General features: G+C 35.9%; 1 protein-coding gene across 1 annotated transcript; it reads right to left on the bottom strand.

The window, feature by feature from the left end:
• Positions 1-20,474: 20,474 nt before the first annotated feature.
• Positions 20,475-63,850, bottom strand: LOC131436765 (retinal homeobox protein Rax). The gene is made up of 5 exons (XM_058605669.1): positions 63,436-63,850; positions 46,259-46,412; positions 46,049-46,178; positions 21,787-21,874; positions 20,475-21,588 (listed from the first exon to the last, which is right to left on the bottom strand). The coding sequence occupies exons 1-5, from the start codon at positions 63,596-63,598 to the stop codon at positions 21,161-21,163; spliced, it is 963 nt and encodes a 320-aa protein (XP_058461652.1). The 5' UTR covers positions 63,599-63,850; the 3' UTR covers positions 20,475-21,160.
• Between the last annotated feature and the right edge of the window lie 8,239 nt (positions 63,851-72,089).

Here is a 72,089-nt window from a genome sequence, read left to right as displayed (position 1 = left end):
TATCTAAATTTTGCTCGTCACCTCCTTGTACGATACGTAGTAGAATTTCACATTTAGAAAATATTACGCTTTTGCTTAAAACCAGTTTTGACGCCCTTGCGCGCAGAGGGCGCTTCTTAGCTTGTACACCTTTTGTACAGTCTGTACTCATAAGTTCTCGGGGTTAAGTTTGTCACTGGTCCCATCCCAAGTAACAATCGAAACTTGTTTAAACTGGCACACAGAAAATTATTATGAATTTTACAGGTGATATAATTCTACAAACGATACGATTCACAACTACTTAATTTTTCAAATAACGCAATATTCCACTTGCACAGACTTTAACAGACTCCGAGTGTAATTTACACTCGGCTACCAGCTGCCGCTGTATGGTTTTTTATGTATCAATTATTCAACAAGCAGATATGTGCTTCTGTAGTACAGTCGATTAACCGATGTGCTTTGTGATCGAATGTTTCTCGGTTCAAGTCGCACTGATGCTATTGAACTGAATGAATGCTATTTTCATTCGAGTTCAAGCCGTGTAATTTTCAATTTACACAATTTAACAGGTTCTTGAATATGAATTTGTGTGAAATACGATGCTCCATTCGTGAAACCTACTTCAAATGCTAGTGCAAGGAACATGTCGCGAAGATTTATTGCTTTTGTACTTGCCTTCTACTCATTTGAAAGGTCCATTCACCCAAGATTACTTGACCAAAGGTTGAATGTCATATCATCGAAAGAGATATTCCTAATATTCAGAAGATTTTTCAGTGTCTTCCATCAAAATTCTTTTTGTTAGTGTGCATTTCACTGAATTTGTTCAGGCCTATATACAATGTATCTAATTTAAACGGTTCGCCGGTACCAAATGTAGTCTACTTTCACGCTACATGCGTTCACTGAACTGCGAAGGTGCCCAAACTCATTAACCACCCACAAAACATACACAATCCGCCCATTACCGGCTAATTATGTTCAGAAAAGCGGTAAAAAAATCCTTTTGATCTGAACGACATCTATATGCGTGGTAGAAAGCCTCTTACGGCATTATTTTGAAAGCTACAATAATAGAATTACCTATTCGGGTAAGGCTCGAAGGAAAGTGTGACAAAAAAGTTTACGAAATCCCTCAACAATGCAAATTTAAAAAGAAACAAAGGACAACGGCCGTGTCGCTTTACTTTCAAGTGTCCACAATCACACCTTTTTTAATGGTTTGAGAGGCAGGCTGCTTGGCTCCGGGTCTAACAGAAAGGGCAAGTGCACGTACTCCCACTTGAGTGGAATTTGAAGCTGCTGTAGAGATGATCATAATGGTGCTCATACTGTTGCCTGCACAAGATGCGTAGATGAGATCTCTTACGCCATAACCCCGACCAGAATGACATGATTTTCAGAGCCTTAGACAACGATTTTCGGTTCTGTTTCTATCCACTGAAAATCGGAATAGAATAACATAGAGTTAGACAAGTAATCGTATGATTTTTAGTAGAATATTCGACTCAGTACTAGTAACAATCGCTCGAACAAGAATTTATTCTCGCCCTTTCAGTTCAGGTGAAAAAAAACCTACACTAGCTAGAAAGCCTTAGCACCCCTACAATCGATATACAATCCAAACAAAACCTCAACCAACACCCTCTCCAAAGTAGAAAAGCGAAAAAAATGGATATTTTTATGCGAGAGATACGTCTCCTTGAGAATTTAAGCTGTGTATAGAAATCAGGAATTAGGTAAAAACAACAAAACAACAAACTGCTTAACAGTTCTGCCGATGATGGTGGCAACCGGTACCAAAAGGTGTCTCCCACCTATCGGAGATATCCTATGTCCCTTCTGGCGGTGTGACAGATTCGATATTCCACAGCCGGGATAACCGTGTGCGGTGCCGACACACTGCACTCTTTGAAATTAAGCTCGAGGATTAGGACGACCGCTGCTCAAACCTGTGCAGTTTCAATTTTCATGGGAAATGCGAAATTTTCGAATCCAAATCAAGTGAAAAATGATCATGTTCGTTGAAGCGAATCATCGATGGCGAGCGATGCGCTGGTTCCGGGAATGTGTCAGCATTGTATGCGTTACTGTCGGGAACATTTCCAATCGTAACATGTTTTTTTCAATTCCGGTAATTGGAAACAATTCTACTAAATACGAATTCGTACTATCGTGAGTCTGGTTAATTGTAAAAATTATTTTTTTATGACATTTAAAAATGGCAAACAACACACACAGTTTCTTAATATAAACCTATAATGAGGATAATGAAATCATTTCGTTGAACAAATATGCCTTTTGTCAAACCAGAATGTTTGGTTTATAGTTTTCAATATAATTCAGTTGAGTGTTTTACCAGTATAGATTTATTATATTCTAATTTTTTGATAATCATTCAAAAAACATTTCCTTTATTAGAGTAATTTTAGAAATTTCCAGATTTATGCAGAAATTCTCAAAACGCTTACGTCATTTATTCGGTAACATTTCCGGAACTGTAACTTTCAAACGAGTCCAAGTATGTAGAAATTAGCATATTGTGGCTTCCAAACGTGCTTGAGACTGTCTAAATCAATTGAGACATCTTTGAGTCATGCGTTTTTAAGGTTACATCAGTTGTACCGGAACGAATTGTTTGATCCTAATCGGTGACCATATCATAGCTTTCAAACGAACAAAGGTTTTTCGTAATCGGTTGAGATATCTCTGAAAATGTAGTGCGGTTTTTCGGTTACATCGTTTATACGATTACTACATAGAATAAAACGTCCCTACCCCGGAAAATACGTGAATAGTTTCGAACCGTGTATATTTTTGATGAAAACAAGCCTCTAGATGGCCCCATACCAAATTTCATGACAATCTATCCACTAGTGTTTGAATGACAACTGATCGTGTCAGACGAGCTCTAGTTTTCATCAAGCTGTGGAAAAAGACACGTCAGCGCATCCATGCAAAAATCCAGCGGTAGAATTGAATGTTTTGCGGTACGGATTGGTCCACCATCCCCAATACTCTCCAGATCTGCCCCCCAGCGACTATTATCTATTTCAAAATCTGAGAAGGTTTCTCCCGCGAAAAAATTTTTCGTCGAATGGTAAAGTCTGTTATGAAGCCCTTGGTAAATCTTTTTCCGTTGTTAGGTCCAGGACTAACATTTAACTTGTCAAATATCCCAATAGTAGTTTACAAACGAGTCTAAGATTTCGTACTCAGAAAAAATTGAGCGGATAAATACATCTAGACAAAGCTTAAATAAATGAAAATTGAATGATTCTGAAAAACGAACAAGATTTTTTTATGGTATAAAATGCCATTTATGGATAATTCACTCAGAATACAATATCGATCAAAAGACCGCTTCCATAAGACACAATAAAGTGGCCCTTTTTTAGCATATTACATTGTATTTGACAACGGTGTAATTTTCGTTCGGATATGACTTTTGTGTTTACTAAAAGTCTTCGGTTTTCTGGCATCCACCTTTTTCTTCAAATAGCCTAGGAGAAAGTTTTCAAACGTACATCGCTACAATTGGAGTCCACTTTTTCAGTGTAAGTCGATGCATGACTATACTGACAAAGACTGACGTTTCAGAATCTGGCTGATTTGTCAAAATCGGTTGAAAAAGTGCGCACCCCGTAAGATTTGCTGGTTTGTCGGATACGTCACTTATAAGATTGTATGTCAAGAGCCGGATTTGATAGCCCTGACCATTCATAACTTGATGAATGGCCTCACAGTAGTTTCCAAACTAGCCAAACCTTGTTGAAGTCTTTTGAACAAAGAGAATTTAGAGAAGTGACGTTTGTGGTTTGTCGGTTACGTCACTTGAGTGATCATATCTCCACAAAAAAAAAAAAACTATTCGTCATTTGCGTCTTAAGCATAATCAAAATGATTTTCAAATGAGGCTAAGATATTTGGGTAATTTGAGAGGGTAGAATGAAAGTGCGATTTTTTGGTTACGACACTTATGCCATTTTATCTTCAGAACCGATAGTAGATTTAAATCGAGTATTGTTCGAATCGGTTTTGATATTCCCAAGAAAATTGAGAGGGTTAAAACAGGCATATGTTTGTGCCATGTACTTGCAAATATTTTCCGAACTTTGTATTGGAATTGATGGCGTACAACTCACTTCTTCCTTTTCTCAGGCCTTTTTTTCGCAAGAACTTTCATGACACTGAAAGTCCATCATGACAAATACTACTATAATATTTTTGAAGCTATGGATTATACATATCTGGAAAATGAGCTATAAACAATAACATTGAGATATGAGGACAATTTTTATTAGGTAAATTTTGTTGTAAATCCTTCGTTTTTCAATTGAATTCTAATATTGATGATGTATTTGCAATTAAACATAACAATCTTTAAATTGACAACCCCAAGCTTATGGAGGCACCTAAATGGAGTGTTTTCATCAAATTGATTGAAATATTACAGAAAGACTTTCGATCATGTGCCACTGGCAAGCAATCGACACTTATTTTGTTTATGTTCTACAGTTTTGTAAGAATAATTATTTTTTTTAATTTTACCAATACTCGAGCTTGCATTCAATGTTTTATTTCCTATCTTTTCGGAACCTTCAGTCTTATGAACCAATCAATTACACCCTTGAAAAATAATATAATATTGCACCCTTCTAAATATTTTTTCTGTAGACGCTTTTGCATAATAATAAGAATAGAACTATTATTTATACACAAAAAATTATTCAAACTTATAAGACGTACTTTGCTTTATGCGTCAAATTATATAAGGATTATATGCAAAATGCTAATTTGTGAATTGCAGGGAATTCTGTAGACAGTTTTCATGAAAACAAATTGACAATTTAAAGTCACATTAAAGGTTTAAATACAGCTCGGCAATAGGACGCCAAGACTTGACCTATTTGAAGGATTTCCAATCATTTTTGCGACTCAAACGATTTATTACATACGAACCAAATCGTACTCTTTCATTTTGCTACTAACGCAGAAGGCGATAGCACCCAATCGACGCCGTTCTGTTGACCAAATGTCATCATTGATATACGGGGAGGCATGAGATAGGAACTTGTGAACAATTAGTTATATCACCTTTTGATGTTCGGCAAAATGTCTAGGAATTCATATACCAAAACTATGCATTGAAGTGAACAATCTTTTATCTGGAAAGTATTCTATTTTAACGAAAAAAGTATTTTTTTTTAAATCAAAGAAAACTCTGTTCAGAAGAGCCCCGTTGTGGTCGAGCGTTTCGTGAATTTCGACCCGCTATTGAAGTGGATCCTGCCTCCGTCTTCAGAAACCATTTGACTAACTTAAAATGTGATTTTTGCGTGCATTTACCAGAACAGACGATATTTAAGTAGATAATGTTGAAGCGTTTTGGAAAATGGAATAATTTATGAGCATTTGTTGCACATATTATAGCACGGTGGATTCTTTTTCTCTAGCAAGCATGAATATTTTAGAACTTAATCGCGTTGTATTTAACGCAGCAACATATTTTTTTCTCCATATCATCGGAAATAGGCTCAGCAATTTATGATAAAACATTCAGTACTATAAGATAACTACAAATAACTCAAAATTTTTTAAAATATTTGGTATGAACGAGAATTAAGGTGAAATTCAGTATCAAAATAAAGCCCGTGGAATTTCAACCGCATGTATTGAACGAATCATCGCACAAAGCGTATCATGCAAAACGACACATAGAAATACGGAATATTTTAAGTGATTGAGTGCACTAGGCTTACATCCTTCGCTAATGAAAAAGACACCAACTATACATGCCTATAAACCATGAGTATTTTCAATTAACTAACATGGGAGAGACGCATTTGTGCATGTTGTTTAAGGCGGCAATTTTAGCCATTAAATTTATATCTAAAATGCTCCTAGAATTGATTTTCTCGTCTATTATGAAATTATTTATTTTTTGTTACGATATGACGTGATTTGGCAGACGACAATATTTTTCCTAACTGATTCCAATCATGTATTATTTAAAAAAAGATTTTATGAATACTCAGTTTCTTTTTTTATGTCTTTTTTTATTTGGAATTACAACTGGCTTGTGAGATGTCCACTAAAAATATCTACTTTGTGAAGTGCATTTCATATCAGTAGGGTAAGGGCTCCCTATTTCATCTCATTTGTAAGGACGTTACCTTAAAAACCTAATTTAGCCACTAAAATCACTATGATATGGAAATTAAAATAATGTTAAAAAATCAACTAAAAACACTTCCGATATGATCACTACTGTGCTTCTAATTTCATCTCGAAGGTTTTATATTCATCCTATCGTTGGTCCTTTATTCATTCTATTAATTATTAATGGCGACAGAAATCAAAACAAAACATTGCACTATTACTCAGGCTCAAAATTGTCTGAATTTTTTTTAGAAATGGCATAATGCCAACTATGAGACAACGCACGATATTTTTAGAACCAGTTTTGAATCATTTCGTCGTTTAAAAATGTTGGAATTGTTTTTATTTAGGCATTAGCCCTTCTAAAAACAAAATGCAGAGCCAGGGATGCCATTTATACAGATTTATCTGTATTTGCGTTTGCTTTCGCATACTGATTTAAATCAGAGTACAGATTTTATACAGATTTCCTAAATGTGATACAGATTTGTACAGGTTCATGAAAAGTGAGAAGTAAAAAATTAGACTTTTCTCTGTTAGTAACTATTACTATTTGATTGCACACTTAATTGCTTATTCGAAGTTTGATAAAATTTAGTGCTGGTCCATCCATCAAAACTAGTATTTTGCGGAACAGTATGCTTTTTGGAATATTTAAACTGTATTCAGCTAATAGAGAAACAAGAATTCATCACTTGTTCGAAAGATTACTGTACAATGTCATTTTTGTACTGATTTGATCAGCTAACTAGATTGTATTTGCTGCTGTCAAATTGTTCGGTAAAATAAATGCTAAGCCCACAGCTAGTATTTTTATTTTGCGGAATGTTCGTTCTTATTTTGCCGAATTGTTGTAAACTTGTATAAATATGTATCAAATGTGAAGTTAAGTGCTTGTGATGAACCCGCCATTTTGCAAGTTGGATTTCAAAATTTTCTAAATGGATAAAATCTTAAACACCATTGGTGATTTGATGAAGAAGCAATGCAAATGCTTGGTAAGCATGCTAGCTGTTTAAAACTACTTTTTGTACCTGATAATTTTTTATAGACGACACCATATCTTGTATTTTCTGTTATCGCCTTTTCCGGGATATGTCGAAGGCTTGGGTCAGCACATTAAAGATGGTAAGTATATATAATATATTTAAATATTGTCGATCGCCACACACGTATTAATATTTCTTTAATAGATTTTCTGCGAACGCTTTTCATCATTCGTCAGAAGAGCCCAAGTCGAGGAGCTAGGAGAGCTCGTGATGAGAATCATGCGAAAGAAAATTTGTTAAAAGCATTCATAAAATGGATAAAGGTAATCATATTTTTTTTGTTTCAATGAGTATTTTGTAACGTTAATTGATCTTTACAGTCGGAAGATGCATACCTCACCAAAAGTAATGTTCCTATGGTCTATGTGATGGGTTTTTTTTTTCAGACATAGGCTCTAGTGCTGCAATATCATGGAAGCAGCATTCAATTATGTTGGAGCCAGATTTAAGGAAATGTTTTCAAGTGTTAATTGAATTTTTTTTCGTATTAAATGCCGATATACAGCCGACAGACAAGCAGTTTTATGTTTTTGTATCATACAACTTGCTTGGACTCGGACATCTAACAACGACTGGCGAGCGATTAATGCAAACTATTCAGTGATTGATTTTTCTTTTGTAAATTACATTGATTCAAACGTTAAAGAAAAAATAAAGTGCTTGGGTTAAACATGAATAACATCGCCATTTTATTATTTGTAAAAATAAACATGGATTCTGCTATTGACCGAATTTACCGAAAAATATTGCTAAAAATTACCGATCAGTCGCCATCGAAACAAATTAGTCTGTAAAATTTGACAGGTGGGAAAAAACCGAACATTCGTCATCTATTTTAATTGCGGAACTGATAACCGAACAATGAGCTGTTCTAATTTCGTCAAAAATATTACTGAGTTCGTTAAACCAATTTAAGTGTGTGCATTAATCAACGGACAAATCGCATGGTTAAATGGAAATCTTCACAGATATGAAGAGTTATCTTTTAACATTATTTTATTAGTGAAAACAGATGGAGACGATATAGTCTTTTTATACAAAGTAATACATATTTTCTATGAAAATATCTGGCATCTCTGTGCACAGCTAATGAAACACACACCAGAGCTAATAAAAGTCATTTTCATTGACTGAAAAATAGACGAAAATGACAAGAAATTACTGTCACTCTCAGCTTCGCTTGCAAACTATGAGAACGAAATCCATGTCTAGTCAATGACATAAGCGGGACAGTAGTTTCAAAATTGTGTTTTTTCTTTCATTTACCCTTTCAGTCAATTGCAGTTTTCAGTGAAAATCCCATAGTATGCAGTGTCGATATTCAACCAAAGCTGTGAGAATTGAAAACGACAGAAAAAGGTTTCACAATAAGTTTTAACTGTTGGTGCTTGAATTTGTAGTAGTTTTGGTTTCGGAAGAGGTTCTGGGATGTAATTATTTCGATTTGCCATATTTTAGTCACTTTTTATAGCCAAGCGTCACATATTTTCAATACATCGATGAAAGAATGAGAATTGAAATTCTGCTGTTGCTACCTGAAGACGTTAGTTTGGTTTTGTCTTGTCACAGAGGAAAGAGTGACGTTGGCAATTACGCTCTCTCATTTTTTCGATGAGTAACAAATAATGTTTCGTCTCTCTTCGTTTGTTCTGGTGTCGGTCATTTACGAATGAGACAGTAAAACATTGAAAATGAGACTGCTGGAATGGTTTCTTTCATTGAGAATGCGTGACAATTTTAAGCTCTGACACACACACACACTTAACAGCGACATGATATATAGCGGAAAGAAACCAGTGCTACTAGAATTGCCACAATGGCTTAGTATTTAATACGCTCTTTCTGGTAATATTCGAAGCCGAAATAGTTTTTTTGAAATATAAATATCAATAATACAATTAAACTAATGTCACGGATACCAAAAAAAACTTGTTGATGATCATTTGAAGAAGAAAAACAATTTTTGTTTTGTTACATTATGAGATAACTTGGCAACTTTGCGAAACCAAATGAGATGAAAACAAAGCGCAATTAAGTGAACTAAGTGAAAAACTTTCATCTCATATTTTTGAAGACTTTTATTGCTTGTCTGGTAGTTTTTGAAGTTTTTAATCGTTAATTAAACAAGTGGCAAGTGAACATTACTAATTATGAAGTCATCCAGCATTCAATGGTAGTGTAATTGTGCGAAACAGTGATCATGTTTTTAGACGAATAGTCTAGTAGATATTCAGAAACATGACGAACTGTAAATCTTAAGACGAAAATGTGTCCTAAATCGAAAAGTTAATTTACTTTTAAATGAAAAAAACGATAACCGAAGAATTTAAAACCATTTCTTCCAATGGATAAGTATGACAATAGCTTGAATATTCATTTTTAAACATTTCACAGTTTGGTTCAGGTACGTTATTAGATATTATTCATGTTCAAAGTAATGCGGCGAAGGGATGAGATGGAAATAGGAGCTCAGATGAAACAGGGAGCCCTTACCCTATATAAATGAAAAAAATGTGCCATTTTTCATGAATTTTTGAAGGATTTATAGATACTTTTTGTCTACGCTTGGGGACTTTCAAATCGAAATACCATTTGTATTTTCGAGACGGGTTTGAAATTAATGTCATATTAATTCCCAACACAAATTTAGTATGGTTAAAAACGATTTGTTGTAGTTTTTTTTTTCAATTTATGAATTAATATGAACATAGAAGTACTGTACTGTTACAATTAGGCAAGTAACGCATTGAAAGTTCGCAAAATTCACACTATCAATTAACTGATACGGAAAAACCATCAGTTTTATTCGTACCCACGTCATCCAGTTATGTCTCTGACATTACCCTCCCACCTTTTTCTTGTGAAGAGCATCATTCTGCCTAAATTTTTCTCAAGAGAAGCCTTTTCGGCACATATAGTTTCGATTAAGATAGCTATTTGTGACTTGTTAGACTGCATAAGTTGTACAATTGTTCTAGTAATTTCCTTTCAATCTTTTGATATTAATATATATTTTTTAATTGGACCTCGTGGTTGATGTTTTAAAAATGCTTATTCACATGAACTTTACTTAATCTAACACTCCTCGAGGCCACACGGTCATTGTAAAACTGATACTGAACACCTGTTCCTGGGTACAAGGTGGCTTTGACGGAATTTTATGCTGACACAGCTATAATATTCCGGTAAGGATTGTATCGAAAATAAGCTATCCACAAATTTTTCTTTCAAATTATGATAAAAAACGATTTTTTATTCTAACTAAAAATTGATCCACTATTGTACGAGGTTAAACTTGAGCATAATGAAAACCGGATGAAGCTTAAGTTATTCCTTCACGAATTTTCGAACTTTTGATCGAACGCTATTCATCATGTTCCGGACAAGTGTTGCATCGCATTTTTTGGACGCTTGCGCCAAAATTTTTTCGAACACCTGCATGTTCCCAGCTTACCAGTCTTTTTGAAGACCCTCTTCACGATTGCCCAGTAACGTTTGATCGGTCGAAGCTGAGGGCAATTTGGTGGATTGATATTTTTCTCAACGAAATTTATACCCTTTCCCGCAAGCCAATTGAGAGTGGTTTTAGCATAGTGAGCCGACGCTAAATCCGGCCAAAACAGTGGAGGTGTACTATGCTTCTTACATAAAGGCAGAAATCTCTTCTGGCGACACTCAGATCGATAGATTTCTGCATTTATAGTTCCAGTAGTGTAAAAAATGGTTGACTTCAAACCACAGGAACATATTGCTTGCCATTACAGTACCTTTCGATCGAATTTCTCCACTTGAATCGACCTGTCCGCATCGCTCACATCCTTCCTAACAACGACAGTTAAGAATTTTTGAGTTCTCCTTTACATAAGTCCCATCGTCCATCAAAACGCATGCATCCGGACACTGCAAAAGACGCGAATACAATTTCCGGGCCCTTGTTGCTACTCGCTCCTTCTGTTCTACACTTTGTTTCGAGATTTTCTGCTTCTTGTAGGTCTTCAGGTGATTTCGCCTCTTGATACGCTGGATCATTCCCACACTCGTTCCTGCTTTTTTAGCCAAATCACGTATTGACATTGATTTGTTCTTCATGATTAGAGATACCACTTTCTGGTACAGTTTCGGGTTGGAAGAACCGGGTTTTCTGCCTCTTCCTGGTAGCTCCTCCAAAGAATAGTGTTCCCAAACTTATTAATAATAGTTTTAACACTGGCATGATGAATTCCAAACCGCTTCGCCAATTTTCCCATAGTAATACCCTTCTCACTTACGCATGTGTCCAGAACCTTAATTTTCACTTCCTTTTCAATATGCGACATTTTGAAAACGCAGAATTTCAACCGCACAGACAAGTAAACAAACGAAAGCTGACAGCCAAACACACAGCATGCTGTGATCTTTTATGCCAGCGATTCTATGTTTATTTCTGTACAGAGAAGCTACAACCACTCAAGTTTCCTTGTTAGCAAAGGCGAATTTCCGAACGTTTAGTTTGACTTCCTGCATCACAGCTGCGGCATACCACTCGATGACTTTTTTCTGTAATGGTAAGATGCCAAATCCCATAAATACACAACAGATACCGATCGTGAGGCGGCTAGGATCTATACCATGTTCGATGTACGCTTATTAAACCCAGTCTTATGGTAGAGTCGTCTCTACCAAAGCTCAGGGTAGCGGAAATGGTAACGAGTATGTACGGATTGCATAAGAACGCTGGTTCGAATCCTGTCTCTGAGCGTATCTTTTTCCAAAAAATCGTCTTTTCTGTGAGTTTCTCATTCATTTGGCTTCTCCCATATATGTTTCAACTCAGTCATTGCAAAAACAGAACAATTGCTTTGTTAAAAAAAATAACTTGCTGTTTTCGAGGTTTTGACGAACATAAATTTTCTAGTCCAGTCCCGGTCGCGACAATAATGTCGCTCATCGAGCCACAAGAACAGATGGCTTGCCACACGAGGTATTCCTTTGCAAATTTAGACAGGTAAAAGTTTTGACATTTTTCCTTCCAGTTACAGTGTAACATCTATGTCATGATGCACACAGAAAAAAATTATGAATTTTACAAGTGGCATAAACCATTAAACGATATAATTCATAACACCTTGATTCCACTACTATGATCTCAGGTACAACGATGACAAAATGGATGAAGATGCGATATGCGAACCAACTTCAACCCAACCCTCACTGGATGATAATGTGAATATCACTCACCCAAAAAAAAAAAAGATCCAGTAAAAGCAATTTCTTTTGTTGATTACTGATAAAAATGTGAACTAAGTTGAAGACGACTAACGTGTTAACAAGTAAAATAAATCGTTAAGAAACAATGAGAGTTTGATTGATCCTCCAAAATTGTGTCGTCACTGCCACTATCAAACAGTGGCCGTTTGATTAAGTAAATGATGACGATAAAATAAAACAAATGAAAATCTAAATTCAGTGTCCTGCGGAAGCAGAGGAAGAACTAGACTGGTGATTGTGTTGCGTGGAGTGTTCTCTTATGGGAGGGATGGACAGAGGCATGACTGATAATTGAACTGCGCACAGATAAATAAATGCAAGAGAGAGATTTGTTAAGAAAGGCAGATTTCAGGAAACAAAGTAGTGTTTAATAAACAAAACGATTAACACGGATAGGAAAAGTTCTATGGGCTCAAATTCCGTCTCAGAGGTAGTTTTTTTTCGCAAATTTCAATATCTGCTAACCTTTTCGGTGGTCTGACAAGAAGTTAAATAAAACGTCTATTTGATAAAAAGTTTAATGAAAGAAACGCAGAAAATACACAAAAAAACTATTGTTCATCAGTCTATCGTTTGATTTTTATACATTCGTATAATTTTCGTTATACAAAGGCATTTATTTTTTGAATAAATAGACTGGATATCTTTTTATTGTATAACTTAGACGTTGGTGATTTGCTGTCTACAAATTATCTTAACCTGTTCTGCTTCATCCTCTAATGCAAACATTAAAATTTCATATCGAACGTCTCATTTTGACTAGAAAGCAATGCACTTTTCTTTTTCAAATAACTGCTGACGTAGTAGATGAAAGCGAGAGTCAGTGAACAATCGTCAAAAAATTCGATTTACCATGTGTTACAGCTCACATTCCAAGTCTCCAGGTTTCGCCATAGTTTCAATAGCCAGTGGCAGCAGCTACACCGGAGCCGAAAAATGAGCAAAATTAATTGACATAGTTTACAAAGTTAACTAACAGAATTCCAGACATCAAGCACCGATTGCAAGTTATTATTCTACCACTCAGGCATCTGGTCAACACTTTGCTGAAAATTGAAAAAGCAAAACGTAAATGGGAAATTAATTTGCTACCCCTGCATGCCTCCGCGTCGGGAGCGACGAATTATGTGACCCTTTTTTCCATTCAAATGCTGCTACACGTTTGGAACGGGTTTCCATTCAAATTGGCGGGGTTAGTCGATGTTGTATTGTGAAACCGGGCCGCCCGACTACAAGTAGTAGGTGCCGAAGCGTTCTCAAGACCTTTTAGCAATTTAATAAAATTCATTCACCCGACAAACAATGGCCTCGTCAAGATTTGTTAATTGAGTCGATATGATCGGACGCAATGTACTTTATTTTTTTTTCTGTATTGTGTACGTTCGATTGTTGAAAAATTTACAACAAATTTTCTGCACCCAGATTGAATAATCCACCAGTGCTCACAACCAACCCTCGCCTTGCCGACACGAAAAAACTCATTTCTATCATCGGGCGAACAACGACGCGTAATCGGTCTGAAGAGGGTAAAGGATTAATTTTTCGAGAGATCCTTGAGAAAGCAGTTTTATCAGCAGATTTAAAATGGCATGAATACAGGAAAAGGGTCCGCTCTGCCAAGGTTCAATCGGAGAACATTTGGACCAATCAGTCACAGCGCAGTCAGGTTCCGGTACTTAAAAGTAGCGATCGGAAGTCGGAAAAAGTTTGACTGAACGATTGGTGGCAGTGGGCAGCGATGCCAGTTCTCAGGGAATCTCTGTGAATCTATGGGTTTCGTAAAATTCTTTGGATCTTGCAACCGATTTAGGATAAGGTTTTTAAAGATTATAACTACGAGCGTATAAATGAAGCTTGCGACTAAACTTCATTTGAACCATTTTTTTATTGGCAGTGGTGCCATAGCTCATTAGGAAAAAGACCTTTAAATGTACACAAAACGGACTCATTGTCAATCAATCACGCTTCACTTTATTGAATTTGTACAACACCATTTTAAACTATTATTATTTGAAAATAATGAATTCAATTTCATAATGGAATCTGCCACACCGAGCTATCCGCAACTCTATTCGCACATCTATCGTTGTCAAGGAATGCAAAAAATAAACAAATAGGAAGTGATAAGCATCGAAATAAAAAAAGAAGAAAATATTAGTGCGTTTCGGCTAGTGAGTACTCGCGACACTAATCAGTACATGAAGTTAGCAAACTGTTGGGAGTGCTGGTTGTTGGTTTGTATTTCTTAAATGATGCATAAAATTATAATGATCGCACATCTGGAGCTCCACAGAGTGCAAGAAGATAAGTTACCTCCGTTGTGATAAGTGATTTGGAATAATTTTAATATTTTCATTTTGAACTTCTTGTAACTATATTTCTCTCTACTTACACATACCATTACTGTATCGAAAAGTATGGTTTCAACCATTATTTTTTCAGACCTCTATCCATCTATCCACCTCAACGATTAGGTTTCTTAACGAGAAAAGCAGATTGGAAAAGAGACGAATACAGCTATGAAATGAAAAAAATATCGCAGCGACGGGACTCGAAAAAGTAGCTCATTTGCTCATTTTGCTAACGCTTAACGGTTATGTCTGAGAGGGGGTGGTGGTAATCGGAAACAGAAACGAAAAAAAAATTCTGAAATATTATGGGGCTGTCTATCTGGTAGAGACCGTGAGATGAAGGTTTTTTAAAGTTACGTGATGGTCAAAACTCCACTGCCGATACAGCACGCACTGGCAGTCCAAACAACAGAAGCAGAACAGAGTCAAAACCACATAAAATGGAGGATGAAACCGAGGTAAAATAAATGACAATAATAATAATATATAAAATACATAAAATAGTAGTTTAGTTTTTGAAGCCATATACGTTACTAAGATTTTTGAGGCCTATCTGAGTCAACACCTGAGTAAAGGTACTATGGAAATTATTTTTTGTTCCGATTATAGAGGTTTTAGCCTCAAGGTCATTCATTTCTTTGGGCTAGAAAAATTGAGTTGTGGATCGAGTTCGAAGATCATATGGCTGACGCTTCAAGTTTCGGATATACAATCGTACAAGTAACATAATCGACAAATTATTTTCTTCCTATTCGAGAGTGACCTATGAACACATTCGAATTGAGTATTATTGCTGATACACTTGGTTTGATAAATGTTGCCGAATATGTGACGTAAGCGCTAAAGCATGATTTTGCGAACTACCTGAATTAATCTGATTGAATTGGTATCAAAAATAAGCCCAAATTAGTGTCAGAAGTTATGAAGAAGGCAAAAAATGTTTTAATGACACTGTGTCGATGACAAGAGAAAGATGGATTAAGAATTTTTTTTTCTCCCGGATTTCGAAAAACTAATACCTGACCATCTCAACTGTCTTCAAGCAAACTATACAATTTTGAAATGTACACAGCACAACAATATGTATTTTATACGTGAACTAAACTCAAACATGACTCAATGTATAAAATCTGTTTTAATCCACCTAGTGGTGTAATGATGCCTTTCTCATATCAATCATACTATCATATATAATACTTTGGTATTCTTCAAAATAATTTTCTTCGATTCTTAAAAGAATAACTGAAATCGGTTTGTTTGACCGCCTACTGATAAAAACTATCAATTGGAAAAGATTTGAGGTTTGTTTAAGGTTTTTCCCCATTTTAAGTGATGGTATACAATTTTTAACACACTTTACCCTATATTTCCGGATCCGGAAGTCGGATCCGCATGAAATTCAGGAATTACGCATGGGACACGATATTTTCTTTTTTTTTTGCACATTTTACCCCATAACTCTCTAACCGGAAGCCGGATCTAAATAATATTCAGGAATTTTTTATGGGACCTCAAGACATTTCATTTGAATCTAAGTTTGTGAAAACCGGTTCAGCCATCTCCGAGAAAAGTTAGTGCAAAAAAACGTTACATACACACATACGCACATACACACACAGACATTTGGCGTACTCGACGAACTGAGTCGAATGGTATATGACACTCGGCCCTCCGGGCCTCGGTTCAATACACCATCGAGTAAGTTTCATTCAACATCGGCCTCTAAACGACCATCGCTCAAAAAGGTAACCGCAGTTCTTCTTAGTGTCGAAACTGGTGCGAGTGAAACACATTCTCTTCGCATGAATCGCTTTCTCGCGCTCTCGCCTAAATACACCCAAGTAAGTGCGTGCTAGTGAGCCAACATTTCTGTGATTTAGTTTTTAAATTTATAGAATTTATAGCGCTGGCCTTGTTATGACAATCTTTTTCGCAGCAAGGAAAAACTAAATATTAATGATAAATTGCGCTTTTGCTGAATATGCCTATTCTCTAGCAATATTGTGTGATCCAGTACTTGAACTGAAAGAAAATAAACACGCACTTTCATGATGCGTGCACACTTTATATAACAGTGGTGTATTTGTGTGAAAGGGAAGAGCTCTCGTTGATGTTTTCAGTGCGAGGGGAGCAATTATACTTGCTTATACACAGAGGAGATGGACATCTCTGTCAGAGTGCATCAAAAATGTTTTATATCAACTGTAACAATGAGATATTGCTGATTCACAAATATGTCGAACACATAAAACGTATTTTTCCATAATTTTTGACCTGAATACGTCTTACTTTACTATGAAGCCTCTTTCCAAAATTCGCCCTGTGGAAGAACGGGTAGAACTTTATCGTGAATATGTCAAGTTGTACTCAACGCTAGGTCATAATTCCCCATGCCACCAGAAATATGATCAACCATTTTTTATTTAATTTGCACCAGTGTGAGATAACCATGAATAAATCAAAAATTAAGTTTTCTTAAATTTTTGGAAACAATCAATAACACTTATCACACTTGCTTATCTTTTGCGCACTCGAACGACGGGTATTTTAAAACGACAGCAGCAAAAACAGACCTTATTCGTGGCCCTACCCTGACTCAAACCTCAAATGCTCAGATTGTGCTCTAATTGATTCATTCAGCCTCATTTTAATTGGGACTAAATTATAAACTGAATTGAATTCATTACCTGGATTCTGGTCCACCTGAATTGTGGACTTAATTTAATTTCAGAATTCAGATTAAGAATTCCATAATACAGGTTTAAAAGTTAAAACTAAGACTGTGGAGCTAAATCCTAATTCTGAAATTTTCGGAACTGATTTTTTGGATAGATTTTGGAACTAAATTTAGTACCTTAGTCTTAGTTCGGAACTGGTATCCAGAATTCTCATTCTGGAACAAAATTCAGAACTCAGAAACAAAATTTACGATATGAATTCTAAATCTCTGGAACAATATCTGGAATTTGGAACAAAATTTTAAAATGTCAAACAAACAATCATTGTAAAGCAACAATTATTGATTATTGATATTCGGAAGTGTGAAAAAAGCCTATCAGTTTTGTTCGTATTCACTCCAGTTATGACTGCGGCATTACCCACCCGTCTTTTTCTATGTGTGTACGTACCATGCGATCTTCTAGAGTTCTTACAGTTGTTGCCATATTATTCACCTACCTGTTTTGATGTGGAACACATCTTTATTTGGTATATAAGGAGGGAAAATCAGAAACTCAAGGAAAAATATCTGTAGAAATGTGGTCAGGCTTTAAACACTTACAGTTCAGTGTATTTTGTATCAATTATTATTATTATTTCATTATTTGATTTGAAATATTTCTAAGATTCGTTTTAAATGTATCAAGCACCATATTTTCAATTATAAATGATTGAAATTTTGATTAGTAACGAGCAGTGTTCTATTTTGTCTGCTAAAAATCTCCGGCATATCGGATTTCCCTGCCATAGACGATGGTTTTGAAGGAGTGAGCGATATATCAAAGGGAAAGCATCGCTCTGATAGGTCAATCGATGCAAAAGCGAAGCACGCGAATCTATAAATAGAAGTGAAATTATAGCTAACATTTCAGTCCTACGCGTGGCATGCTAGAGGTAAGTTGTTGCTAGACAGCACAGCACAGACAGCAAAAAAAATGTGCCATAAAACGATTTGAAGCTTTAATTGGTATGATCTGATCTTGTGTCATGCAAGCTCGGATGCGATTCCATGTTATGTCGTTTCGCCTGAGAAATTGACAACTTCCCAGGGTAAATGAGTGCTTAGGATTTGTATTTTATATAAGATGAACTCGATGAGATGAACTCGAATGAGAAAAAGTTTATCGCTTCAACCGAAGTCGCAGAATGGTAGAGAAATTTAACACTATAAAAATAACTGCTTGCATACAAAACTTGAACACAAGCTTGGTTAAGGAAGCTTAAATATCCAAAATCGTATCGCAAGTATATACAAAGATATAATTGTATACATTTGGGATATTGGTGTAAAATTCATCGGTTATAAAACGAACAATGTTCGGTGTTGGTTCCGAATCAAGATCAATCTAATGTCGTTTTCGTATTTAAACTGCACTACACCGGTGCAGTGCAACACCATGGCATGAATAAGCGAACAAAAATGATGAAAACATAAACAGTAACCCTTGACTACAATAAACGATTAACCGGGGATGAATAAACGATATAATAATAATAATAAACGATTCTATTGCACAGAGCTACACCGAACTTTTGATGAGTGCTACACCGTGCTGTAGCGGTGCAGAAAAAGTGTAGCACTGGTGTAGTGCAATCAGAGCTGCAAATTGTCAGTCATGTCAAATGACCTTGACAGACTGACTAAAATCATCGTCAACTGTAATCGGTACGGTCAAAGTGTCTGTCAAATGAGATACTCGATAGTTCAATGACCAAGTAGGAGTATACTCAGTCAAAGACAGGTGACGCATTTTGTTCTCTCTCTCTCTCTCTCTCTCTCTCTCTCATTCTCCAATGAAGTAGAAAAAATCCATGAGAGTATTAACATAAACATAATCTGATAAAGTTCATTGTTCTTTGTAAAAAGTCATCTGACTTCGGAGTTTATTGGTGTACATGAATTTAATTCAATGTTTATGCTGCTTCATTAATATTTAGTCACATCGTAATCAAGCAGTGACAGGATAAATGAAGATAATATCAATCGTATCGGCAATCAATGAGCGTCCTGGTGAGTAGGGTAACAGAGTTATTTTGGCCACTTCATATATTTTGGCCAAACTAACAAACTTTATCCATTTCATCGGATTTTATCGATGTTAAGTAACCCATGTTGCATCAATTTGAAGCTAATCACATTAAATTACCTATTGCGGAAGGGGTTTTCAAAGATATTATAACATTTGGGGGATATTTTAACAAAGTGGGCCAAAATAAAATCAATCTTAAAGTGGGCCAAAATACCTCTGTTGCCCTATAATATCAAGAGAATTTAAGTTATGACAGATCGGCTCTCAGACGCTCAATATATGATGCTTAGTAGAGCTTGGTTGGCAGCAAGCCAGTAACATAAACTTTCCAATCTTCGTCGTGCAAAGTTGCTCGTTGATAGTGACATTTAGTAGCTCTGAGTGCAATTGATAAAAACGAACGGTTTCAGTGCAGCTTTCGCTACGCCGGTGTAGTGCAATTTAAAAACGAAAACGACATAAGCAGACTCTCGTGCAATTGCGGGTTCAAAAGTGTGACGATTGATTGAACTGTTTGATTGTAGATCATTAGAAATTTTGGTTGGCTTGTTCCACATCAATGGCTCGAAAAACCCCATGGGGCTAATCCTTGTAGTTTTTCTTAGATGCGATACTTACTGAATTATTTTAAACTCCAGAGAAGAACATTTCTTTGCTTAGGTGAGCGAATTTGTTAATTCACCTGGATCGTATAGCTGCGAGGAACCTGAAAAGTTGACTCGAGCCGCAGTAATCAACGACTACTCAAAGCGAACAAAATCAAAGAAAATTATACAGTATATATAAACCATGCTCTGAAAAAGTAATTATATTTCAACGTCGAGTTGTTAAAACATTGCAACAGTTGATGGAAACAAGAGTTAGGGTAGAGGACTAAAAATTGAAACACATAGTTTTTCGTTAAATTGCTTTTATTTTCTCTAAAAGCACAATTTGAGTTAAATTATTCGCTATTTACAATTTCATTCCAGCTTAGAACAATATACAAATAAAAGCATGACTATGATAATATTCTTTGTTCTACGGTTCGAATCAAGAGCTCAAGGCTTGTTTGTGTTGAGCTGCTCTCCGAGGGCCGATTCCGGTCGACCTTGACGATTTGATTACGTACACCAATGGTAATTTGGTTAACTGTTTTTTTTTCATTCTGACGTTTCGTGAATGTTCTCTTACACTTCAAACAACACCGCGCGGAAACCAATGAGCTTTCCGAATAGCAGCCACCTTTCTCACCCGATGGACAAATCGAATAAGAGGAAAGAATTTAATGCAATTCAACGTACTTTTGTTTGCTGAACTGGGAGAAAAAACCTTACAGCACTGACTCATATCTACTAACGCCGACTAGAATAGTCCGGTGTTTCGAAGCTTACTTATGTCAAACGATTTTCCATTCGAATCGCAATCAAAACAAACTGGAGACACTGGTTTTTCAACGCGCTGCACATCGTTTTTTTCCTCCCAAACCCTCAAACTTCGATCGTAACCCGCGAGAGAAGACTACTGAAAGGTAAGTACCTACAAACATTCAAAATTCACACGCTTCTGCCTCAACTCAATAAATTAACAATAAATATTGCATCTCGACATCCTCACTCGCCAATCCAACCGAAGCGGCTTACTTCTCCGCCAGGCTTTCCTTGCTCGTGTTGATGCTGTTGCTGCCAACACTGACATTGCTGCTAGTACTGCTGGAGCTGCTACTGCTGTTGCTACTGCTGCTGGTGTTACTGATTCCAACGGGTCCACCACCGTTCGGGCTCTCCTTCGGACTGTTGGGTGGACTCAGTCGGGTGTTTATGCTTAGGTTCTGGGGATATGCAGCCGCCCCGAACAACGTGTTGAGTCCCATGTACTGCGACAGCAGCGAGTGGAAGTGCGGGATTTTGTAGTTCGGCATCATGTTCGGGTGAATCAACGGATGACCGGAGCCCGGAAGCAGCGTTGGATGCAGACCAAAGTTAGCCGACCAGAACTCGGTCGGCGGTAGACTCGGGTGGGTCAATTGGTGCGGCAGCGGGAGTCCCAGCGGAAATTCAGGCATTCCTGTGTGCGTAGATAGAGAAGATAAGACAGAAGTTGATTAGTGGTTGGCAATAGGCTGATACCAATCTTTCGGTAGGTACGGGCGAGTACTGCTTCTTTCCCTGATCGGATTTTAATTATGGGTTCCGCGCTTACGGGACCGAAAGCAGACTCTTTTCGACACCTTTTGGACAGTTGGTCAAACAATGCGATAATTACCTTGGTCGTGGTGTAGAAAAGCAGATGTGTCTCTACCCATGGCTTTTTCTCGTTTGCGCCACTTTGCACGACGGTTTTGGAACCATACCTGTAATTTAAAACAAAAAAAAAGAGAAATAAAACATTAGACTTCATTCGAGGCAGGATTGTTTTGATTGTTGTCAAAATGTCGCGTTCCGTTTCGTAGCAAAATCCCTTTGAAACGTAATCGCCCTCAACATAATAGTATTACTTCATTGCTAGTAAGTGTCTATAATTTGATCCAATTTTCCCATCCATTCAAAGCTACTGAAGTGAAACGAACGGAAAAACGTCTTCCAGTGCCGTCGACGACGATGACGACGACGACCGACCGACCGACCGACGCTCTCGTCGCAATCTCTTAACGTCCATCCGGCGAAGGATTCCGGTCGGCTAATTGACAGAGTATAACCAATTATTTGCGCCAATTATGGCTCATGCCGTTGTTACCGCCGGCACTCGCTTGTCAGCAGATCCCGGCAGAGCCGTATTTCGCTTTATTTCTGCTTCAGAAAGGATGAACTTTCCACCGATGGATCGAGACGAGTCCCTAAACAGAATAGGGAAGGGCTTCGATTCGGTATGGGATAGGGCGGGAAATTGATCGCAAGTGATGACTGAAACATTGTAAATAGGTAAGTCGGAATGCATTTTGCGCCGTACCTTGGATAATATTTTGGGAAAGCTAAATGAGCTAAATTTTGTTATTAAACCCATATGACATTAATTACATGCATTCATTATTAGGTCATAATCATATCTTCGCATGTACTTAATATTAATTCATTAGAATTTGAACTAGTAAAATATTTTATTATTTTGGTTTTGATCTAACCACGAACCGTTTAACGGGAAGAAACTCGAAGGTATACGAAAAAATCTGTTTTCAGTAGTTTTTTGAAACGATCGCATCGTAGTGACATATTCTCTGTCACAACAATTATTAAAGGGATATTATTCTTTTCGAGCGACCTTCTGGAAATCGGAAGCTGCGAGTTATATAAATGTAGAGTAGGTAAGTTAAATTTTAAATATATCTACACAGACTCGTTAAAAACAACTATACTGATCCAATGGAAGCGCTAATTTTTTAATTATTTCAAGTGTCTGCCAAAACTTCGGAAATCTGCAGAATTTCTAAAACCGACCGAAAACCATTTATCGTATTTGCAGCGATTACTAGAAATCTTCAAGTTCAACGTTAGCTCCATCTGTTAAAAATCATTAGAAACCTTTAACAAATCAATCTATTTGTATGTAATATTCAAACAGATTTGAAGTACAAAACAAAAGAGCAATTAGGAAGTTTTATTTCAATATCTCTAACAAACAACCTAAGGTTGCTATCAGAATGAACGCGATTTGGAAGCGAAGCGAAGCGTTTTGAAGCGATGCTTTTTTATCGCATCGCGTTCACTGTGACCTGTTTGATTTGAATGAATGAATGAACCCGGAATAAAAAAGGGAATACATAGCTTATTATGCCCTTGTCTTCGACTAGCAAACGAGCTTAAAGTGATATTCGTGAGATTGAATTAAGAGCTAAAATAGCTAAATAGAATATCTAAAATTATCACCCGCATGAGCAGAGTAATATCTAATTGAGGTATTTCCAATACCAATTTTCAATCGTCATTGAGATGTAGAATTCAGTGGCTAAACTTGAAATGTATTTGAATTATCTTTGAGGAAAACGATTGACGGTTTCGAAAAATATATTTCTTTTTTTTTAAGTATACCGGATGAACAGCACAATAAAACAAAACGACGAATAACTATTTTGATAAATTTGTACATTTTATAATCCAACAATTTGATGAACATCACACAAAATACAATTTTCTTTTGCATATTCATAAAAAAAATTTCTAAAACTTCGCTGGAAGTTATCAATGTTTTATAAATACTTTGGTCTTATACCTACATTATCTGGAAAAAAACGGAATAATGGCAAAAAAAGCTATAATACCAAACTGAAGCAATATTTTGCAATTTCAATAATAAAATAAAGCCTGAACAAGCAATGATAGAAAAATGAGCTAATATGTAATATAAGTTTACTATCGCTTTATATTCGGGTAGATGCTTCGCGTGACGCTTGCACTCTGACAGCAACCCAACGATCAATTTGTATTTACTTGAGAATACGCAAAATTTTACTTCGGAATCAGTTTGCAGGAAGCCGAAAGATTACTATGGGAAAAAATAATAGAAAAATTTTGATAGCTATCAAACATAGACAGTAAACCTAAAACAGTTAAGTTGCCATTACATGTATTTTTGGTACCCCGTTAATAAGAATTTATTTAGAATATAAAAAATATGCTTTTGTGATCTAATTTACTGTTTATCACCCGATCAGATGGGCACAAGTGAATTATAACAACTGGAGTAATTTATTTCAGAAATATTTTGCAACAAATTTAGAAATATTTTTGGCTGTTAAGCTGTTAAAATAACAAAAATCATAACAAAAAAGACTCTAGCGGGAACAAAATCGTAACAGATTCTGAAATGTTAGTATCACAATTATTATTGAATTTGATATAACTACAGAAGTTCGAAAGCAGAAATTTATAACAAATTAATAAATTTGTAATAAATTAGACAGCAAATTTAACACAGAAAAACTATATCACAGCCAACTTTTAGCATCATTTCAACCCAAAATAATTTTTTTTAATTTAATGAATAATTTATTTAGTAATCTGTTTTCTTGTTTTAGTTTATTGAAATTCTGATCATTATATTTCGATATAAAGCAACAGAGAAACTCTTTTTTTTTCAATTATAGAACGTTAACATAAGTTTTGCAAACGAAAATAAAACATCATAACTGATTTTGTTATAATTATGTTATCATAAGTTTTAACTTTCAACTGTTCTCATTTGTTAAATATTTCAAAATAACACAAATTGTTATACATATCAACTGTCGATATACTTGTGTTATGATTTTGTTATGTGCACCTATAAGCATCAAAACGATATCAAGCATTAGCTTTATATACCCATAGAGAATATCTCTTATAGACTCGTATGTGCTTGTACTGTACTGTAAAACTATTATAAAACCACAAAAGGTAAAATATTCATTATTGTTAACAAAACTAAAATATAGAGATACAAAAAATAAAAACTGCTGACGGGGATTACTCTAAACATTTTTTTTTTGGGGCAGGCCCCCAACACTTAGATCCTGTCACTTAGACTGATATTTGACATGAGATGGGTCTCATATCGGGATACCTTCCCTTATCATTCATTTTTAAAGTGCTGCTTTTCCTATTTGAACCAAACATTCTCGTAAGCAGTGCCGACCAGTCGAAATATTTTCGATTTGAAATGAGCTATTATGGGAAAAGATCTGGCTGGATAAACAAAATAAATAACAATATGATTTCAAAATTTCCCTTTTTTAATTCGGTGAAACTATAAAACTGTTTGATTAAATTGTTTTTTTCTAAAGTATCCATGCAACCAGAAATGAGCTTCGTCGCTGAACACAATTTATCATTAAAAAAGTAAATCTTCCTTCAACTTTGCATGCGCTCATTCATGATTAAATTATAGATTAAACGATGATTCATTATTAAATTATAGACCAAACTGAACAAATTTGACAATGACACAAGACACGATTCACACGTGATCTGTCAAAAACCGTGTTGCCAAAATGATACCACAAAAAAAAATCACTCTTTATTAAAGACATATTAAGGAGTGTATCGAAAATAAACTACCCACATACATTTGTGTTGTACGCATGTATTTGTGATGTTTCTTTTATGCTCAGATCACAGCATGCTGTGCGTTTGGCTGTCAGCTTTCATTTGTTTACTTGTTTTGCGGTTGATATTCTGCGTTTTCAAAATGTCGCGTATTGAAAAGGTAGTGAAAATTAAGGTTTTGGACACATGCCTAAGTGAGACGGGTATTACTATGCGAAAATTGGCGAAGGGGTTTGGAATTCATCATGCCAGCGTTAAAAGCATCATTAATAAGTTTAGGAAACACTATTCTTTAGATGAACTACCAGGAAGAGGGAGAAAACCCGGTTCTTTCAACTCGAAAATGGAAAGGGGTATCTCTAATAATGAAGAACAAATCAATGTCAATACGTGATTTGGCCAAAAAAGCAGGAACGACTGTCGGAATGATGCAGGGTATCAAGAGACGGAATCACCTGAAGACCTACAATCTCGAAACAAAGTGTAGAACAGAAGAAGCGAGCAGCAACAAGGGTCCGGAAATTGTATTTGCGTCTTTTGCAGTGTCCGAATGCATGCGTTTTGATGGACGATGAGGCTTATGTAAAGGAGGACTCAAAAACCCTTCCAGACCCACAATACTTTACTGTCGTCGTTGGGGAGGATGCGAGCAATGCGGACAGGTCGATTCAAGTGGAGAAATTCGGTCGAAAAGTACTGGTATAGCAAGCAATATGTTCCTGTGGTTTGAAGTCATCCTTTTTTACACTACCGGAACCAGTGCGGTAAAATTTCATTTTCAATCGAATAATATAAGATGAAAATGAAATTTATGGCCATTGACCTTCAGCATATCCCTTCTAATTCATTTGACTTTTGCTGCCATTTTCAAGTGAAGCTCCCAGAATTCATCGTCAGTTGAATAATCGTACCTAGCCATTTGAAGTTTTGCTTGCTCAGTTTCAAGTGCCAAGTAGTCTAGCTGCTTCATTGTCTTCGCTCTTGGTAGTAAGCAATTTCGAACGAATAGAATTATAAATGAAGTAAAGTGTTAAAAATAAAAAATTTAGGGAGGAAACAATTAATTTATGTGTATTCTGTGATTGATATTTCAGCTATCTGATTAGGCTTTCATCTATTATCTTGAACCAATTCGAATGTTTACATGAACCTCATTTGAAGGCCGCTCTCACACTATTGAAAGAGATATTTTGTTACTTCAAGAGATCAACTGACGGTGGTTAAACTGAGGCTCGATTGAAGAGAAACGAGTGATGAACTGAATGCTGCTCGTTCGGGCCGTCAGAAAACTTTGTGTGTGTCAGCGAGTGAAGTTTACTGCAGTGTAGAGATCGTCAATGTGTTCCACATTCAGTTTCAATTGAATTGAAAGAAATTTTACTGCACTGACCGGAACTATAAATGCGAAAATCTATCGAAATGAGTGACTCGAGAAGAGATTGCTGCCTCTATATAAGAAGCATAGTACACCTCCACTGTTTTGGCTGGATTTAGCGTAGGCTCACTATGCCAAAACCACTCTCAATTGGCTTGCGGAAAAGGGTATAAATTTCGTTGAGAAAAATATCAATCTACCAAATTGCCCTCAGCTTCGACCCATCGAACGTTACTGGGCAATCGTGAAAAGGGTCTTCTAGAAGACTGGTAAGGCAGCTGGGAACATGCAGGAGTTCAAAAAAATTTGGGCTCCAGCGTCCAAAAAATGCGATGCCACACTTGTCCGGAACTTGATGAAGAGCGTTCGATTAAAAGTTCGAAAATTCGTGAAGGAATAACTTTAATTTCATTCGGCTTTCATTATGCTCAAGTTTAACCTCGTACAATAAACAATCAGTTTTTAGTTTGAATAAAATATCGTTTTTTTATCATAATTCGAAGAAAAATTTGTAAATAACTTAATGCATGCAAAACGTTGCGATAAGGTAGTTTGAAATATTGAAAATGTTTAATTGAGTCAGTCGTACTGGTCGTACTCTAGTCGGCAAGTGAAATATAATTAAGTGCACTCCTACTTGGTGGCATGTGAATGTACATGTACAGACTATGAATGTTTTCTATGCGGAAACGCGGAGAGGTAAAATCTATTTATTTTTCAATAGATTATGAGGGCATCTAACTAGTAAGTGAAAAGTTAGTCAATTCAACCCAAACTTTTGTGGAATGCACGTTTATCTAAAATTGAGTTGGGATGGGTATAGCGTGATGGATACGTCGATGCCTTTCACGCAGTCCGCCTGGGTTCGATTCCCAACCCCGCACATAGGGTCAGAAAGTTTTTCTGTTCCGAAGAGGTGAATGACATTAATGTTAAAGCCTCTATAATAGAAACAAAAAAAAAATTTGAGTAATAACGATTGTACGCACTTTTTATTAGGTAAAATTTAGTTACTTCAAACCTTGGGTAGCAACAAGTAATCGTGTAGACATGTGCTTTCTACCGACTACACTGGGATCTCTTTTTACGCGGGTTTTTATGCGGTTTCTTTTTACGCGGTTTTTTTTACGCGGATTTCCCAAGTTACGCGGTTTTTTTTGCGCGGTTTTGTTTTATGCGATACGTATCCCCCGCGTAAATAGAGACCTCAGTGTACTTAGTGTTTGCATCAAAAATACTCACTTCCTACAACTGTGAAGAGCTGTCAAAAATAGAGTCAAAACCACTTCCACTTAGGACTTGTTGAAATTGGCATGTTTCTCAATTGCTGCAGAATGGTTATTTTTCTTGCATATGTTCGACAAATGATTTTACGTGTTTATTTGTTTACTTGGAGCAGGCAAAAGCTCGGTGGAGTTAGTTTCTGTCAAACTTGCTTTCCAACAGGCATAAAACCTCCTCATCTTTAGCATCAACAGATTACAATCATCCAAATGATACATTTCACTTAAACATAGCATTTCTAAACTAACTAAAAGTAAAACTAATTAGATAGTAACCCTAGGAACAATTTCTTGATTACGTTTCGTGATAGATTAAAGTCGAATGAATTGGAACAGTGGTTGAATATTCGGCACATGCTGGCAAAAGGCTCGTTATACCAGTTAGTTAGGCATAGGGGGTCCTAAGAAAAGAATAGTATCTAAGATTACGGCGATGGATATCTATTTGTAAAAGCTGTAAGAGCTCGGAGCAGTCTATTCTTGATTGGAGGAGATCAGCCACAAAAGTAGCCTTGCTGACGTCGCGACGGACAGATAACAAATCGAGGTCAATCAGTTTGCATCTGGCATGGTAACTTGGGAGGTTCCAAGGGTTTCTCCAAGGAAGCCGACGCAGAGCAAATCGAACAAATTTCCGTTGAATTGCTTCAATGCGTTGGATATCGTTTTGGTAGTACGGTGACCAGACAACCGAGGCGTATTCGAGCGTAGGGCGAACTAAGACACAATATAATGCTTTCAAGCAATGTACATCATCGAATTCTTTAGTAACGCGGAAAATGAATCCCAGCAGCTTGGAGGCTTTGGAGATAGTAAACTCAATGTGTTCCTTGAAATTCAACTTAGAGTCCAGGAGGACACCAAGGTCCTTCACAGACGATGTACGTTCCAGAACAATTTGTGAAATATTATAGTCGAAACTGACTATAGACTGTTTGCGACTAAAAGAGATGACGTAGCATTTGGAGGCGTTCAAAACCATTCTGTTGATATTACACCTGTTAGTCAAATTATTCAACCAAAAAAATATAAACGGTCCAAGGTGACTTCCTTGAGGAACTCCAGAGGTAACGGCGAATGGTAAGGTTGTACAGTCTCCTACTTTCACTATCATTTCGCGACCGGTAAGATATGAGTGAAGCCAATTCAGAAATGACCCGTTAAATCCTAGTCTATTTAACTTTGAAATTGTTATTTGATGATTAATCTTGTGTTTTTGTAATAAATGTGGAAATCATTCGTAATACTGCTTGTTGAATCAACTCAAAAATCTGAAATGATTATGTTCCAAATCGGTTCATTTCAACTGTGTGTACAATATGTTCATTAAAGTAGCTTCACATCCGGTTTTCTAATAACAAAAATTACTTGGAAAAATTACTTTTCCAATCGCACAGTCGTTGCTAGAAGGGATAATAAACAAGTAAGCAATTTCAGCTATTCTCAGTACTCAAGGTCCTAACTATGATTTCTAATTGTACCGTTCAACCTTCGAATATTTCAACAAATCACATCACCGTCAGGTATCGCTATGGGAACGAAAGCACAATTCATCATCTTCTAAGCTAACGTTTCGCCACAGTCTCCCATCAAACGTTCGGCAAATCCCGAAATATGGGAAACAAATTGGCTTCTTTTCACAGCCTAACAGCTCTGCCATTCCGGAAGCAATCATTTGATTCGATTTGAATGAAAGACCCATCAGCAACTTAACCCTCATCTGTCCAACAGTCGTCACCAACAGCCCTACAGTGAGATGTGGTGCACGTACACTCCGTTCTCCAGGTATGCGTGTTGAAGGGAGACAGCAACAAAATCAATCAAATTCTTCCAACAGTAGAAAGTCTAAATTGATTTCCTGACTCGAAGAAGCCAATTTACATCTTCTACTGCGGTGACGGATGTCACCTCGTCTCGCGTTCGGCTGCTGTGTTACCACCGATGTATTGGCTTGCAAAATTTTCCGTCACCCGCACTCAACCAGGTAGGTACATACAGACAAAGTGTTTCGATTGGTACAACCACTTTGGAGCCTTATTTTCCCTTTTGGGTCCCATCTCAGTCCCGTTGGTTTCTCGAACATGATCGGACCAATAAATCCAGCATAATGAAATGAAACAGAAGCGTAGATGTAGATTTCATTAGAGTAGAACCGATTTACGAATTTCCGATTGCGTCTCATTGTTATTGAGGACAATTGAATCAATTTAGAGCCTTCGTTTATCCACCCATGTTCAGTCGGCCGTACGGCTGAGCGACGAGGAAAAGAGACTAACTAACTAACGCTACAACCGGACCCGTCGCTTTGTGGGATGTTGTTTACATTGTGTTATACTCCGGGATTGAGGATCTGCAGACATTCACACGCATCTGAAACGCATTTCAATATGTGTGCCAATCAACCTAGATTTGAATAATTTTCCATCCATAACACCGACATTGAATGTATATCGGCGAGAAAGGGGGAGATTTGAATCGATTGTAAAGTCCCACCGAACGGCCGATGTGTTACTCGAAATAATCGCAATTTAATTGCATAATTGGATGCGGGGAGCTTATACAATTGACGCCTAATGAATCAAATTCCTCTGGTGGGTTGGATGGGAAATTCGCACTTTTTCAGGACCAGGTTCTCCACCGAGCTGGTTGTGTATGAAACCTGAACCGAACGTGCTTTTCTAACCGCGTGATTAGGGGAGCTTCTGAATTTGTGTGAAACCTCTTTTTCCCCGGCCAGGAAGCGTGCATAATCGGCTATCAACACGGCGAAGCAATGCATCCAATTAATCTTAACCCGTGTGCTAATTAACGACAAAAATTTATGTAAATCGCCGTCAGACCAAAATGAACTCGGTAACCGACAAAAATAGTCCCATTGTAATTCAAATTACTAGCCACCGTGTGTGTATGCGCACATGGGATTCAGGTAACCCTCCCCAGGCTGCCCGGTAACGAATCCAGTTTCTCACATTACACAACTGTCAGCGAAGGAACGGAAGCAACACAAGCTCACGTAAGTGTGAGAAAGACAGCAACATTGTGAAAAATGTTTATTATAAGTATATTAGAAGCGATTAATTTCATATTACAATTAAAATTAATACAATGTACATGCGTTCATTGCCCATTATCGCTTTCGCCCTTTCATCCAGAGTCCCCTCGTTGCATGTCTGTTCTGTCATTTCTCGTACAACTTCATCAAGCTTGACTCAATATCCTTGGCCAGACCTTTCGGGACCGGCTCACGCAAACATACACGCGCACGCCCTTGCTTTCAACGGCGAGGGGTTGACAATATTTGAATTTCGAATTTTATAATTTTCCCGCACCAGACTCCGGCACCGTCCGTTCGTCCGTCGAAGTATTCTGGTTCGCGGCGCAGCATTCGAAGAGAGATTAGCCGATGTTTATTGCATGTAAAACCTCTCCGATTTCGGTTCTCATCGGTTCCGCACAATAATGACGCAATCATTCCGCCGTTAGGGGAAGCTCGTCGGTGTATGATCGGCGGTGTATTGCGGATTTACGTCGGATTTTACGGTTCGGTAACGTTACGACGGAGCAAAACCAAAATGAGCACATGTAGAATTGTTTGCCCGATCAACTAGTAACAAGAGATTTATAGCAGAAAGTAATTATTAAAATTTAAAAAAATCAGATCGTAGTATAGTAATTTGAGCCATATTATTTTGATTCGTCTTCTACTCATCAGTGCATTAGAAGTTTATGTTGAATTTCTAAGCCGCACTAGCACTACTAAACGGATGTAAAGTCTATGCTATTTGCAAAATACTTGAAGAGCAATGTTTGATCTGACATATTCTGGTTTGAGTTTACTGGCCATAGAGTTTATAGATTCCTAACAGAAACTTTTAGTTGATTTTTTTTAACCTCTAAATGACCAGTATTTTAATAGATCATATTTTTGTTTTTCAAATCTATTTGGAAAATTAAAAGAAATGCAATGAATAATCCAAGCTTACTCCCAGCGCTTTGTTCAAAGGACCCCTTTTCCACAAACCGATCTTGAAGTAATTATGTATGGATTGTGATTATCCTTCGTTCACGCAATTTTGGAAGTTTCACAAATAATATTTAGATTAATCGATGGATTGGAAAAATCGTTCAGGGAGTGAGCCGAAGAATAAAAAATTTCCCACATAGTACGAAAAAAGAGTTTTCACAAACAAAATAAAAAATTGACCTATTTAGTGCTGTTTTTATTAATCAAAAACATAAATCATTTTTGACGTGAATACTTCATACTTTACTATGGGGTGTCTTTTCATAACTCACTATGTACAAGAATGGGTAGAATTTGATCGTGAATATCTCTTGTTGTATTCAACGTAGCTACATGAATTTATCTCCTTACCATTGGCAATATGTTGAGCAATTTATGACAAATTTTCACGTGAATGATATAAGTTATTTGAATAACTGGAAACTGAAATTTTTTAAAATTTTCTGTATGAACGTGCATTAAGGTGAAATTCAGTGCCAAAATAAGGCACGCAAAATTTCAACCTCATGAATTGAACGAATCATTGCACAAAGCGTACCGTGCAAAACCGACACAAGGAAATATTAAGAATATTTTCAGTGTCATAATTCCAGGCGCGTTGGGAGGAGAAGGGTAAGGGGTTGAAGTTCTTTTAATTGGCTAATATGAGGGAGAAACAGGCCAAGTTTCACAAAATGAATGTAATGCCAAGACTTTGCTTGACTTGAGGGAGACACATTTGTGCATGTTGTTCAAGACGGTCAAATTAATCATTCAAATAATTGTATTTCGTTGGCAATAAACTTTTCAATGAAAATGTAGAAATTTTTTCGCACATATTTAATGTATAATATACAATTTTCTATACACTTTTTTTGTAGAATTTAATTATTATTTTTCATTTCTTTCGAAAAGATTAAACAACTATCGTTCTTCAACAAAGAACTGTTGTTCATTCATTCTTCCAGGAGAATGTATTTCTTGTTTAATATTTTTTTATAGAACAGAATATAAAGCAGTAGATGTGAATATTAATCGATTTATTTTATTGGTATTAACATATGGTTTATCAGCAATATTATTAATTATTAGCCCAATTTAATTAGGAACATTAAATTAGATATCGATAATAATGAATATAGTTTCATCTTCCATAATTTCCCGCAAGAGCGAATAATAAAGCTACAACTCCAATTCAGTTTGATAAAGCAGTTAATACACCATTATAACATTTTGCATTTTGAAAATAAATAAATTCTAATTAGATGCACATAAATGGAGCGTCGCCGTTCACGCAAATTTTTCGTGCAAGAACATTTGATATTGTGTAGAAAATTCCATGACATGAAACTAATTGGAATAAAATAAAATGAATACTCACACAAATTTATATTTAAGAACATGTGAAGTTGTGTGATTTGAAAATTACACGGCTTGAAATCGAGAAAAATAAATAACAAAAGACCGTTAGCAACATCGCGACTTGAACCGAGAAACACTAGATCACAGAGCACGTCAGTTAATTTACTGTGCCACAGAAGCACACATCTGCATGATGAATACTTGATACATATAAATCCATACAGCAGCAATTCGTAGCCTAATGCAAATTACACTCGGATCCTTTAAAATGTACGAGTGAAACATTGAGTCATTTGACATATTAAATAGTTGTAATCGTTTGTAAAATTATGTCACCTGTAAAATTCATATTTTTTCTCTGTGTATTTATTCCTACAAACAAACCTGCTCTCTACAGCAACTTTCACAAGCTTAGATTACGCTTAGCTATGGAATTTGTTTTCACTGATGTTATAAAATTGGCGTTAGATTGCACTTTTCTGCGAGATAAATTTAAGAAAACAGCAGTTCCATAAGAAACTGATATACGATTTCTCAGAATTTCGTGATATTTGGAAGAATCGTTTTCCAGCGATAAATATTTATTTCATCATTAGGGTGACCATTTCCACGTTAGGGTGGATCAAAAAATCGTTTTTTTTTAGATTTTCTTAAAAACACATTTATTTCAAATCATAACTTTTGAACCACTCGACCGATACCGTTAATTTTTGGATACGTTGTCATTAAATGTCTATAGTTTACAGGGAAAATATGCGAATATTGTAAAGTTGAAGTTTTATGTTCGAAAAAGTTAATTGTATAACTTTTTAACGGTTTTTTATGATTTGCGACCAAGTCATTTTATATTTTTTTCTGGAAACTGAAACATTTTTACATAGCTTATCCAAAAAGGGTCAATTTAAGTTAATTTGTTTTTGAGCTATGATTTCCGGTTTTCGTAATTTCCGTGTTTTTTCGATTTTATTTGAAAAAACGTATTTGGTAAATTTATAACTTTTGAACCATTCGACCGATTCCGCTCCTTTGTCAAGATATGTCTGCTGAAAAGGAGTCGGCTTAACTGTAACTATGTCATATTCACATGTTTCTCTCAAAAACTGCAGACGTTTATTGTTAAAATATCTACAAATTAGTGAAATCGGTCAAGTGTTTCAAAAATTATGATTTCTAATAAATGTCTTTTTTGATGAAAATCCAAAAAATTGATTTTTTGATCCACCTTAACGTGGAAATAGTGACAAAATAAAAAAAATACGGATCTAATATGGAGATGGAGAACGATTCTTTAAAATATTACGAATCTCGGGGAGATCCTATATCAGTTTCTCATATTGTTCCATGACAGTAAAATAATTGCTTGAAATAACTTGTACGCTCAAGGGAAGCTTCTCCAGTAAACGGAGTTTTTCGGTTCTTTGTTTCAAGCATGAAATCGAAAAAAAAACAAACTGATGTATGCGTTATCTAAAAACCAACTTGGTCGATTTAGAACAAAATTTTTATTGCATTAAAAATTTTGTTTTTGAATTTTTTTTACCAAGTTGAACAATAGATATTTATTCTAACAAAAAAAAGTGTTTTCTACAGCAACTTTCACAAGCTTAGAATACACTTAGCTACGGAATTTGTTTTTACTGATATCATAAAATTGGCGTTAGGTCTTTTTGTTTTTTAGTTAAATTTTTTTTTAAATTGCAAGGTTTAGAAGTTTTTGTGTTTTTTTTTTTGTTATTTCAAGAAGTTTTTGGTAAATCTATAACTTTTGAACTATTGGACCGATTCAGCTAATTTGTGAATATTTTACCAAGAAATGTCTGCTAAAAGTCCGGCTCGACTCTAACTTTGTCACATTCATATATTGTTCCCAAAAACTGCAAACATTTCTTGACAAAACATCCACTACTTACCAGATTCGGTCAAGCGGTTCAAAAGTTATAATTAAAAAAAATGTTTTTTAAGAAAATCGAAAAAGTTGATTATTTGATCCACCCAAATATGTTCCATGTCAGTAGAATAATTGCTTGAAATAACTTGAACGCTTGAGGGGAGCTTCTCCTTTAAACGGAGTTTCTCGTTCCTTTACTTCAAGTGTGGAATTGAAAAAAAAACAAACTGATTTATACGTTATCTAAAAACCAACTTGGTCGATTTAGAACAAAATTTTTATTGGATTGAAGCGTATTAAATTTTGAATCTATAGCCGTTGAGAAAATTATTAAACCGAAAGATTATTCCACTTATTTTATATAAATTTGACCAAAACAATTAAAAAATTTGCAAACTTTGTTGTAGTTTTTGTTAAAATCATTAAGAAAAAGCAAAAGCGGTGTTCTACAGAAAACTCAAGAACAAACCAATAACATATAATATTGTTTGTTTCAGAATCAACACTTGAGGCTCTACAATGCACATCGTTTTCCTATGCGAAAATAACATGTCCTACTTCGAGCCACCAGGAACGACTGGATAATTTTACATAAAATTTACACTGTTTCAGTATCTAGAAGAAGAATAATAACTACATTACAAAAATTGTGTATCAGAAAATGCAGTTCTTTTTCAATCCACGTTCGAAAGGAAGAAAAGAAAAACCACGTTTATAGGAGAATCGCCCCTTGAAACAATCAACTCATGCATTATCATTACCATTGATAAGCTACTAATACACAAAATTCAACTAGAATGTTATTTTGATCATCCATTCTGTTATTTGGAAAATAAAATTGGTACCAAATCTAATCCATTCAAATTCAGAAAAAATGGTATAAGAGTAAAAGTGTTCCTTCTTGCGTGGTCTTCGGTCAAAGGAATGCATGTTCAAGCAAAATGTTGGTTATTTACGAATACCAAAAGGCCACATGTGATTACTGCTAGCGACATGCTCAGTGAAGCCTGGCGAACGACCTGTCAAAAATACGTCTATAACTAAAGACAATGAAAGTTCTTTTAAACACCTGTTACTTTTGAAAACGAAATCATCCATAATAACACAATTTCTTATCAACTAAACCGTTAAATTCAGCTACAATTTAAAAAAAAATAGCACCACTCTCAATGAATTCAATTATGACTCCACCACATCTATTTAATCAAATATAGATGTGAATTCAGTAACATAGATTTCCAAAATTGTTTAACACTGAAGTCTTTCTTTATGCGGAGAATACGTACCGCATAAAAAAACCGCATAAATTTTGAAATCTTCATATATAACTGCATATCTTCGGAGATCAGCAAAACTTCGGAAAACCACATGAAAAAACCGCATAGCTTCGGAAATCCCCACAAAATTTCATTACTTTGGAAATCCGCTTAAAAAAGAACTTCGGAAACCGCATAACTTCGTGAGTCCACATAAAAAAAACGCTTAGCTTCGGAAATCGGCATAAATAGCCACATAAAAAGACATCATTGTAGTCAGATTGTTGCACTTGTCATTCAGTCAATATTGAATGAAAGGAAAGTAAAGCTTTAAAGATGATTATAAAAGTTTTGGAATTATGTTGATACTTCAATCTAAGGTTTTAAAGTGTGTAAGTGCGATGAAGTTTTAAATCTGTGTTGAAAATTCAGTCCAACATCAACGATCCATTTTGCCTGATATTGGCAAATTCAGGATCACAGATTTGGAAATTTAGCACAATTGAGATTTCATAGTTTCTTTTGTTGAGTATCATAGTATAATGTTTTATAAAGTAAATATCCGTTTAATTTAATTGATTGTCAATTTATTTGACATATTCGTATTTCGTCTACTACTTATAGGCTTTTACAGGGCCTGGATCAGAATGTTTTCTGTTCAGAAGTACAATAATATAATTAAAGGGAAGGATTCAGATGATATATTTGATATGTTTGCTTTCCGGTATAATGTTAATAAAAATACAATATAAAATAATTTCAGGATCCAGATTGAGATTCAGCATCTTAACTTCATGCTTGAAAAAAAAACCCAGCGAATCCACTAAATCAAACTGTATCGTTTTTCAGACTTGTGTTAAGGTTTAGATTTGTAAAATTCTTAACTTATTTCCAAATTGAAACTTGAAGACTTGAGCATTCGCCTGACGCGACCGCCTTCAGATCGGTTCTCTTCAAAATGAGCGAAACCGGAAGAAGAACTCCTCGTAATCGTCGTCGAACAAAATTGCATTCAATTACGCCATTCAACACCCATTGCCCTTGCCATTGCGCACAGCGAGCGGAGTGCTTCCGAGAGCGACAATTAGTGTGCTAATTAAATCATGCTTTTAGGCGCGTCCGTACAGTGATCCTGGCCGGGACAGTCTTACAATACATCGACCGCAAGTGAAGTGAAGAAAAAAAATACCCGGGAAGCGTCAGAATCAGCTAAAGCAGTGGTATTAATTGCAATTATGGGCAATTAAAGTTAGATTTTCTATTCGTGCTCGGAGCCAACAGGCCCATTACCAGGCATCGTCGTCGTCGTCGTCATCATCATCATTGTCGTAGTCCTCGTCCTTGTGAAAACCCTACGATGGGAAGTGACAATACAATCAGTGTGCTTGGCTGTGAGTCCTAACCGGGGCCCGGGGGTGGAAAATGACGTAAATTTACTTGGCTAATTTTCTCATTTCGGATTTCCTGCATTCACTCTCTCGTAAGGGAAATTTCCAAATGCATTACGAACGCGTGTGTGTGCTTTCAGATTGATACATCACGACATGTGTACCATTTTTTAGACGATCCTGTCAGCTGCGTTTTTGATTTCTACCCTCTAACTGCCAGGCCCAGGCCGACAGTTAGTGGAGAGTCCTCTTCAGCCGCGAACAATAGATAATCGCCTGTTTTTGTTAGGCTCGTAAAAAGCGAACGCAATCCTCACCCCCTTTTTCCACTTTAATTGAATGTAACAAAATATCGCTTTTGTAGTAGCGCGTATCAAACAGCGGCGACGAGCGGCAAAAAAAAATAAAAAAATTGACGCGGGGAAACGATTCAAAAATCAAACGATGTCAATTAGATCGGATTTAATGAGCTTAAAATGTTTCTTTCGCTTCTTCACAAGCCGTGCGGTGGAAAGCGAACGGCCACACGCGACCTGACCGTTGCATTTTGTCGACAGGAAGGTATCTAACGTGTTAAGCTCGAGCGAAAAGATAGTGAATCCCTATGCTATGGATGCGTTACCTACGTATTCCGATGTCGCATCCCGTAGGATCTGATTACGGGTGTTCAGATGCTGGCACTCATTTCAACTAAGCAGGATGAAGAAGTCGAGAGGTTTGATCGAAGGGGTGAGCAAGAGGTATGCAGATTTCGATAACGAAGATTACTCCAATTCAATTACCGAAGTAGATTATTTGAAAGATGTGTTAATATAATTGGAGAAGGATTTTCATCAGGCTGAATGCACTTGTAGTTGTCATAGTATCAAAGTAGATGTTACCGGAAACGTGCATTTTTTTTTCAAATATGTAAGAAGCTCTCGCCATGTTTGATTTTAACGGAGAAGCTTACGTTTTATTAAATCACAAAATGTTTTCAATGGACGACAATGAATAGTTTTGCCTTTCTCATATAGAAAGGTTATGCAATCACTGTGAAAACCGACTTTTGAACCGAGGCCCGGAGGGCCGAGTGTCATATACCATTCGACTCAGTTCGTCGAGTACGCAAAATGTCTGTGTGTGTATGTGTGTGTGTATGTGTGTGTGTGTGTGTGTGTATGTGCGTATGTGTGTATGTAACGTTTTTTTGCACTAACTTTTCTCGGAGATGGCTGAACCGATTTTCACAAACTTAGATTCAAATGAAAGGTCTTGTGGTCCCATACAAAATTCCTGAATATTATTTGGATCCGACTTCCGGTTCCGGAATTATGGGGTAAAATGTGCAAAAAATTGTGAAAATAAGTGCACTAACTTTTCTCAGAGATGGCTGAACCGATTTTCACAAACCTAGATTCAAATGAAAGGTCTTGAGGTCCCATACAAAATTCCTGAATATTATTTCGATCCGACTTCCGGTTCGAGAGTTATGGGGTAAAATGTGCAAAAAAAAAGAAAATATGTGTTTTAACTTTTCTCATAGATGGCGCGACCGATTTTCACAAACTTAGGTTCAAATGAAAGGTCCTGTGGTCCCATGCGTTATTCCTGAATTTCATGCGGATCCGACTTCCGGATCCGGAAATATAGGGTAAAGTGTGTTAAAAATTGTACACCATCACTGAAAATCTTAATCATCACTGAAAACCTTAAAAAATTTTCTAAATCGACCTCAAATCTTCTCCAATTTGATGGTTTTTATCAGTAGACGGTCAAACAAACCGATTTCGGTTATTCTTTTAAGAATCGAAGAAATTTTTTTTTGTCTTTCTCATATAGAAAGGTTATGCAATCACTGTGAAAACCGACGTTTGAACCGAGGCCCGGAGGGCCGAGTGTCATATACCATTCGACTCAGTTCGTCGAGTACGCAAAATGTCTGTGTGTGTGTTTGTGTGTATGTGTATGTGCGTATGTGTGTATGTAACGTTTTTGCCCTAACTTTATGGGGTAAAATGTGCAAAAAAATGAAAATGAAACTTTTCTCATAGATGGCGCGACCGATTTTCACAAACTTAGATTTAAATGAAAGGTCCTGTGGTCCCATGCGTAATTCCTGAATTTCATCAGGATCCGACTTCCGGATCCGGAAATATAGGGTAAAGTGTGTTAAAAATTTTATACCATCACTGAAAAGAGCGAAAAACCGTAAAAAGTTTTCTAAATGGACCTCAAATCTTTTCCAATTGATAGTTTTTATCAGTAGACGGTCAAACAAATCTATTTCGATTATTCTTTTAAGAATCGAAGCAAAATAATTTTGAAGAATACCACAGTATTATATATGATATTTTGATTGATATGAGAAAGGCATCATTACACCACTAGGTGGATTAAAACAGGTTTTTATGGTTCATTATACTTTAATCGAACCTGTACCATTTTGTAATAAATTAGTCTTATTCTAGTAAATTTCCTTATTGATTCGATTCGTAATGATGAAAGATAAAAAAATAGTAAAATAGTCAGTATTGGGAAAAAATCAAAATTTCGAAAATCGCGACTGAAGTTTTTCAGAAGTGATTTTCGGACAAAAAAATTCATCAATCAGTAAACTCACTGCAGAAAAGTTCAATACTTTTTTTTTGCAAACGTGATTCTCACTGAAAACTGATTCTAAGGAGTGTATCGAAAAGAAGCTATCCACATATATTTGTGTTGTACGCATGTATTTGTGATGTTTCTTTTATGCTCAGATCACAGCATGCTGTGCGTTTGGCTGTCAGCTTTCATTTGTTTACTTCTTTGTGCAGTTGATATTGCGCATTTTCAAAATGTCGCGTATTGAAAAAGAAGTGAAAATTAAGGTTCTGGACACATGGCTAAGTGAGAATTGTATTACTATGCGAAAATTAGCGAAGCGGTTTGGAATTCATCATGCCAGTGTTGAAACCATCATTAATAAGTTTAGGGAACACTAGTCTTTGAATGAGCTACCAGGAAGAGACAGAAAACCCGGTGCTTCCAACTCGAAACTCTACCAGAAAGTGGTATCTCTAATCATGAAGAACAAATCAATGCCAATACGTGGTTTGGCCAAAAAAGCAGGAACGAGTGTCGGAACGATCCAGCGTATCAAAAGGTGAAATCACCTGAGAACCTACAAGAAGCAGAAAATCTCGAAAATCAATCTACCAAATTGCCCTTAGCTTCGACCCATCGAACGTAACTGGGCAATCGTGAAGAGGGTCTTCAAGAAGACTGGTAAGGCAGCTGGGAACATGCAGGCGTTCAAAAAAAATTTGGGCTCAAGCGTCCAAAAACGATGCAACACTTGTCTGGAACGTGATGAAGAGCGTTCGATCAAAAGTTTGAAAATTCGTGAAGGAATAACTTAAATTTCATCCGGTTTTCATTATGCTCAAGTTTAACCTCGTCAAAGGATCAATTTTTAGTTTGAATAAAATATCGTTTTTAATCATAATTTGAAAGAAAAATTTGTGCATAGCTTATTTTCGATACACTCCTTATATGGCAAAACAACAGTTGTGAAAAGTTCACTAGCGAACATTCTGCTCGATGATGTTTAAGAAAAAAGTTAAAAAAAAGCAGCAAATGCTGTAATTAATAATAGCTATAAAGATAGTAAAAACAATTACAGAGCATGTTACGCTGCTGATTAAAAAGGCGCAGCGTTTGAGTGGTTCAGTCATGGTGACAATGCTGCGCTCCTGTTACTTCTATGAATCAAATTCATGCTAAATAGCGTTTTATTGGGTTTAATCTAAATAGTGCAGTACAATCAGTCAGCTGGAATTAAAACAGCCTTCCGCCGCAAGAAACACCTATTTGAAATGTGGAAAAAAATATTGTGGTTCCTATTGACCACTCCACTTGAACGAATCCCTTCGGTGTCGAACTTAAAGGTGAATGAAATTCAGCATCGAAATATCATCGGAGACTTTACTCTCTTTCGAGGTTCTGAGTTTTGTGGATACTTATTTCATAAATGAGAATCTCGGAAGTGATTTTTTCAGTCACTGAGTTTCTTTAGAAAATCTCTTGAAATAACAGAGTGATACTGAAATGAACTTTTTCTGATCATGATCTTCCCAACACTGAAAATAGCAATCTAAAAACTCGAGATAAAAGCTTCCTACTGTGTTTTTAGATTAACGAAAATTGACACTGATGCGATCTAATTATTTGGATTTTTATTAATTCTTATGTCGTTTATTGATTAATTGACGATTTTGTTTTCAAAAACTCGTGCTTCACTCGAAACATTATCAATATTATCTATATAAATAAACTATTTTAAAAAATGTAAATCGTCTACACTGAAAATTCAGTCGTCTTTGACAGATACATACTTGTTGATGCTTTTAGTGAACAAACAAAAAGAAGATATTACCTTTTAATTCTATAATTGCCTTTACTTCACCAGACGATTTATTTCTCTATTCACTCTAATGCTTGATATTAAAATACTGTAAATTCCAGTACAAAAGACAGCGAAAGGGTTAAAACAACCAGAGCTAATAAAATTTTTCATTGACTCAAAACAGACAAAAATGACGAGAAATTAAAGTCACGCTCAGCTTCGCTTGCAAACTATGAGGACAAAGTCCGTGTCCAGTCAATGACATAAGCGGAACAGTAGCTTCAAAATTGTGTTCTTTCTGTCAGTCCTTTGCGGTTCTCAGTGAAAATCTGTTGGTATTCAACCGAAGCTTTGTGAATCGAAAATGACAGAAAAAGGTTTCACAATGACTTTTACCTGTTGGTGCTCGAATTTGTAGTAGTTTTGGTTTCCAAAGAGGTTCTGGGATGTAATTACTTCGTTTTTTCATATTTTAGTCACTCTTTATAGCCAAGCGTCACAGATTTTCAATACATAGATGAAAGAATAAGAATTGAAATTCTGTTGATGCTCCCTACAAGCGTTAGTTTAGTTTCGTCTTGTCATAGAGAAAAAAGAGTGACGTTTTCAATTATACTCTCTCATTTTTTCGATGACAAAAGAAAATGCTTCGTTTCTCTTCGTTTGTTCTGGTGTCAGTCATTTACGAATGAGACAGTAAAATATCGAAAATGAGGCTGTTGGAATCAGGCCCGTACCCAGGATTTCGTTTCGGGAGGGGCCCAAAGATAAAAAAAAAATGTTACTGAAGATTGCTGATGTACCTAGTTCTCGGTGTGCCTTTTAAGAGTGACAAACTTAAACTTTTCCACTGGAACTGTTATTGTATTACATTTCTTTAGGTTCACTGTCTTATTATTTTTGTAACACATGTCTGAGACCTTCTAAATAATTATATATCTGTTTTTGATTTCGGGAGAGGCCAGGGCCTCTCGGGTCCCCCGTCTGGGTACGTGACTGGTTGGAATGGTTTCATTCATTGAGAATGCGTGACAATTTTAAGCTCTGAAAACAACTCCTAGCAGAGATGCCAGTTAATTTTTTTACGTCTGCATACAAGAAATCCTGTGTTAAATTTCATAAGTATGACGAGAATAAACAAACAAGAAGTCCAACGCAATTTAAAGGTCTGATAATTAAACGATTGTATGTAAAAGTTTCAAAACCCAGTAAAAAGCCTGCGAAATTGAAGAGTCTGCTTACAAAAGAAATCGCAAATATCCATGCAAATCTGCAATCTGGCACCTATGATTCTGTCGCTCACTATCTCGCTATTCTACGGCAGGGATACCAGGTTAACAGATTTTGAAAATGATAACAGATTTTTGAAATCGATCAAATTTTAGCACCAAAAAGTACAGAACGGTTAAAAATAGTGAGACCTTTTTTTTTGCTCACCAAAATGATTCCGAATCAGCCATTATGGAAACTATTAGGAAAACGACCACAAATTTTGCACACACAGGTTTTTGGCTTGTTCACAGATTTTTGAATAATGACCTGGCATCCCTGTTCTGCGGCAATTCCGTCGCATTCTTTGCCCCACTGAAAACTACAATTTTACAAATCCAGCCATTTCAAATATCATCCCTTCCAATCCAATTTCAGTTCGACAATACACCTGATCTCGCAACAGAGGATTGAAGGGTGTTGCGAACAAAATATCAACTTGACTCATTTGCTTTGATCGTGAGCATTCTGCAATTTAAAGATAATTTTGTAACACCATACCGACCGTTTGATTTTGACACTTACTCTTCAGTTGTGAAAACGGCATTGATGCAAGAAGAGAAACGCGTCAAAAATTTTCTCGCGCATCACGAAAATTCAAGCTTCTCGCACATCAAGCTGGCAAAATTGTGGAATGGGCTAAATCAACTGTAATCAATGTAATAAAAGTGTTTGTCGACCGACATCAAGACTGGATTGGAGGTAAATCAAAAACCGGAGGTCACCAAAAATATCGAAAAAAGTGACCAGCAGTTTCAACTGAAACCCCAACATACTCGTCCAAGATGTAGAAATCAAGCAGGGAGTGTTGTCTAAACCGTGCATCGACAAATCGACCGTCCCACAACAAAAGGGCCTAACTACAACTGACAGTTTCTGTTTGTTTACTTTTCCTTTCACGATTTACCGAACTGATTTTATATTTGACGCTTTACTCTTCGCAAAATTTTCAAGGTAAAACTACAATCTTTCGATTTATATTGGAAACTTTAGAGAATAGGCCCTTTTGTCGTGGGACTATCGAAATGTTGTTTGTTCCTGCGATATGCAAGTTTGAAGCAAGTATTGTTTTAAATAACACTGTATTGTGGTCTTTTCCACTGTTACCTAGAAAACTTACTTACTCCGGATTATTTCCACGTGTTAGATTACTTTTGTTAGTCAATTTAAATTACAAACTGTATTAAACATAACCCAACCAACATTGCATCTAATTGCTGTGGCATTTCACTGTTCCATCAATCCCGTCGAACAAAGAAACATCTTACATGTCCTGCAACGGAAATCCCATCCACCCTTCAGCAGCAGCATCAACATCATCATCATCATCATCTTCACAAGATAAAACTCAATCGACTGGAAACAATATCCATCAAAGTTCATCTCCCCCCTCCTCCCGCTGTCTCCATTGCGAATGATGAAAGGCAGTAACTGAGCTAGGCGTATCCCTGGAGTTCCCGAGCGCAAAAAAGGATTCGCAAACAAAGCCGGACGTAATCTGTTTTTAATATAATAATATCGTTTTAGCACACACATCACGGATGTCTAGCGCGTGTGCCTGTGACCGTTCGTTCACTGGTCCTGGTCCGTACTGCTCCTGTGCTCCTGCTCTCTGTTTGATTCCCCATCATCCTAAGTAAACACTCCTAATCGATATCCTATCAAGTGTTCAGGCAGTCGAAGGCGGCACAATTACGCAACGATTAACTGCGAGCGAGATTGTTTGTCCGAGGAGCGCTAAAAGGGGCAATGGTGGAAGCAATTCGGTTCCGGCCTTTTGGCTTCTTACGGGAAAGTTTGGCTAGTGTTCGTTGGTAGAATTACAAACAGGCAGGTACCGCTCGGTTCTCGGTGACTGGAACCGTGTGGGCAAAAACAGGCTTCTCTGTTGTTGTCACGTTTAACTCACCCGAAAAGGTACGGCTGGGTGGATGGATGGGTGTGACATGCCAACAACACGAGCAAAAGTGGATAATTATGTCAGACAGTAATGCCGTACATTCGGTATTTTGGTAAGCTCATTTTAATAATTTTTCATCGACTATGGTTTGCGTTTGTAAAGTGGATATTTTGCCGCCGGCACTCATGGGATACGGGGAATAGTAGTTATTCTGGTAGTTTGGCGCCAACAAACTGCTACCTAACAGACTTAATCGCATTAGAATCGCCTTGTTAGTCACTTGACTGTCACCGATAACAATCGCAAAATGAAATCCGACCCATCGACAAGCAGCATTTGCATGTTGATACCGGTTGAAATGTATCCCCCAACGACGATAATCGAAAATGTTTGACGTTTTGATAATAGAGAAACACCCACCTGAACTCTCGCTTCACTCAGATCCAGCCGCATGGCCAGTTCCTCCCGGGTAAACACATCCGGATATTGTGTCTTCTCGAAGGCTCGCTCCAGCTGATGCAGTTGGAAGGTAGTAAACGTGGTACGAGATCTGTTCGAAATAAAAATACGCATAGAATAGGAATAGAATTAAAATTCGGCGAAAATCTTCTCGCAGCACACAAAACTAACCGTCGAATCTTTCTCGGCCGACCCATATCATTCGGGTCCCCGTCCATCCCGTCCAGTTCACCCATGATGGGCAGCTCGTCATCGTTGTCCACATCGACGCCATTTTCATGCGATTCCACCGGTGAGTTCTCGCGCTTCAGGGAATTGTCGTGATCTGTGAATAAAAAATAAAAAACTAAAATAAAATTGCCATTGTTAAACGATGGAAAAGAGAAGATTCGCCGTTTCCTGTCAATTTCCAACGCGATGGATTCGGAAAAGTTTTGCCAAATTGAAGTGGTGGAAAATCCGTTCACGTTCATTTCCATTGCAGAACCATATTTTCATACGCATTTTTTTTTTCTCTCTCCGCACGTACAACGTGTAAGCTTTCCTGGTTATTCCAGAATCACATACTCGAAATAAAAAGAGCCGTATCAAAAATAATTCCAAAACCTATATAAATTCCATCGTTATCCTCTTTTCAGCGAAATGGAAACACCGGTCTGATCCCGTCTACCATTGGACTGGCAAGCATTCGTCCTTTCAATACGTCAATTAAGTAATCATCATTCTTGCTATGCTAGCCGGCCGATGCGAACGGAACGGAACGGATCAACCAACGGAGCCGTTCAGAGATGCACGGAATGAAAAATGTGTCCCGTAACCAAGAAGTGTGAGGGAACCACGAACAAAAAAACTGTGCACTTTTCGCGCAATCTACCCCACAGCAAGGGTAAAAACCACCTTCGAAGGGGAAGTGATTTTCCCGTTTCCTCCGAAACGCACGAATGACGGGCGGACGCATCGATGTGAAAGGCTTAACCTTTTCGCTCTGGTTCGCACGTAAGAGGATTTCGATTCTATGTATCGTCCGATTGATCGTACTACCGCGTTTTTGAATTCGAATTCGTTATTCGCTATTGATTTAAAAATGCTCAAATGACAGTGTTTTTCAATGCCACGCTTGAAGTTCAAAGAGTTTCGACAAGCTTTACTTATGAATATGATTCTAGAAGTTTGAAATGATTCGAAAACAAATATCTGTTTAGTATCACAATCAGCTTTGAAAATTTAAACAAAAATCTATTCTCGAGATTCCAAACTATTTGAGTTCAAAAAAATTAAAATTATTGTAGTTTCCTATACAATTCGATTAGTCATTCAAAAATCAGTTATTTAATAATTCCTTGAACAGAATAGAAAATTCCAGAAAAATAAACCCGTAACCATAGTTTGTTGAAAATTTCAAAAGTTGTATGAATAGGAACCTTGTCAGCTTGGAGCGAAATCAATCTTCAGTTCAGCAACGCCATCGCACGGCATCAACATGTCATGTCAATTGTATGGATGCGCAGTGCTGCTATTTTGGCGCGCACGTGTTTGACATTTCTCTCCCCTACTTCTATGTACGAGATTCGATGCGAGCACGCCTGAGGGCGCCATACTCGCAAAAAAGGATGCTGCCAATCGTTTGTTCGGAAAATGTGAGAGCTGGATATCTTGTTAATGTGGTGTCTTAGGTACAGTCGAACTGTCAAAAAACATCAATTCCACCGATTGATGATTTTGATATATCATACCTTTCTGATATTTTTAAACAAATTTTCCAATTTACTCAAGTTTAAACGATTGTTTAAAAAAATATCTTTCACGTATTGTCATCATACTTATGAAATGAAATTTCAAATTACTTGTGCATTTGAAATTTCGTTCGTTCGTTTGTACACATACAAATTTGATTTGAATGATCAAACATGCTCAATCAGACGGATAAATTCTATTTCAATTGTGATTTATCAATCAACCCTCTAGCTCGCAATAATGCCGCAGATCCGCTTTTTGTAGAAATTATTTTCAACATAAACAGAAACACTCTAACTATCTCAAATCATTTGCATGTCATCGGAAAGCTCAATACTAGCAACAATTGTGTGAGAAACTTTGGCTGACTGACTGTCGAGTTAGAAGATTAGTCTCAAAATTCAACAATGAAAGTTAAGAAATTTCCCGATTTGTAAAAATATACCCAACCTGACTTCTTCGAATATGATATTTAATTCTAGGTTTATCCATAAATGTTATAAGCAACCCGCAGAAAGTTTGTAACATTGATTAATGAAAAAAACTTGAAGTAGAAAATTATTCAAATCTTCAAGTAAAATCTGAAAAAAATTATCACCAAAGCCTAGTTCTTAGGTCACCACTTGGGCAGCGCAGCAATCGCGGAAGAATTGACTGAATTCGTCAATTCAGCTGTTTTTCAATGAAGGTCGAATTTTACAAAAGTAAACAAATCGACATCCAACGAATAAATCCTAGAGTTTTGCCCAGAAATTCGCATTCTAATAAAACTCAATCTTAGTAATACGATAACCACAGAGGGCGAAACTGTCATTCCATTTTTTTAATATTTTATTCAGGACTATTTGCGTACAAGCTTTACGTGGCCGATTTAGCTGAGTTTTTAGATAATTTTTTTTTGTATTGGATCTCGTTGTCACCCTTTTTCTAGGGGGAGAGGAGCTTCCATTTTCCTCCTGCGAGGATTGAGGGGCAGTTTGTTCGTGGTTCGTCTCGTCATCCATTTCCGTGGTATTGTTGTTGATTTCGTTGCTAGTTGCTATAGATGTTGTACTTTGTTTGCAGTTGCTGGTTGGTTGGATGGTAAGCTGTTAACTGCAGCTGGTGTACTTTGTTCTATAGGGGTTACGTTGGATGGTTTCGTTGAAGGGGATACTTCCCTGTTGTTGGTGGCTGTCACAGGTGTACTGGAGTTGCTTGGGGTTGATGTGAAGGAAGCACCGTTGTCCTTTGGAATAGTTGTCTCCTTGTCCGGTTTAGCACATGGCTTACCGTAGTGAACAGCTTTTTGGCAATATTGACATGTGGCTATCTGATTGCCATAGGTAACAAGTGATTTGCACGGTATTCTTGTATCCTGACCGAATGTCACATAAGAAGGTATAGAGAATCTCTCCGTATTGGGACATGGTATGGCGAATATAAGGATCGATGACGCTTGAGGGAAGATCATGCACACGCACTTCTATAGCACTATCTTCCATATATACTGGAATATTGTACTTGATATTTTCATGCTCCACATAGTGCACATTATTATTGTCTTTAGCGAATTGAATTGCATCCAACTCTTTATAGAACTGGATATAAACAACATTATTGGTCTTATTGCATTGAAGCAAATGCACACGTTTAATGTCAAGATGCATTTGCTCCTTAAGCAAACCTTCAAGTTCTCGTATCGAAGGTCGAATTTTGCACTGCCTGAAGTCAACAATAATTGTATTCTTTCGTACCGGCGGTAGCTTTTGTTCGTTTGGTTCACTCATTTTCGAGGTCTATTGTTCACTACACAATACTGTACTTGGTTTCTTCTGTCCCCAACGTGAGCGATTTTGTTTTATCGACTGACTTGGATGAGATGTAAACCCGAACTGGTCATTCCATTTGTTTACCTAAGTTTCGCCCTTCGTGTTTCATGTCAACAAACAGAACGATACTTCAATTTCAAGAAATGAAGGGCAAAACTATTTATTACCGTTATTTTTTATGATTGGGGTTTCGTTCAATAACCTAATTTTAAGTAAAGTGGCTTTAGGTAGTTTCCGTAAAGCATGTACAAAAAAAGTTATATCTACGCAATGGTTATATTTATTCTACATTTGAGTCGTATTGACTCAATTTTAGGTTGATACAGTTTACTTAATTTTAGCTTATTGAACGAAACTCTCGCTGTTGGGTGGTTTTGCTCTTTGTATGTTTACAACAATGAAAGGAGCGAATGAAAGAAAGGATTCAAAAAACTTGAAATTAATAAAAAGAAGTCAAATAATAGGTAATTTCTATTTTCCGTGTAGATTAACCTTAGTCGCGGAAACCAGCCAATTTCATGACACGAAAAATGCGCGACAGTGTTACTTCATTATTCACACAGGGAGCATAGAAGTAAACAAATCTAGAAAAGGCGAAACTCTTTTTATGTTGATATATTCAGTAGATATATAACCAACAGTTCATCGACTTATCAAAAATTGATCTGTGAATATATGATAATTCCTAATTACGAATTGAAACCAAAGACGAAACATTCACCGATGTTTTTCTCCATTTGCTGTCAATGTTAGTTTCTCCCTACACAGATAAAAAATATTTACACAAATTAGGAGCAGGGAATTGAGTATAAAGTTACTTCTCAGGGCTTTATTTTTAAATACACTTAATAAGTAAAAAAAAACAAGCGTAAATTGTAATATGCTATGATAATAATTGAAAAATTAAGGCATTCCAATTTAATTTTACATCGATGGTGGTATTCAATCAAATTTTTCATTCAATTGATGTTTTCTCATAGTATCATTTATTTACATGTCGTGTAAATTTCACGACTTTGAAAAACAGTTCAATTGAAAAATCCATTGAATTTTATGGAAAATCTGATAAATTAAATCATTACTTTGAACTAAGCAATGGTTTAATTTTCCAGATTTTGCTTGAAGATTTAAAGAAAATGCTTGTTTTTCTTTTTTTTACGAACAGAATACAAACAAACAAAAACATTTAAAACTTTGGTAAAAAGGATCGATCAATAATGAATCAGTACCCCTCCATGCTATTTTTGATTGATGTTTATGGAGAAATCATATGATGAAACATCAAATTCGAAGAAGTGAGATTTTGTGCTTTAAAAAATATCATGGAAATTCTTAGTATTCATGGTTGGATTTAGAAATTTATTGATAAATTATTATCAAAACCTATTTAATTTGTCTATTTGCTCTTGTTTTATCATCGAAATCAAATCTGTATGTAAACTGATAATTTCAAATTTCATTCAAAATTTTCAGATATGTACGACATGTTTCAATCATACATTCAATGCCAACACGTGAAAAAACATTTGTGAATTTCATATTTGTAAGCTTTTGCCATCTACATTCGTTCAAACTCAAGTAAATTGAAAAAATCATCCAAAAATTTTCCTAATACATGGGATATGTCGCAAAAATCACCATCACGCCACCTCGTGATGATCACGTTTAGGGATTATTCAATAAATCAACTAAAAGAAACATTTGTTGACAGCAGGAGCGGAAGCTATCGCAGTAACAAAATATCATAGGGCTATTGTACCCAAGGTTGCCACATATACAGGTTAATCTGTATTTTACAGATTTTTCAGATAAATGTATGACCAAGATTCTATATTTACAGATTATAGATTTATGGAAAGAAAAACAGATTTTTACAGATTTTTGATACCGTGGATTAAAAATTGCATAATGATCGAGTTAAAATATATGAAATAATGGTTTGCCTCGAAGTAAAACCTTATCCTAATTTTGTGTTAATCACATTTTCGTGCAACTAGTATAACTTAATTCCTTATGCTTTCAAAAATTGCTTCTGATAAGATGGAAAGATGATGGCCTCGGTCATAACGCAAGGTAGTAAAAAAGAAAGAGTACCAATTGCATTATACCTATTAAACGAAAGTTCTCACTCTCAGATTGGATTTTAAAATTTTTCATCAAAACATCATTTCGAGAGGCTCAAACACAAAAATAACTTGCAGCGTTTTTCCAATTACAACATAGAATTCAGAGCAAGAAAAGTTTTGGAAATGGAGCTCCATGGAGAAATGGATTTACAGATTTTTCTTCTGAAAAATGCAAATTTAAATGTGCCAGCTGCTCTAAACTCGTCAAAAGTGTGCAGCAAGAATCACCAAACAAAGTTGACTGCGAAATTTTAATGTTCAGTTCCATCAATTGAACGACCGAAAAAGTCTGCAAAAATTGGATAAGTGATTAATTTAAAAAAAACCGTTTAAGTGTTTGGAATAAAAAACCGGCTGAAAACATTCAGTTCAAAAGCCGGACACGTACTTTGCAATACAAAAATTGCTTGAAAAAAAATCATTTTTTTGCTAATCCGTATAAAAAATTTTAATACAAAACCCGGACAAAAAGTAATCGGTTCTTCCGAGACAAATGTTTTTATCCGTTTCTTTTCGTCTTTTCACGAATTATCGAAATAGATTTTTCCCATCCAATTCATATATTTTCCAGCTTTATGAAAAATGACGACGTGGTGCTTTGCAAATTCGACAGATGAAATTAGATGACACTCGTCGAGTTTTTTTACTATAATAAGCAAAGAATTTTATTTGAGTAAAAGAGTCATGAATATTTATTGAAAATGTTTCATATATTCTCCACAATTCTACTAATTGCATGGTTTAAAAAAAGTTTATTATTGAGATTTAGTTTGATTACATTTAAGTCTAACTTAACTTGAGAATTTCACCGTTCTTCTAATGAACATAAAATATAGAAAAAATATCTATTTTTCCTGTTTCGTTAAACAACATAATTCATAATTGAACCGAGCCATTCACGCTGAAGACGAGCTACCCAAAATCTAGATGAAGACATCCTTTGACAGACAGTTACCGATTATCAGTCTGATCACCAGAAAATCTGCTCGTAATTTGCCATAATCTTGACTGTGAAAGACTGACCATTATGGCTAGCTCTGAGTACGGAAGATTTTCTAAGCCACCATTGCGAACCTCTCAATCCGGTCTGCCTGGAGGAGCATCCCTTTTAACGATCAAGCGGTAAAGTACCTGTTCATAAGCAGTCCTTTTTCTCACCTGTACCCGCCTTCAACAAGTTACTACCGCAGGCAGGTATCCCATTCTGTTCTGTTAACTGTGCTCGGGAAAGGATTAATTAGGATTGTGGTATTGTCGCGCCATTGGAATCTACTGAATGGCACCCTAAAAATTTCGGTGGTGAAGGTTCATTTTTTATGTGTCACCATGGCCAACTGATCCTACCAATTATTTTCCGATATGTCACGGTATTATTGACGATCTCGCGAAAATTTCTTACACGAATGGAAATATTCCAAATAATTGGCTACCAATTTGACCGTGAATGGAACCAGTTGTGGATAGGCACAATGTGCGGTTTCGCACATTCTTTGATCTCACCGGGAATGTCGCATGTTTTTTTTTTCCTATACTCGAATATTGAATTTTATTGCTTTTTGTCATAGCGATAAAAAAGTACTGCAGTAAACAAATTGATACCGCTTGACATTTCCCCGATTGGCCTCAATTATCACTGAAAGAGTCAATTTAACAATTTGACATTCAACAAGATGGGAAAAATAAGTTGTTAAAATAATTAAGTTTGACGCACGCGGCAATCGAAGTTGGCAGCTTTTCGCAGAACTCATTGATGTGTTATTTTGTTTGATTTTCCACTTTCCAATTGTTTCGAAACGTGACGGATCGGTTGCTGCGTCATCCTGCCCGATTGAAACTCTTAGCACCCGTCGAATTTTATCGATTTCTGTGATTTTTTTTTCTTTTTTCGTTTGCTAGCTTGTTTGCTTACGGTGCCGGGAAAAAAAATTCCGCACAGTACTTCGCGAAAGGGGATTTTAATATACTGATAATTAAGGTTTCACATCGCAGCGGGTGACAGGTTTCGAGTGTGGGGTTTGCATTTTTCATCATTATGTCGTGCTCTTATCGTCCATCCTTGCTGTTTGTTTACGGATATTGTTATGTGTTTTCATGTTTGAAACAGATTTTCAAGAGCGTAACCCGCTGATAGTATGGGGCGTCGATACGCGAAACGGGTTTAGTTTATTGCATCTGATGACTCGTGAATGATGCCGCTCGGATGCTGTGTGCTCGTTAACGAAGAACTTTATACATGCAATAACGGCGAGAAAACAGTTTTGTGTCATGTGATGAGTGATACTGATACAATTTTTCTACATCAATTGACAAAGCTGTGCATAGTTTTTTTATAAGCACTTTGTGAAGAACTGATAATTAAAAGAATATTCATTTACTGCCAACACCCTCAAAACATTATAGGACAGGATTTACAACACATCTGCTATTCGCATTTCAAGCTTATCATAAACTATCATGTTCGAAGCTCCTGTTAGGACAGCACAGCAATTATTTCCAACAAAGTAATTATTAAAAAGAGTTAACCATTGTCAATAATTATATCTTTTCTTTCTGTTTTTTTTAAATAGAGGTTTTAACCTTAAGGTCATTCACTTCTTCGCGCCAGAAAAGCTTTCTGACCCTATGTGCGGGGTTGGAGATCGAACTCCGGTGAGCTGCGTGAAAGGTATCGATTTGACAGCTCATCAAAATTTTACTAGCGAACAACCAAGTGTCTTGAATTTTACCATACAATTTTATTCGGGAAACAATAAAGTGTACCGTTTGCAAAGAGTTATGAGTATCACAACTTAAAAATAAATTATATTCTTTGAAATAATCAAAATACAATGAACTAACTAACCATATAACTGACTGCGAATCAATTATTTCCACTGAAAATTCAACAGTTAACTTTTATACGGATTCGTATCAATTATACAAAAGATTATGTAATTTTGAGAAGCAAAATTTTGGTAATACATTCCTTTTGTGAAACTTGATTCTTCTGTTTAAACAAACTTCGCAGCCAATTCTTAACGAATAGATCCACTATCATGACTGGTACTACGATCCAACTGACACTGGAATCTTTCCAGGATCAATGGGCTCGAGCATACGGCAACTGACTTGTAAGACCAGCGCCCTATGCATGAACCGCCAACCCGGACAAAAATGTACAATGTTACACACTTCGAAAAAACCCTGTGATTTTAAATCCTATAAGATGGACATAAATGTAGCGTCACTGTTCACGCAAATTAACGTGCAAGAACATGTAATATTTTTTTTATTTAAAAATTTCATGACATGTTATTCATTGAAAAAAAACAATACTAATAGAGACCGCCGAGACTTGAACCGAGGGTCATTGAATTACAAAGGCTGTCCGTTAATCGACTGAGCCACAGAAGCACACATCTGCTTGGCTGGTTAATGGGGCATATAAATTCATGCAGTTGCCCTTGCTAGCAGGATGAAAATTACAGTAAATTTCAATCTCATCTGACATTATAAACGAAATTTTCCGAAATTTGACAAATTGGTTCTTTATGAATTGCATCTTATTAGAAATTAGGTCACCTGCACAATTAAAATTTGTTTAGAGTGTATATAACAGTGAATAAACTTTATATAGCCCTTATCGGGTGCCTTGAATGAAAAATTTAAGAACTTTTTTCGCACAAGACACGTATCTTGCCACAGATAATGGTTCAGCGCACACGGAACAAAATTTGAAAGACCATTTTATCACATGTTCATGCACCTAACTTTAAGGATTTTTAGTCTCAGTAAGATCTCAGAAATAACCGTAAATTTTGTTATATTCGCTAAGAGTTTATCTGCAAAGATAAAAATTCGGCCCGATAGGACTGCAATATGTTTATTAAAAATGTTTGGGCATGCGAATATCATCGAATTTAGAGATTTTTAAATACAATAAGTTAACAAAATAATTCTAATGCCGAATGTGTTTGATTTCTAAAATGATTTTAATATAATTCTATCGTGAATAATAATAATAATATAAGGTGGAGACAGCAGTTCCATTTCATCTGCTCTAACAACTGTTTAGCCAAAGGCAAAACATGAAGATATATAAAACAATTCAAAGCCCTCGAATTTCCGGATTCCGAATCAAATTCCAAATAAGTTGACTGGCTTTTTTATCAATTCTCGTAGATAGAGGTGTCAAAATGTCAATCGATTCATCAAGTAACCGATGGATAACCCAGCCTGAAATTTATTCGAATAGTTTGGAACTAATATTCGATTATTGAACTAATCGACTAATTTGAAAAAATTCAACACTAATAATAGAGTAATTAATCATGTTATCGATTAATAACCCTGCACATCGATTAAAATTTGATCGATTTGTTTAAAAAAATCATATTCGTTCATTGAATAATCGAGTAACTCGAAAAATTCGACATCCCTACTAACAGAAATTGACAAATCCAACCAACTCTTCTGTGATTGCTGCGCTACCCAAGTGGCAAACATCATACTAAGTAATAATATAATACTATGTAATGGTTTATGTTCAAATTTTCTTACAAAAACGAGCAACGGCGACGTGTTGCTTTGCAAAGTCGAAAAGAGAAATTAGATGACAAATGTCTCACCAAGTTTCAGTAAAAGCTAACTCACTGTTCGAAATTTCGCAAATGGATTTGCTGATTTCGGTATATTTGTTGTTTACTGACAAGCTCAGCATATTATTATGCCAAACTTCGGCAAAAGAATGCGCTTTACCGAGATATCAGTATATTATAATTTAGGAATTTCAGAAAAGAACATGTTGTCGCCGATCTAATTCGCCATTTCAATATGCCGAGCTCGAGAATCAAAGATTCGAAAAACTTGCTAGTTTTACAAAATCTTCTCTCGAAAAATGAAGTTTTTTTGAATGCTCGGGAACTTAAGAGAAAGAACATATAAACGACAATCGACGTGTCGTGAATGCTTCGTAGGCAAGAAGAATCTTAAAACTATGGATTAGATACTTTACTCCTTCCAATGCAAGATTATCTTACTGCATCATTGGGTGTGGCCCAAAGAAGCCGAGAAATTTCAATTGGCATATGTTCTAAATGTAGGTAAAGCCTCCAAACGAGAAACCGTTTTTTGTTGCTTATAGAATAACTGGAGCTACTTCAAACCTCCATTGTTTAATTATGGCTTACTGTAACCGTAAGCAATACTTTAATCTGATGTTTAGTCTTTCATTCACACTGGTGCATTATTTGTATTCTTTTTAACCGGCTGAGCTTTATAAGTTGACCTGGGATACAAATGTACCCCACGAGAGCGCTCACATTAGTGTTTTGTTAAAAGCCAAAAATTCGGAAATTTCATTATAACTTTTTCTGTGAGCCAAATATTCAAATATAGCACAAGAGAAAAATGTGAAGGATATTGTTAGCTACAACATTGCTGAACGATAGCAATATATATCTTGTATGCAGAAGTAACCAGTTGATAAAAATATTTATAGAGCACAAATCGATATTTTTGACTTCATGAATAAAGGAGACACTTAAAACCGATTCTCGAGCTGGGCATTTTGAAATGCCGAAGTGAATTGGCAACACGACATTTTGCTCATTGCTCAGTAATTCACGTGCTCTTTTCTGAAATTCGTTAATGTAATATCAGGAATCAGAACAAATTGGTTCAAATGGCACGTTCCCCTTAATATTTGTAGATTCCACGTTCCACGTTCGATTTCTGGTGACTCGGCAATTCATGATTCAATCCTGATTGCTTTTACCGAACTAACAGTAAAATTTCTGCTAACAAGTTCGGCAATAATTGACAAGTAATAAATTTAGGATTGCCGAGATTCTCAGTAATTATACATTTTGCCGAGACGGTTACCGAGCACATTTTTTTTCCTAGATTCAGCAATAAAATTTAAGTGTGTAGTTCCTTCCTAGTTTTTGCATAATTAATATACAACAGCACAACCTCCATATGGCGTTAATAAATACTTACATTTGTTGCTCACAAATATATCGGAATAAATACACTTTTTAACTGATTTAACATTTACCGTTCATTAAAAGAAAAACAATTTAAAACCTTTTACAATACCACAAAAAATTTTAAATACTGGAGTTATAGAAAAATAAATATATATATAAAATTTATATTTATATTTATATTTATAAGTTATAGAAAAATGAATATATATAAAATTTATATTTCATAGAAAAATTTACCAAACTCAAGTATTATTATAAAAGCCTCCATGCGATAGGTTTTGGAATAAATACGTACCGTTCATTTGTAAATACATTAAAATTTAGTTATTTTAGACAAAATTCAATTCTGGGGTAGAAATTTACCCCAAAGAGCGTATACGTATAAAAAAATTCAGAAACGCTTTATATCCTGAATGCAAAACTCAATCTCGTTAAGTCCAGCGAGCTGATCAATGCGATAGATGCCCGAATTTTAAGTAATACAAAATATATGACGAGTTCTGAAATATATCGTATGCTACCAACTGGTAAAAATATGCGACCACGAATCAACAATATTTTCATCATTCCAACGCTCGACCACGTGTTGTATCTTAGTTTGTTCAAATACAGGAACAGGAACTATAAACTTGTTGTCATTTAACTCTAGAAATTGCGCTGAATGTATCAATTTAGTCCACGGAACCAAACATAATCTCGAAACGTTCTTGATCTGAACTGACAAGAAATTTTTGTTGTATGGAATTTCGAAATTGCCACACGGAACGACCGAAATTACCTTTGCGCCTAATTCGTATTACTGTTTTTGAATTAGTTGATTTTAACAACAAAATTTACAAAATAACTATGAAATAAGTTAAAATTGAGAATTTACTTTGCTGGAAAAAACTCTTATTTTTAGATGTTTGTGTTTAATTGGCGAATATCCTGGACAAAAACCAGCAATATTTCAATCCAACACGAAATTCTCATTGACAACTAATTTTGTTATTAAAATTAGAATATTTGTTTCTTTTTATCTATCACCATCGTTACTGAAGGACACCACAAAGAACACAAAAATGAAATTGGTTTTATTAACAAACCAATTAGCCAAAAACTCATGAGAAGTGTCAAAGCAAAACAATCCATTAAAAAGCTAAAAAGGACAGTCTTGTTGAAACTTTCAACAAGTATTTTATTTTTATTAAGGGAATGAGAATTAAAAAATCTAAATTAGCACTAATAGTACTGTTGTTGTACCGTTGAATTCCACTATGTTATATCACGTCATTACACTCTCACAAAGTCACTATTTTCACAGTCACTATTTTTTCGAAGGTGTATCAAACGTTATAATACAGATACGTATTTCGGAATGCTATTTGCATCCTTCTTCAGTGTATCGGTTTTATAAGTTTATAAAACCGATACACTGAAGAAGGATGCAAATAGCATTCCGAAATACGTATCTGTATTATAACGTTTGATACACCTTCGAAAAAATAGTGACTGTGAAAATAGTGACTTTGTGAGAGTGTAATGACGTGATATAACATAGTGGAATTCAACGGTACAACAACAGTACTATTAGTGACAACATTCTACTAACAGCTCAAACAGAAATTTAGTGACTAAATTAGCAATTAGTAAGATTTTTTTAGTTGCCTCAAAAAATAACTAACTAAAATCAGAAAATCAACTATTTCTTTCCCCAAAATGCTGATTTCGGTCTTTCCGTGCAGAAAGATGAGAGAACGCCAATAGTTTCAATGATAATTTGCAATTTATTTTCACATTTCCTACGATCTCAAATTCAACGTTAAATGCAGCTTCATTTGAGCTAATTAAATGTCACACTAAATCTGTTTGTTTTTTTAAACTATATTTGCATTCAGTTAGGAAGATTTTACTTTCATAGATACTTGAAGCAGTTCACCAAAAGAAATTTATTCGAAGTGAATCTCTCTCCAACTAAGTAGCAATCTCCAATACGACTAAATTTAAACCATATTGCAACAAAATCACGAACATCTTTTTGTTTATGTTACTCTGGTTTTTCTAATGGTGACCGCACTGTTTATTCTTAATATAATTAGTTACCAAATAGATGATTAAGTTACCAATAACCACATCTTTTTGTCATATTGGAATAATTATCATATATAAGTTGAACGGCTGAAAGCAAAAATCGGATAGGAACAATTTAGTTTGGAAAACCAATTTAAGTATTTTTAAATGCAAAAGCCGGATAAAAACATTGAAAGCAAAAACCGGACTCAGATTTTGCAATGCAAGAATTGTTTAAAAACATTTATTTACAGGAACCGGATAAATAAACTTTGAATGCAAAAACCGGACAAAAACTTAACCGGTACTTCCATATCAAATGTTTTTATCCGGTTTTTGAATAAAAAAAATGTTTCATCCACAGCGACAGTTGATAGAAACTTTGGATACAAAAACCGGATAAAAACATTGGTTTTGGAAGAACCGGTTAAATTATTGCCCGGTTTTTGTATTGAAAGTTTTTTAGTCCGGTTCTTCTAAAGAATATATTTATAAACGATTCTTTCATTGCAAAATTTGAGTCCGGTTTTTGCTCTCAATGTTTTTTACGGTTTTTGCATTCAAAAGTACTTAAACGGGTTTTCCAAATTAAGTTACATCTATCCGACTTTTTCTTTCAGCCATTATCGTTACTTAATTCCAACATATATCTTGTCGTAGCCATGATTTTAGCTACTAGTTGAAAATAAGTTCATTTGACGTTGCGAAACGTTTAAAAACACGTAAGCGTATGTGAAAGCCGTTACGGTGATTGTAGGATAGTGGGAATTCATGTAGCGGTAACATAGATATTACTAGATTGCACTATGAAATTTAAGCATTGATTCAGATTGTCTTTGGTTGTAATGGTAACAAAATTGCAATATAGACACATTTTTGTTAAAGACTAAAGATGAGTAGGTGGTTTGACAAACTTTTAAGGTATCTCAAGAAGTAATATGACAAAAATATTTTCTTTCTTGCTTTGAAATGATATTCATTTTGCTTCGATTCCCTACCGTAAAACCGAAAACAGCAATATATGGATTGAGAATTGGTCTCAGCAGCATGTACTTTTTCTTTATGGTGGAATTTAAAGACTAAGCAAATGTTAATTTAGCCTACATGGATAAATTTCGAGCATTTAGGACACTAGAAAAGGAAGTTTATTTGAAGAAGCGTTAAAAAACATTTCACTAGAATTGAATTTCGCTCGATAGTTTGAAGTTGGTTGCAAAATATGTGCATCGCATTAATTTGTAATTACAAACGACATGCTTTTTCCTTTTATGGTTGGAAAAGCTTCTATAATTCCTTTATTATTAACATTATTGTTGGCGACAAGTTGTACCAAATTTACTTGATATAAGTTATTTTCATGTTGCGTGAAGTTAATTTGTTATAGTATGCTCTTGCAACGAAACGACAACCTATTTTTAACTGATCTCGATTATGTCATTTATCACTAGTCAAAATTGCGCTTATTGAGTCACGCAAGCTGTTTTTTTAACTGATCAGAAACAAGCTACAGTAGCAAAAATTGTTACTTGGGTTATATAATACAATTGATTATATAATTTAATGTTGCATTGCAATTATGTTGCATTTATGTATTATTAATAAACGACTCGTCAAATATATTCACTATTCTGCAAACTGAGGCCAATGATGAAAAACAAGTTTTATATCACTACCCAACGAAAGATCGACTGGAAAATTAATAAATTGATGATAAAATAAAAATAACGACAGTAACTTCCCCAAAACGAGGTATAGGACTTGAACCTGTCATCAACTCTAATCCGGGGAAACTACTATGGTTATGATGAAACTTTCGCTTGATGCCAAACCTAACCAAGTTTCCACCCTAACTGCTGTCAAACCGTTTGTTTGAAGCTAGTTGTTGAACTGAAAATCGAGTTAGTTTCGAACCTGGTTTTTATTTTGTTTTTACAAATCTCCGTTGCTTATTGCTAAACCAACACAGTTTCATGAAAAGTGTTTGTTTGATGAAACTACCCTGGGTCCAGTTTCAGTTTTCTCAAGCAAAAACAACATCAGACAGTAATGCGAGCTCCGATCAGGAAGGATTTTTAGTGGCATTATTAATGCAATGATTATGTACATTGTGTGGGCAAAATTTCAGTATTGCCCTTGTGATCTCACCATATTTAATTTACCTCTGGGCAATACTACATGTTTTTTACAATATCTTTGTAACCACGTCATTTTCCAATCTATTTTTCGTTAGTACTGAGTTCATGACGACTATACGTCATACCGAACAAAGTGAAATAAATTATTCAAAATTGAGTGTTGGTCTACACACTAATGTGAGCAGTTTATTAAATTAAAAAAAATGTGGAGCCCCAATTTTCAACATTTTTTTAACAGATTTTAGAGTACTATCAGAGAAAACAGTTGGAATCAGTATACGTTCCATTTGTACGATACCATAGTAATAGAATTGAATAAAAAATAGTGCCAAGACTTTTTTTAGAACGACGCACGTAACATCGTTGTCTTTTTCATGATTGATTCATTTTTTATTTTCTTAGAACCATCTAAATCGGACCAAATATAACTCACTTGTTTTCTCCCAACACAAATCAAGAAACTGTTTTGTTTCAAAATGCCATGATAAGTACCAGAGAATTATAAAATTTTCGCTATTTAGTCATATTCTAAAGCCAACACACCCAGCAGCCACGAATCCGCCAGAGTACATACGAATTCATACTTGAAATAGTTTTTTTGAGACTAAAGAAATAAAGCTGTCAAACACTGTCCAGGGAGAGACTGATGACCGCCCTCTGTAGATTGACTATGCTTTATTTTGAGTGTAAATAAATAAATTGATTAGACCACACGGATCAGTTCTGATTGAAATCAACCGAATAGAATTAAAGAAGAGATGGTAGAAAAAAAGACTTCCAATCAAAATTTGAATTCCGTTTAAAAGAAACCGTAATTCAGATCTAATTTATCCCAGCCACACAATAACTCAAATCTATCAAAATGCATAACATTATTACTAAATTTACTAGTAGATTAGCTCATTAGGAAATCAAAAATGGCAACGGAATTAATCTCTAGTCTAAAACTGTAGGTTTTATAGATGCCTGTTGAACTTATTCTTCTTCATTTTTTTATATACGAAACATCAAATCTATACCCAAAACGAAACACTATGAATAATAACCGGACGGAGGCGGCAGAGAAACTTACATCAGGAGATTCGAGAATTACAATAAAACCCAACAGCGTGCCAGGTGTGTTTAATTACCCAATCGAAAGGTGAATGCAAATGCATCAATTCTGTTCCCTCCCTCGCACTGTTGAAACGACATCAATGTAGCAAACCAATTCGGTAAACTCCCTACGGAAACCCTACGCCCGTAATAACCACTTTCCGTACACAATGAACCGATTCTTCCGTCGAGACGTCCACAGAACGGGCAACGGGGCCTCGATTTCGACAATTTGATTTATTAGATTATCATTAGCCAATTGAACTTCCGCAGCTGGCCGGCTTCTCACGATATATATAGTCACCCTCGCGATAATTTTCTGCGGTCCCGCTGCGTCTCAGGTTGATAAGTGAAGGCACTGTTGTATTTTTTTTTGTTAACAACAATCGGAAGGGAACAGCTGAGCACCGATCGAATTGATAAACTCACCGTTTTTATTGATACTGATGATGTTATTGTTGGTAGTCCTTAGATGATGGTGGTTATGATTCCCCAAAATTTGATCGATGCTGTAGACGGCTCGCGGTTTCGAAATTGCACTTTCCTGCGGGGGCCGCAGGATATGATCGCTATGCAATGCGCTTGACATCATCGCTGTTGGTGGTATCCAAGTTACACTTGCGGTCACAAAATCCTTAATTTGCTACTAACTGTTGTTCTTAGTTGGTCCGATATAGCTATCACAACACCACTTTTTCACTGGAGGACAATTCTCGCGCTCACTAACCACAACAGTCCAAATAAAACGTTTCACTATGTACCCATCAATTAATTCACTTTCATGCACCCACCTATCAATCACCGAATAATTATGCTCCCAGCGAACCACTACCGTCTAATGTCAACTACGTACTGAGTGCAGAAAGCCACAATTCGTCAAATAAATATTAAAAATAATAAAAACGAGGTCCCTATGCGAAACTACACCATGAATGCACCAACACACTAACAGCATTCAGGATCATCCACCCATTCCGGCGTAGCACTAACATTGTCACGTGGAAAGCCTTAAAGGCTCTGGACTAGCTCCAGGCTGCTACGCAAAAGAAGACACGAAAAATAAGGGGTAGAATTTTTTTCCCGTCGCTCATTCGTCTTTCCTGTCACGTTCTTGAGTCGTTTCCAACTACCACCACTAACACACACACACACACGAACAGAAGGAAATGTGCTCGTCATTCATCCACAAGTGGGCGAGAGAGAATTTATACTCACCGCCCGCCAATGCAAACCTGTAACGATTTGAGGTGTTCTCTTTCCCACTAACCATTATATGCTGTTGCTGCCTCTGCTACTGCTGTTGCTGTTGCTGTGATGTTTAACGTATGTTGACATGACAACCTGCCTCTCCTGCAATACCAGCTTCGGCACTGGTGTTGGTGAGCTGCGAACTATGAATGAACGCACGTTCACTCGATCGGTCCAGATGGTGTAGTCCAGATTGGGCTATATTTTTCTTGCTCGTCGTGATTGGTTGTGTTCCCACCCTCTTTCCGGACACTGGACGACCGGAGTGAAGATGGCACTTGAATTGGGTGTCTATTATCCACAGCATAACACGTGCTCGTTTTGGAAGCGCTAATGAGTGATGATGGCCATGTGGGAACTCTGCATTCACGCCGTGGGTAAGCGGCCTGTTGTTCGCTATGAATGATAGTTATAGAATTATAGTAGCTCGAATTGGAAAAATGTAAAAATGTAAATACATTAATTGATTGACTTCTGGTCATTCTTGGAACGATACTAGATCGAAAAATGACAACATGTATGTACGAATCAAAACAAATTAAAAACAACAAAAATATTCGAAAGAATGTTCAACACTGTGGCCTTTTTGTCTTAGGACATTTCGGGTTTTTTTCGAAACCAGTTTTATCGCCATTTCATCTTATCAAATGTTTAGTTTATTTTTTTAGACGTCATACTATAGTAGACCGTTACGTTGCATTGATTTCATTATATAATAAAGGATGATTTTTAGGAGATATAGGATTTGATTTTCAAAAAAAAAACACAAACGCCCACAAAAATTGAGAAAATTGATGAAATCTTCATTGGAATCAATAGAACGATCAATAAAATCTAATGTAATATTTTTATGCACATGTTGGCCGTGGCTCCGCTTTAGATGGCCCATGCACAAGATCCAATTTTGGCACACTCTCTCCAACATGTTAATATTGATATTTCACGAATAATGCCACCGGCCCAAAATTCACACAACCGGCCGATAATCCACACTCCACAATTTTGCCTATTGACGTATCCATTCAACCAAAAATGAGCTTCGTCGCTGAACACAATTTTTTGATAAAAAAAAGTGATTCTTCCTACACCTTTGCCAGCACTCATTCATGATTAAATTATAGACCAAACGACGATTCATGATTAAATAATAGATCCAATTACACAAGACACGATTCACGCGTGATCTGTCAAAAACAGTGTTACCAAAAGGATACCAGCAAAAAATCACCTTTCATATGGTTGCCCTTATCCATTACAGTCAGTGAGTAATTGACGAATTCGAGTAAATTAGTATTTTTCGAGCGACCTTTAAAAAATCCATGTTAAATATTAGTGATTCTATTTTTAACTTGTTAAAATATTTCTGCCTTTCCGGATCATCTACGCTCGACGAAAATCGCAAAAATATTTTCAAGTAAGTTCAGGCAAATTGACTCTGAGAAAATGTTTTACACGGACGGATTGCGAATTGAAGAAGTTAATGTTTCGACCTCATTCAGGCTTCAAGAACCTGCATCTGTTTATATAGCAGCAGTTTATTATACCTTGAGTGTAATCGTCACATTATCTCCAAACCATTATTTCCTCTTCACAGATAGTCTGAGTACAATTGAAGCCATTCGCTCAAACATGACTGGCAAGAATGAACGAAGGCGAAACGCAAAGAAAATTGAAACAAAATATGTGCTTTTTGCACAAAACACAAAAACCCCTAAATGTTCAAATCTCTGCGGCGACCAGTAGCCAGTTGTCATTCGTTTACGCCCGAGACGTCAGAAAGGATATTGCACTTCTGTGTAATATCCAAAAGTGTTACATAAGTTGTGTAAGCTTTGCGTCTGCTTAGCGGTTTAAGTTGGACTGCTAGGCGGAGATGGCAGTTCTACTTGAACTGCTTTAAGCACTGACGAGCCGAAGGCGAAACGCAAAGAAAATTGAAGAATGAACCGTTTTTCTTGGGCAAAATAAAACAGTGTCTGAACGACATATTGAACAATAATTATCTAATCACTATAGTCTGGGTCCCGGCTCATTGCTCCATTCCTGGCAATGAAAGAGCCGATATTTTAGCCAAACGTGGTGCTATTGAGGGTGAAATTTATGAGCGACCGATTACTTTCAACGAATTATATAGCGCATCTCGCCAAAGAACACTTTCCAGCTGGCAAGCTTCTTGGGATAGAGATGATCTGGGTCGGTGGATGCCCTCAATTATTCCATAAATATCGACAAAGGCATGGTTCAGGGGACTCGATATGAGTAGGGATTTCATTCGTATGATGTCCAGACTCATGACCAATCACTACACGTTAGACGCACACCTCCTTCGAATTGGGCTCTCCGAGACTAATCATTGTGCTTGTGGAGAAGGTTATCGGGATATTGATCATGTCGTTTGGACATGCGTGGAGTATCGTGATGTCAGATCTCAACTAATAAATTCTTTGCGTACCTAAGGTAGACTATCCAATGTCCCAGTTCGAGACATCATTCATTGGAGTTTCAATTTAATAAAGGACCCTTTTAAGACTTAGTTCTGATTACAGCTGCGACCATGAGTTCAACCAATAGCTAAATTAGAATAGAAATTATGTGATGATACAAACAAACTCGAAATAGTTAATGAAATTATCAACAAAATGTCTGAAAATAACAGCTTATTTTATAATTTATAGAAATTAATCGTTTGGTTCAAATAATATTTCCGAGAAGATTTCATAATTAATGACGAATTACCTAAGATGATATTTAAGTAATAAGAGGAATATGTTTTAATAAATTTAAATCGATGTGAGATCTCGAGATTTGAGAGTTTGAGCGAATCCTATGCCTTCTTGCTTTCTGATGTAGAAAGGCTATACAATCACTGTGAAAACCAAGGCCATATACCATTCGACTCAGCTCGACGAACTAAGCAAATGTATGTATGTATGTGTGTATGAGACAAATAATGTCACTCGATTTTCTCAGAGATGGCTGAACCGATTTTCACAAACTCAGATTCAAATGAAAAGTCCTAAGGTCCCATAGATAGCAATTGAATTTTATCTGATCGATCTGACTTCTGGTTCCGGAATTACACAAAAAAAATGAATTTCCGGAATTGCACCAAAAAAATGAAAAAATGTCACTCACTTTTCTCAGAGATGGCGTGACCAATTTTTACAAACTTAAATTCAAATGAAAGGCCGTATGGTCCCATAAAAAAATTGTCTATTGAATTTTATCTTTATCCGACTTCAGATTTCGTATTACAAGGCAATATGTGCAAATCCATGAGATAATGCGCACTCAATTTTCTCGGAAATTTCTAAACCGAGTTTTACAAACTAAGATACAAATAAAAGGTCATAAAATTCTATAAGAAGTCCTCGAAAAGTTTATCCAGATCCGACTTCCGGTTCCGGTATTACAAAACGATTAATGAAAATTTTCAATTCCATGAGTATTTTTTCACAAGCGATGGCGAAACGAGGTGCACATTTTAATAAAACTTACTGCTAAATTTATCTAGTTGACAGATCTTGTCAGTTAGTGGATATATAAACCTAATTTAGGACTACTAATCCCCGGTTTCCCGGGTTGGCGGTTCAATGCATAGAACGCTGGTCTTACAAACCAGCTGTCGTCTGTTCGAGCCCCTACCTGGAAGGATTCGTAGTGTCATTAAAATCGTAGCACTAACCATGCAATGATTCTGTACACTAAGAATCGGCTGCGAAGTCTGTTGAAACAGAAAGGCCAAATTCCACCACAGGAATGTAATGCCAAGACTTTGCCTTAATCCCCGGTTTCCGCTTCCGGAAGCACCGATGATAGTGAAGAGAAGCTCCAACACCGGAACTCACTTCGATTTCTCAGCAACGGTAAAAACGGATTTTCACAAATCATGATTCAAATTAAAGCTCTCAGTGTCTTTAAAGATAGCAATTTTATAAAGATCCAACTACCGGTTCCGAAATTATAGGGCAATGAGTATCAAAACTTTCAAACTGTCATGAAAAATGATGCAAAATCGGTACGCATCGATAAGTGCTGGTAAGGAAGAAGAAAACGTCACCGCCTAGCACACAACGTACTTAGCTCAATTTTGTATAACGTGCAGGGTTTCCACATTTAAATTTATATTAACTTGACATAACTGTTTACAAATTGAAAAGGTGATGGTAAAGAAAATTTTTGATTTTATTCAAGTTTAAAAAAAAAAACCTTGACAGAATCTAATAGTGATGTTTTCGAACATATAGGTGATATGAGAAAGACATCAGTACACCACTAGGTGGATTAATAAATGGTTTTTTATATTTATGAAACAAGGTAAAAATTGGTGGGACTACGTAGACTTTGAACACAGGGGAAAAGGCCACTTTCGTAGTCAAACTCTTGACTCTTCTCTTGAACCCTACCACTTCCCTCTTCCATTATTCACAAAACTGTCTAATTCGCGAAAACTTAAAAAAAAGTTTTGAAATGCCCACATTCGGTACATTTTACATGCTTCGAGTTTAAGATCATTGGATATGAAATCTAGGATCGACGAATTGAAAATATAAATCTGATAAATTTTCAACCCTTTTAGCATTCCCTGCTTATTCTTGTCATAATGTTTAGATGAAGGCCATGTTTTCGATTGACATTACTAGTCTCGTTGTACTTTTGTTATTGTGAGGAAGCTTAATCTCGATAAATCTCGGCCATCTCAAGATCTCACACGGTCAAAATTTCATTCAGACCTACCATCAGTCCTCGTTTGACTTTCATGATTACAGCAAAATCAATAAAGAATTTAATTATTTCAGGTTGTAAATTGTAATGTAATTTTGCATTCGAGAATATATAACAATGTGTCACTAGCATTGAGAAATCCTGCTAAGTAAGGTCTATGTCAACTTGCACTGTACTATTCAGATTCATTTTCAAGAAACTGAATTCATTACAGCGTTCTTTTCTTCTACTAAAAATCACGTCTTATAATTCTCAAAAAGCATTCACTTCACATTTCATTGTTCATAATCTGATGTTTTTGTACAGTATGGGTGGCTTAAATGATTGGACTATCGTGCACTTTTCTTAGTGTTTTCTTTCAGGATTTACAATCTACGCTCTGTAGAATTTGCTCTGATAGTTGGCAGCTCAATTTGAACAGGTAGTTCCCAAAAAATTGCAAACACATACTTAATCGTAGGATCGGCAACTTTAGCACTGAATAGCTTCCAACTACCTGTGGATATTGGTGCTGAAATCAGAGGTGTGGTTAGAATTAATTTGAAATGTATTAGCAGGTAGCGTGAAACATCAAATTCTTAACGAAGACGATAAAGCCGACGGCGACGACTGAGGAACTCAAATTTGAACATAATGGTTATGTTTTGTTATTTGTGGTTTTCAGGTAACACACACAGAGTGTAGGGGATTTTATGACTACTTTCATGCAACCAATGGATTCCACGAGCAGTAATTGTTCCCAATTATGTAGATCCACCCTTCTGGAGCAGGTCGGTTGGGAAACCGTATGCTAGGTATTTCCGAATCAACGATCGATTTGGTCTAATCGAAACGTTTTTATCGAGGGCGTTTAGAAATTCGGAATGAATTTTCATACCAAATAAAAGGCAAATTGAATTTGATTCAGAACTTCACTTGATTTCAAATGATCGTTTCACGATGTTTTTCGATTTTTTATCGGCTAATTTGTTTTTTTGACATCCATTTCTCCTTCACATCTATTTCTATTTTTTTCTCAGTACTAGGGACTATGGTGTTTGGAAAATGGAAGATCGATTGCAGCATGATGAATGATAATAAACTCAAGTCAGCACCAGGTTCTTTCGTAAAGAATCCCTTTCTTATACAATTGGCTACAGATACATTTTATGATAACATGCGGATGTGGAATATTTAGGAACATAAGATAACATTTGTTATATACATTGTTATAAACATTACATATTCACAATATTGGGCTTTGGGAGGAAAGCACCTGATTGAAACGATTTGAATGGGGAGAGTAGAGTCGCTAACTCTTTATTGTTAACATTTTTACACGCAGAGAAATGGAGCTTGTTTAAAATAACAACATAGTTGGTAGATGTTGAAATTTGATTTATGTTTATTTCAAGCTAGAATATGATTGCTTTAAACCAATTTCTCTCTTCAACATTAACAATGATTTCTGTTTGATGTGAATAAAATTTTTGTTCTAGTTAAATGAAAACAAATGTGAAATCAGCTATTCATTGTTGAAATATATTTCCTATTTATTATATGAACAAAAGTTGAGTTGATTTTATTGGCAATATCTGTGTTGATTCAATTCTGCTTTACCATTATGACAAGAAAAAGTTTGGTTCATTTTATCTATGATCATGTATAATGACACAACAAAGATTATCGTTGAATTGAACCATATCAGTTTTATTTCTTATAAAACAGAGCAATTTTTTATCTGTGAACAAACAGAAAAGTTTGTACACGTTTAAAATGGTGAAATTTCATCTGTTTAATGATTGGTCTTGGAACTTTTCAACAATCTAAGCGTAAGTATTGATAACAAATGATATTAGAAACTGCGTAACATTATGTAACACGTTTTCTTTACAACAAATATTTGATACAGGTTATCTCTATCTTGACCGAGACTGAAAGGGCTATGTACTATACCAGGGGTGGATTGTGCTATGCAAATATTTAGAATTTTATAAATGTGAGGAATTGCTAAAAAATATATAAATCAAATAAAAGTACCATAAACAACCCTTCAAATTTTTTTGAAAGAAATCATTCAACTCTTAAAAACATAACAAAATATATAATTTTAACAAACGAAAATGTTAGTTGATATACTAATCATTTTAAGTAAATATCTTAACATTAATTTCAACTGCCAAGTTTATGAATTCAAAGCACTACAAATATTACTAGGTTCAAAACTGCTCCAATTTTTAGATCATATTTGTTGCTGGCAAACACATCAACTTCGGCAATACCGGCCATCTGAGTCCGGTTTCGGAAGAATTTTAAATGGCGATTAAAAACTGCAAAAGGGTCTCTCTCACTTTCCTTCAAGATGGCCAAATCAATTTTCACAAACTTATAGGTTCAAAGGAAATCTCTTACAATTTCATACGGAATTTCTAAACTTGTTGTGGATACTACTTCCGGTTCCGGAACTACAAGGTGTGAAGTTTGTTAGATTAGGTCCGAACAAACTTTCCTATTTCTATTCAATGAACAGTTGTTTTAGCGAATTCCACAGTAATATTTTTGATGTTATGAGTAATATGAGAAAGGCATCATTACACCACTAGGTGGATTAAAACAGGTTTTTCTTCATAGATTTTGTTCAGTCAGAAGAAAAAGCTTTCACTTTCCCTGCATCAATTGGTTCATCAAGATCTTAAAATTACAAACTGAAAGGCACCATCATCTTTTAGAAGTTTTGTTTTATTCCATCGAGTTTCGACTTCCGGTTCCGGAACTACAGAACTATTCACCTCTCTCCGAGATGACCAAATCGATTCTAACAAACTCTTATTCCATACAAAAGATTTTATTTCCAAATCTCCAGTCGCAGGAATAACCGAAAGGAAAGCGAATTTAGTAATTTACTATTATGCAAGAAGACTAACTGCTCTAATTCACCGGTCTTGACTCACAACGAATTTAACGATCCTCTGATACCGGTATCCAAAATACCGAAAATATTGACCACTATTTCCGAAATAGATTTCACTTCGATTTCTCGAAAATGTTTCAACTGATTTTCATTAAGCTTGATTCAAACGAAAGGTCTTACAATCCCTTGCAAAATTCCTGAATTTGTTCCGAATTTGTCT

Source organism: Malaya genurostris, chromosome 3, assembly GCF_030247185.1.
Source record: "Malaya genurostris strain Urasoe2022 chromosome 3, Malgen_1.1, whole genome shotgun sequence".
NCBI classification, from domain to species: Eukaryota; Metazoa; Arthropoda; class Insecta; order Diptera; family Culicidae; genus Malaya; species Malaya genurostris.
Note: the sequence above shows the minus strand (reverse complement) of the source record. Positions and strands in the feature narration are given on the sequence as shown.

Coding starts and splice junctions, on each gene's coding strand:
- LOC131436765 (XM_058605669.1), bottom strand. CDS start 63,598: ATGATGTCAAGCGCATTGCATAGCGATCATATCCTGCGGCCCCCGCAG. Junction 21,875..46,048: donor TGAGTGAAGCGAGAGTTCAG/GTGGGTGTTTCT, acceptor TTTAAATTACAG/GTATGGTTCCAAAACCGTCG. Junction 21,589..21,786: donor TTTTCTACACCACGACCAAG/GTAATTATCGCA, acceptor CTACGCACACAG/GAATGCCTGAATTTCCGCTG.